The sequence below is a fragment of the Lontra canadensis genome, unplaced genomic scaffold, assembly GCF_010015895.1.
Source record: "Lontra canadensis isolate GAN:19392208 unplaced genomic scaffold, GSC_riverotter_1.0 scaffold11, whole genome shotgun sequence".
Lineage (NCBI taxonomy): Eukaryota > Metazoa > Chordata > Mammalia > Carnivora > Mustelidae > Lontra > Lontra canadensis.
This window is the reverse complement of record NW_022631005.1, coordinates 6,497,568-6,569,656: the sequence shown is the minus strand read 5'-3', so window position 1 is coordinate 6,569,656 and position 72,089 is coordinate 6,497,568. Positions and strand designations below refer to the sequence as shown.

The following is a 72,089-nucleotide window of genomic DNA, read 5'->3' as shown; positions in this document are numbered from 1 at the left end:
CAAAAATAGTAATCAGAAAACAAAAAAATCAGGAATAATTTATATATGATAGAATCCATTCTATTTGAAAACAGCAAGGTTCTTCAATCTTTCACAGCAAATAGAAACTCTTCTCTCCTCAAACATTTGATGCCCTGGTCTTCCCTTATGTCTCCCTGCCCCACTGAAATACATGAACAACCCTTCATGCATATTCTTATGAATCAAAATGAAATTTGACAAGACTTTCCCTTCCTCATTTCAGATATGACTCATTGCTCTTGGTGTAATCCCCATGGACTAGAGAAGCTCTACTTTAAAGTAAGGAAACAAAAGAAGCACCTTTGATTCAAGCTGGTTTATCCAGAGAACTCTAATAGTTATTATTCACTGACTTCTTAAGTACAGCATTATAAAGCTGACTGTTTGAAGTGTCCTCTCTTCATCGTTCCCTGGGGAAACCGCTGTAGAAAAGCTGGAGAGGTAACCTGACTGATAAGTCTTAGACTTGAAGTTTATCAGCAGTTCACTAAAACCATCCATTCTCTCTAGGATGCTATTGGATTTTAGCTTTGGGAGCATTTTATTTTACTTCCAAGATTTTGGATCATCTTCCCTCCAGATCCTTCTGACTTTGTATACAAAAAGTAATAGATCTGAGCTACTTCTTTAAAGTCTTTCTAATTTAAAACTTGACCCTTTCTCTGCTGAGGGATAACCATTACCCCACCTCCCAATCTCTCTCAGAAAGGGCTGCAGAGCACAATTCACTTCAAAAGTCTTAAATCATTTAGAAAACCTGTGGTCTTTCAAACAATATTTAAATAAGAAGCAAAAAAGAATATGGTCCTCTAAGTAAAATTCTACTTAACCCTTACTTGAAAGTAGGAAAAAGTAAATAAAAAGCTGAGGCCCCTTTTCCAAATCTTAGAAATATCTAGTCCCAAGAGAAACTGTTTCTTGGTTTAGAAGATGAGAAGAGTTGAAGTTAAACAATGATCTTTTTTTCCATTTCTAAAAAAAAAAAAAAAAGAAGAAGAAGAAGAAAAGCCAGCAGAGGCAAATGGCTCTGTTGGACAAATTGTTTCAGCAGATGTTCATTGTCCCAGGGAGAAAACAGTCTCTATTTTGCAGCTTAGCACTTGCAAATTTAGAAACTTAAATATTGTTAACTTGAAATGGTCCATGTGGTATGAGTGGGATATAAATATTAAAATCATTTATATGAGTAGGTGGTGACTTTCTAACATGAACATCTATAGAATGTGGAGGACTGCCCTTAGGTCATGATATGGTGGTGCAGTGATTACCACCCATCTGTGCTTTTCAAGCTTCTGTAAGTTGTTATTCCCATTTATAGTGCACCTGGGAGAATATTAATATTTATATAACATTTATAGAGTGATGTACCAGGCACTCATAATTACCCTATGGGGTAAAATACTATTAGTGTGCCTATTTTAAAATGTGTAAACTAAGGCTTACAAAGGTTGGGTATCTTAGCTAAGTTATAAGAAGTGGTGGCATTCTCATGGAAATATAGGCAGTTTGACTCTGGGACAGGGGTCATCAAATCTTTTCTCTAAAGGGCCAGGTAATAAATAAATATTTTAGGCTTTATAAGCCATAAAAGCCATTGCAACCATTCCACTTTGTCTTTGCAGGACAAGAGCAGCCTAAGACAATATGTAATATGTAAATGAGTGACCATGGTTTGTTCCCCACCCCTCCCCCAAAATTGTATTTATGGTCACTGAAATTTGAATTTCATATAATTTTCATGTGTCACAAAATATTATCCTACTTTTGATTTTTATTAATGTTTAAAAGTATTAAGACAGTTCTTACTGTAAGGGATGTGCAAAAACATATAGCATGCTGGATTTGGCCCACAGATTAGTTTGTCAACCCCTGTTCAAGGCTCTTACTGATTATACTATTTTTTTAATAGTGTCTTTTTATAATTTTTTAACAGCTAATGGAGCTGTATTTAAATTCTAGCATTAACAAATTATGGCAGACTTTTATCATAAAAAATTATTTCTTGGGAAATAAGTTTTTTTGTATTATTTACATTTGTATTTTATATGAAATAGACATATAAAGAATCATATGAAATTTGCCACTATTTAATTGTTTGATATAAAAAGTGGCAATTTCATATGTTTCAACATTACATTTATAACTGCTTACTGCTGTCAGAAGTAACACATTTTTTTTTTAAGATTTTATTTATTTATTTGACAGAGATCACAAGTAGGCAGAGAGGCAGGCAGAGAGAGAGAGGGCGGAGCAGGCTCCCTGCTGAGCAGAGAGCCCGATTTGGAGCTCTATCCCAGGGTCCTGGGATCATGACCTGAGCCGAAAGCAGAGGCTTTAACCCACTGAGCCACCCAGGCACCCCAGAAGTAACACTTATTTATATTAGCATTATGAAAGCATAGGCAAATGACCAGGGGAATATTATATAAACAAGCATCAGATGGGTAGCACGCTAGACGATATTTAAAGTTCCTTTAGAATCTTTTCTATAAAATGAATTAGGATAGTCTAGGACTCACTGAAGTGATAAAGGGGACCGCTTACTGCTATGAAGTTGCTCTGTAACAAGTACTAAACTGTGTTATCTCATTTAGTTTCCATAATGATACTGTGAGATAAGTATTTTTATTCAATTCACAGTTGAGGCAATCTAGGTTTTTGGAGACTAAGTAAATTGCCTCCGTCATACCACTGATAGATGGCAAAGCATGTCCTTGAACAAAGAAGAAAAGTTCCCTCTTTGTTTTGTTCACACAACAAAGGCAATTTCACTGCCATCTGTCAGTACCATTAAGACTTTTAAGATAAAATTCAATTTTTTTCTTCAAATTCATTGCTAGAAAACCAGTTATAAGCCATAGTATTAGAATTTCTCTCATTTTTCAATAAACTCCAAAAAATACACTTACATAATTTAAAAACACTTTTTGTAGCCACATCTGCATTGTTTCTTCAGAATTTCTTACACAAATAACTCCTTAGTTGGGTAAGATCTCAATTTATATTTAAATGAAAGAGAAGAGGAAAGAGAAATCACAGCTTTTGATAAACATAATTTTTTAAAGATTTATTTATCTGAGAGAGAGAAAGGGAGAGTTTGGGCAGGAGAAGTAGCAGAGGGAGAGAGAAAGAATCCTCAAGCAGACTTCCCTCTGAACTCTGGGGGGATCTGAGGATGCTGGAATCATGATCTGAGCCAAAATCAAGAGTCAGACACTTAAAGGACTGAGCCACCCAGGAACCCCAGTAAATATCTTAATAAAATAAATTATTACTTCAAAACTGATAAGTTTACAAAGTCTGAGAACTTAAGGGCATCAAATCCTTTCCCTCACACTTTCACATATTAATATAATTATTTTAAGTCCTGCATATCCTAAGAAAATCATTTTGCACATACATTGCACAAATAAGCATTAAGGAGAGAAAGAAACTATAAAGTAAAATCACAAGAAATACTGAGATCAGAATATTAACATTGTATTACATTGCTTCATTTATGGTTCTCATTCCCTATCTAAAGAAGAAACCAATAATCTCATCAATGACCACTGAGGAATAAACTGTAAAACAGGTAAGGAATTCTAAAGGATTCACCAAAAGAAAAAAATTATTCCAAGTCACACTTACACTAGAAAGGTACGTTACTGTTCTTTTTCTTTTCTCCTGTTTTTCTTCTTCTTTTCTTTTCTTTCCTTTAACCATTTTTCTTGGCATAGCAAATAAAATAAACTTCGGCGTGACTGGCCTCTTTCCTCTCACAATTTTCCATCTTTATTTTTATGTCTTTTTCCCCTAAAGGTCAGATTGACTATTCTCATTAACAGTATTTCAACTCATCAAATATTCTATTTTCCTTCATTCAAAATTTACTTCAAAGTCAGTGTTCTTTGGAATGTACACCAAGCAAGTTAAAAATAGAGACATTTTGCCAGAAAGTGAAGTTCAGAAATTAATAAAAAGGTTCTTTGCAGTTTCCAAGAAACAGAGGGTTTACATGCAAAAAAAAAAAAAAAAAAAGAGTATGAACAAACTTTTGCAACCATTTATAATGCACTTGATTCTGCTGCTGCTGTTTTGTTTTATAATATAGAATAGACCAAAAACAAAGATAGTTGAAGGAAAAGGGGATTTGAGACCTTCTGATCCACTGTAACATAATCACTACAAAAGTAGGGTTTATATCTTATTCGCTCCTGAATGTCCAACATAAAACTCTTTCTGGAACATGATAGGTGCTCAATAAATATCTATAGAATGAATGGATATTTGCTGAAGAGTGACTTTGGACAAAAAACCAGGAACAGAGCAATTAGAAGAAATTATTATCTTGCCTTAATGAATCCTTCCTTATCCATGAGTAGAAGGAATGAGGGAAATACTTTACAAGTCATAAAAACATAGCACTATTTAGTAATGTGGATAGAACATGGGCTTAAAGATAATGTGACCATTGTCATTTTGGTACTGGTAATAATTAAGGAAAAGAAAAGTGGACAATCCAGTCAGATCATGATTCCTAGGCTTTACACAGGCAGAGTTCAGAAAGTTCAGTTAAAAATTAGGTGTCATTCTATAGGCCAGGATGATAAATAAAAGGCATGAAGAAGGCACATGGGATTTCAGGATGTTCTGAAAACAAAAATTCTAACCTGTAACCATGCATTTAGCCACAATACAGTAGGTGAGGCCTATAAAGTAGGGTTTCTCAGTCTCAGCATTATTGACATTTGGAACCATTCTTCTTTGATGCAGGGAGTGTCCTGTGCATTGTAGGATGTTTAGCAGCATCCTTGTCCTCTCTCTGCCCGATGCTGAGTACCTCACCCCCCTTTGTTGCAGAGACCAAAAAATATCTTCAGATATTGCCAAATTAAGAACGGCTCAAAAGGAAGGAAAAGAGAGGCAGGATTCTCAGGTTTTAGAAATATTTCAAAGCAAAAAAAAGAACTTGTAAGAGTTGTTAAAAATCAGATCATTACAGTTGAGGAGTTAAAAATCTCAGTTTTAACAAAAACTTTAAGGACAAAAGAAAAAAAATATTCCTAGTGCCTTATCAGAGCAAGGTGAAGTTTGGTGCTGATTATGTATAAACAATGGGACAATTAAAATTACTAAAATGTTTTGCATGTGTCTTCTCCATTTTGAAAACAACTTTCTAATATTATAAAGAGACCGTTTTTAGGTAAGAAAAGAATAAGAAAGCAATTCACTACTTTATATATTGTTCTGAATTTCTAAAGTTAGGCAAATTTCATATCAAAGTGTATTGGAAAATTAGTAATCAAAAGCACAATGTGCTTAGGAATTCTTGAAATGATGTTTAACAGTAGTACCATGAAATAAATAATGACAGTTTTCAAAAAATTTTTTTAAAATGGTGTTTAAAAATTGATAAGCTGATTAATAAAGATCCCTGAAATACTTCTAGAAAATGAAAGAAATGCTAAGTGCTTGTGGTGGAAGAAATGACTGCCAAAAACCTCTTGAGTTCACTATAAATGAGATATATAAATCAATCTTACACTTAACTAGGTTTCTTGAATTGCACATCAGAGTAATACTGGAAATACAGTGTATCTTGACTGTCATGAACTTTGTCAAATAGTCTCAGGCTGTTTATATTCTAATGGACTAACTGGAAGAACATGGCTGGTTGCTAATATGGTTTATTTCCCCTACACCTTCAGCTAGCCATTCTCCCCACCCTCACACCTTCACCCAATGCTTTTGGGAATCTCTAGGAGTCCACAAAATAAAGTTTCAAAACCATTAGATTCACTGATCAATAAATGTCTTTAAATGCCTATCATTTTGTGGTGTTTCAGTCACTGTGAGCTACAAACTACCACTGAATTCAGTGTCTTCTCAATTTTGTTCAATTGAACAAAACTTTATAGACTGATTTCCATCCCAACCCAGATAAACATCATTTTTTTTTTTTTGCAAAACTCTTCATCCACAGGGAAGTAAATCACACCAGTTAATATTTGCTTAATTTAAAAAATACCATTCAGAAATATAGTCAAGATTTTTTGTTATACTGTTAAATGTTTTCTTTACAGTTACTTTATTAATATCACGATCACTCTCTTATACCGACAAATGGTGTGCTAGATGTGGGAAGAAATCTGCCTATCAAATACTCTATCAGTCAGACTTTTGCTCCACTCCACCCATCCCACATATTCACCCGTCACCTTGTTTTAACAATTGCAAAAGAGACTGAGCAGAAACTTTACCAGTATAGATTTTAAGCACCATGATACCAATAATATCAAAAGTATATTTTCAGGGCACAGAACGCTATTTGACAAGGCCAATAAAGGAATGTAAACTAGAACAGAATTGTTTAATTACATCTTGCCTGAAAACAAATGCAGTTCTGACAAAAAATGGTAATAAATCACACCAAGTATACGTAACTGTAAACCATGCATTTATTTAAACGGCTGCTTCAATTTCACTACTATATAAATTAAAAAATAGAGTGTAATGAAAATTTGTGATAGCTGATAATACTGTGACTTTTTATTCTCGTTAATTAAAAATGTATAGGAATTCAAGAAAGGAGACTCCGTTTTGGCAAGTTAACAATAAGTGTATGGATTGCATGTCATGTTTAAGGATCACTTCATCGACATTATTCTACATAATAGTTTCATTGCCAGAGTATTGGTTTACTTGTGGAAAACCCAAATCATATTACCAGGTAAAGGCATGCTGCAATGATTTCTTTCCAGCATCAACCAGGTTCATATTACACAGGTCGCATTTATACTCCGGTGTCTTCAAACTCTGAACAAATGGAAACTTACTTAATGAGACAACAAATATTTGACCTGACTTGTATCCATTTTGATGATCTTCTTTTTAAAGGAAATATATTCCCAGGAAACCCAGAACCATAAGAGAGATGAAAGAAAGGATTAATAACAGCACTCAACTTTGCAAATGCACCAATCAACTTGTTTTCAATGTGTAGTCCACAAGAACTCTGAAGTTTTAAGTTTAAGTTCATGGGATTGCAGAGTTCAACCTAATTCTATAAAAGTGTGAATTCCTCAAGAATGGGAGGATGATTTGACCCAAGAAACTCAATTCCTGGAGCCCTTTTCCAGCACTTGTCCCACATTATTACCACTATGAGCACTATATTGGTGAGCCTTTGAATCAAGAAATGTGATTTTCCTTTCTCAGGAAGAAAGGTAACTTTTTTGTTTGTATCAAACCTATTAGTAGTAACATTAAATACAAGGACTCTAATTTTATCTTCATCTCTAAGACAAAATTGTGAAGAAAATAGCCAACAGAAAAGAGATAATGAAAACATATGGGGTTTTAAGAAACAAGTAACCTAGTTTTAAAATCAACAAACCTTCTTTTTAAGTTAACAAATATAAAGCCCATTTCTCAGTTGAAACAAACTCAAACAAGATTTGAAATCTTTTCTCCAAACAGAAATAATGATATTCACTGCCATAGCAATGATTTTAATACTTCAACCCTAAACACACCAACAACTTCTTGGTTTATGTGGATTTACAACTTTGAAATCAAGAAGAAACCAACTCAAGAGCCAGTCTCACAGCTGGCTATTATTATCTCTATCTCTTTTTTTTTCTCAGAAATTCAGCTGGAAGAAAATCAACGTAATTTTACATGAAACTATCCCAAGTGTCAAAAAATCATCATTTTAGATCCACTTATTCACTCAACACAAAAGCATTTAAGTGATTTAGGGAAAGTGAAGTATGAGGAAGAAGGTAGCACTTTCAAATCCAAATCTTACCTGGTCAATTGAAACGGAACAACACCCCTGAAAGCCTTCTTGATTTGTGCTCCTTTCCTCAAGGGACAACTAAATCACAGCAGCCTATATTCTTAAACCCTCAAAGAAAAATCAGGAAGCTTGATCTGTGCACATAATGGCCTGCATAATGTAAGAAAGCACCGTTTCTTGGCAACTAGAAAACAATCCTTTTCAATTAACTCACAGCAATTGGCCCACATTTGTTGTTAAACACAGAGTAAAGAAAATGTTTTAAGAACTCAAAAGAACTTGCTAATAGCTCACCAAGAAAGTCAAATCAGTTTGTTCATTTTGAAAAGCATCTTTAATGAATTGACTGTCCATTCCAGTTGCCTAACCCTTTCCTAAGGCCTTTCATTGATATACCTGTCTCACTTCTTTGTTGCATATTACTGTATTAAAACCCCAATCCTGAATAGTTGCATCTGCTGTTGTAGAAACACAGTGAAAACCGGAGAGAGAGTTCCAGCAAAGGGGTGGCATGTAATGTTGTCCTACTCCTGTTCATTTTGTATACCATATTTTACTTTCTAAAATGCAAGCTTCAGCAAGGTCCCGGATGCTCATTAGGATACATAATTCAAAACAGCTGTATGTTTATAATCTCTTAGCTGTTAAAGACCACCTCCAGCGGGCATAAATTTTAGGTGGTATATAAGAAGTGCAGCTGGGCTAGATTGATTTTGTGCTACAGTAACCATTTTGAATGGGCTTATTTATACTTATTCTTAAGGCACTGTGTCTTAAGGCACTGTGCATTCTTACATATATATGTATTGGAAATTTCATGTATCAAAAGGAATCCATATATGGGACCCCTATGTAAGAATGTCTGCTCAAAAAAGCAAGTGGTTGGGTGCTTAAGTGGATCAGTTGATTAAGTGTCCAACTCTTGATTTCCACTCAGGTTATTATTACAGGGTCGTGAGATTGAGCTCCCTGTTGGGCTCTGTACTGGGCATGGAGTCTGCTTAAGAGTCTCTCTCTCCCTTCCCCTCTGCCCCTTCCCTCCTAAAAAAAAAAAAAAAAAAAGGCAAGTGGTGAGGAAAACACAAGTTATACACAGAGAATTTTTGCTGTTAAACTTTACCATTACAAGTAGCAAAGGCTTAACTATCTGTATGATTATATTTCCCAAATGAGAAGCTAGCTAAAGATGGATAATTTCCATGCTCAACCAAAGCGAAATTGCTTGAATTATGTTTTTATCCCCCTTCACTTTGCCAAGATTGACCAAGAATACATATTATAGTGTTTAACTTCAAAAGCTCTTTTATTTTCTTTTTTCTCCTTTTATCATCCAAATCTCTTTAAAACATGTCTACCTGATCTTGCTATCATTAACAGGCAATTCTTTTAAACTATATCCTTTTGCAGGTGTTATCGTTCAATAAAGCTCTTTCTCTGCTGATGGGAATTTGAATCAGTGTTGTATACAGTTGAATGTGATGTATTTAGGCAGGCCTTCTGGCACCTTCAAATCATAGTCTTGACTGCTGTGTACCCTTTCCATGGACAGAATGGGTTGGGATAATTTTACAAGTGTTTCTTCAGCTTTAGTGCTAACTCTTCCCCTTGCTAGCTCTATGACTTTAGGCAAATTTGTTAGACATCTTGTGTCTCAGTTCTCTTACCTGTCAAATAAACTTAATAACATTTACATTGTAGGATTGTGGTGAGGATTGACCAAATTTACATAGGTAAAGCTTCTTAAAACAGTGGCCAGAAGATGGTAAGTGCTTAAAGGTTAATTATGTTATTAACATCCTTGTTGTTGTTATTAGTATTTATGAACTAAATAATTTCCAAGTTTCTTTTCAAAGTTAAGAGTTCAAAAATTCTATATAATTCTTATGTAAAAATCTGAAGTACTATAAAAAAGGTTCTTGAGGCATTTAAATAAAGCCATTTTTTTCCTTTTTAATAGATCAATCCTCATTTACTATTTAATATGTATAATATTTAGAACTGTTGCATGCCCTTTCACTAATAAAAGAAAACACACATTTATTTAAAAAGTGGGATGTTTCTTTATCTTTATGAAAAATGCAGTCATATTAAATACATTGACTTAGTTTAGCCAAAGGCATAGAGAAACAGAAATTTTGCAAGAATTTTTCAAGACCTTTTATTACATGCAATACAATTATTAAAAGATTCACAAGCCTTTCTTCTTATATTCCTAAAATGTATGGACCATTTTCTTCAGCATTTGGCATTCCTTTGGGTGTGTTTTTAACCAGAAGCTACAAATACTAATATTTGAGAGGAAATGTATGCTTTTGAGTATTTGCTGTAAACACAGTCCTGTTAGAGTGGGCCATAAAGACTCCACCTGATCCTCTCCAGTTTGAAAGGCAAGTCTAACCTGAAGTAAATCTGTTATGCAGCTCCCTCAATCAAAATACTTTGCCCTGTCTCTGCTGGGAAAAAATTCAAAAATTAGTAAGAGGCCAAATGAACCAGTTTTCCTCAGAGAGATTAGATTCAACTACTCTTATCGGCTCTGTTCATGACAGTGCATCCCTTGTTCCTTATTTCTCACAGCCTTGTTTGTCTCAATATCTTAAAATAGCAAATTTTGGCACAGGAGAAATTAGCCTATTAAATCTGCAAAAGAAATAAAAAATAAAAAACAAGACAAAAAAAAAAACAACACCCTAAAAAGACAGTGTTTGTTTAAAAGTGCTGAACTCTGGAGATTGTAACACCAATACTCAATAAAAATATCAAACTGGTGTCTCTCTTCACAGAAGATTACATGTAATATGAAAGCAGTGCTCCATTCTCTAGCAGGAAATGTGAATTCCTCCTCACAAATTCTATGATGGTCTAAGTCACAGAGTAATTTCCTTCCATAACTGAGAAAGTCCCCAAAGTTCAGTGCTACCAGCTTGAACAGTACAAAAACATAGCATGATATATGGCGTTTATTAGTAAATTTTGGGTACCCCTATTTCTAATTCAAGTATAATGTTGAAAAATGATTTGCATGAGAAACATTAGTATTTAAATGAAAATATTCAATACCATTCCACAAAAATATGTAGAAGTCATAGATAATCCTAACACAAATTATCAAGTCTCAAACAAGACATCAAGTCTCATGTGACACAAATTGAAGAGGACTGTGCAAAACAATTCTTATGGATGGTATTTAATGATGAAATATTTTATAAAATAAAATATTTTATAGGCATTGACTAAAAATAGGAATAAAATTTCAGCAGATTACAGTCTGTCCTAATATAACAGAGACAAACGTTATATTTCAGAGTTCACATTTTTGGAGCAAGGGGGAAAAATCAATTGTAAGAAATTGCTTGGGTGTCTATCAGGAGAGTGCTGTTTCTATAATCTAGAATCCTAATATGCAAGCCTCACAGTAAGAAACAACTGACATTGGGAAACTTATTAAACATGCAGATTTTTGGTCCCAAAGCCAGAGATTCTCAGAGATACCGATAGAATGTCTTTGGTAAAGTCAAGGAATCTGTATTTCAGTGTGTGTCCCCTCCCCCCACCCTTCTGCCCACACTGAAGCTAGTGAGTTTAAGGCCATCGCTGAGAACTAACCATCCAGAGAAACACCGGTTGGCTGGGTCTCTGCTTCTCTGACAGAGGGAACATTTGGATGACTGAAAGAGGAGTAAGGTGACCCAAAGGAAGAAATGTGATTGGTCATGAGGAAAAGTAGAGAGAGCTCAGCTTCCTGGAGCCAGAGAAAAGGATCGAGAAGGGTGGGGAGTGAATCTTGAGAGACAAAGAGGTGTGGATATACCCATAATGTATCCTATTTCATACTTGTAATGCCATTTAATGTAATGTCATAAAAGCCAGCATCCTTAAAAATAGGTTATCAGACTGGCTCCTCTTATATCTCATTTTTTACTATTCCCTTAGCTGACTCCACTTGGTCTGCCAACTATTCTTTAAAACATGGTGTCTTCTACTTCTTTCATATCTTTTCCTAAATGTCATCTTCTCAAGAGTCCTTCTCTGACCATGCTACCTAAAACCACACTCACTGACCAATCTCACTGATATTCCCTTTTTTCTTCCTGGCCTAATTTTCCCTTTATTATTTATTACTGTGCTCATATCGTTCATTTTCTGTCTTTACCTCCCCCCACCCATTAGACTGTATGCTCTATTATGGCAGGGATTTTTACCTGTTTTGTGTACTGGTATATGCCCAACACTAGAATGGTACCTGGAAAGTTATAAGTACTACCCATACAGGATTAAAGAGGTTCCCTATTAAAAGGAAAGGGATTTATTCAGTGCTAGAAGTAGAGAAAAAATTTTTTTAAATATTTGATTTTTTTTTTTTAATTGCTCTGTGTTCTTCTAGGTAAAAGAAGAAACAAGAAAGAACTGAAGTATGGGAATCTTTTCAAATGTTTCACTGCTTGAAGGTATATTTGTTTTCCATTCTTTCTCAAAAATAAGCATGGGTAGTTACTGTTTAACTCTATCAAAAGCTAATAATTGTGTCACTTTGGCCTTGGGGAAATGAAAAACAGGAAACACTTTACTGAGGTGCATAGATTCATAAGTAATATTTTAAAAGGTTATCTGAAGGTTGTTTTTGAACAGAAGTATGTTAAGGTAAAATATATTTTTGAAAAGGCATTAACAAAACTAGAAATTGGTCAATGATACTCTGTCTCTTAACATACATGGCTAAACCTGAATATTTTTTTTTAACAAAACCATTACAGAAATAAGCTTAAGCAATGGAAATTGTTATTCTAATTAATAATGGCAGGATTACAGCACTTTATTGCAGAATGTGTTTCTTCTGAATGATTTGACATATAAAGATTAAGGATAGGAATGACCTCACCAGTTCATCTGAAAAGGGTGAAAAGACCTTGTCCACCTAAAATCTTTCCTTCACTCCTTCCCCAACGTTAGTTCCATAGAAAAGTCCACTTTTATTTGTATATCACACTGGACTCTCCTCCCATTAATAACATGAAAATAGCTCTCAGTTGTTTGTAGTGACACTGTAATGGCCTGATGGCTTTTCAACTACTTTACCTAGTGGAAAGCTGAGTCCTATTCAAAGGACAGACTTCTGACATTGGGTACATGGAAGTGCTAGGCTAGGTGCAGAAGTATAGTTGAAATGGAAATATAAGGGAGAAGAGGAAGTGGGAAATGTTTTTGACTTTCTGCTTTATCATATGTACAGAAGACTGGTGACTCTCAAAGTAACATAAATCTCCATATGTTTCCTGACATTTCATTCCTGTCCCATTCTCATATCTTCAATATTTAAAAACTTCATTGGAGAAGTTAACATTAGCAAGTAACCATCACGTCCATACTGTGTCCCCAATAGTGTTCTCTATATGCCCCTTTCAAAGTAGTCTATCCATCTATATCTCTCCCTCTCCCTCTTTCTTTCTTTCCCCCATCACTCTCTGCCTCCTTCCCTGCTCTCTCATACACACACACACACACACACACACACACACACACTATACCTATTGAAATTATGTATTTACTTTTATATGACTTGTTAATGGTGCATCTACTCTGTGCCAAGCACTGGTGAGTAAATTACATATGTTACCTCATTTAATCATTAAACCAACCCTAGGAGGTGAGACTTTTATCTTCAGTGTTACAGATACAGAAAATGAGCAACAGATAAGGTAAGTAAATTTCTTAGTCACATTTATTAGTCAGAGAAGCTAAAACCAAAGCTGACTGACACCAAACTCTATGCATTTAACCAACAGATTCTATGGCCTCTCCTCAGACTCCTGCCATGTCCAACAAGTGAGTGTACTTGAAAAGCCTCTGACCTTTGTGTGTTGAATAAATAATAACATAAAATGGAATGCCTGGCAGATCTACTGCTTGTGGCCCTCAGAATGGATTTCTCTAGTGTAATTAATTTTTTTGCTATTTATAAAACACCATGAAGTACATTTAAAGACAAAATAATCAGACATTTTCATGCAGTCTTATGTAATGATGTGCAATTTAGACCTAATCCTTTTAGCCCAGAGATGGCAGACTGACACTCTAAACAAAACTCATTGTGTTCTTTTGTGCTATCATAACAAGGTATTTAAAGGATGAAATACTGGCTTGCAGATGGATTTCCTGGCATCACTAGACATGCATCACAGAAATTGTTTTGTTTCAGAGGATTTAAACAAGATGCTTGACATTTCTAAGGACTTATTTCCACTTGTAAATGGGGTAACTTGTTAGGTGGTGGTGTTAATGGACAATACCAAAGGTTTTTAGAGCTTGTGTCCTGCTTATAATTTTGTGTGATGTATAGAAAGTGAATTTGCTGAAACACATCCTAACTCAGAGTCTAGGTATTTGGTCTTGGTATGTAATATTCCTATAGCTCCCCTCATCCACACACGGGACTTCTCTGTGTCCTGTGACACAATTTATGGAAACACTCTACTATATACCCTAACTAACAGGAACAGAGAAGAACACTCAGCTGTATATTTGTGTGGCCAGATTTGCTCCCTGCAACTGAGTACCTGAAGAGCATCCATAGTTCTTTAGGATGGAGAAGTTTACTTCCTTTCCATGTGTTACTTGAGCTGCTACAGGTTATCATAATGCCACATATTCTTGGAGTAAGGGAACTTGATTATCATTCAAAAATGCAAATGAAAACTCTGATAATGTAGGAATCTTCCCTATGCCTAGAATAATCAAAAAATGAATAGGGCCAAGAGAACATAAGGGTCAACCTTTTGCTTTTAGACAAGTGACTGCTTGTATCACCCAAGGTACCAGTAGTGTTGATTCCTTTTCTTGAAAATCTCAGGGGTGGAGCCCTCACATGGTGTTTTACTAGTGTTAGCATAAACCACAGAACTTCTTTTCTTTTCCTACAAAAATTCATTATTTCAGCAAACCCTCAAGGAGTATCCCCTGTGTATCTGTTATTAACATAAAGACTGGTGATACAAGAGAAAGCAAGACAGCAAGGCCCCTTTGGTGGGTTTTAAAAAATGGCTGCAAAATTCTTACAATACTCTTCACACTGAGAAAGGAGTATACATTCCCTCACTTTGAATGTGGGTGGGTTTGTAACTACTTTGACTATAGAATAAGGAGAAATGATGTTACGTGATCTCTGAGACCAGGTCGTAAAAGGTGATACATCTTTTACCTCACTCATGAGAACATTTATACTTGGGGCCCTGAGTAGTCATTTAAAGAAGTCCAACTACCCAAAGTTACCAAGGTGTGAGCAAGCCAAGCTATATGTACATGCCGCAGGTGACAATAAAGCTGAGCTACCAGCTAACAGCTGGCTTCAACTGCCAGACATGAGAATGAGCTTTCTTTGACATTTAGCCCGGTTGAGTCTTCATATAACCAATATAGTTCTGGGCCATATTTGACAATGACTACAAGGGTGGCTCCAGGTAGGATCTGCCGAACTGAGCATTCCTGAAAATTACTGTCAGACAAAATCATGAACAAAAGGAAATGAATGTATGTTTTACATGGATTTGCTATCTAGCAAGAGGAACAGATTTTGTTACCTGGACATGGGTGTTACCAGGATCAGTGAGCCTCAAAGTGGCAGTCAGTGAAGACCTAAAGGAGGGTGAATGGAATGGTATTGGGGCTAGAATATAGGAGATCTTTGATATATAGTGATAGAAAGTTTGGGAAAACTGTCACTTACAAAATGTATCTAGTGAACTAACTGATCTGGCTAAGGATATTTCTATGCTAAATATTAAAAGTGACAACTAATCTCTTTCACTATATATCATAAAATAAAGAGATATGAGCTAAAGAAGAAATTACCCCATTTTTAAGCACAATATAGGATGAATAAAAATGGCCCTTAATTTGCTAGTTTCAAAAATAAAATATTTCTCTTCCCTAATTTCTCCCTGAAGAAGACTCTCAAAAATAAGAAAGAACCTCCAGGGAAAGATCAAATCCAGAGTGCTGTCAAGAAATGTGGTCTTACAGTAAACATGAAACAAAATGTGTGGTTGTAAAACCCTTTCTTAAGAATTGAAATATTTAAGGGGATTTCTCATAGACCTTTTCAGAAAGTCTTTACAGATTTTCAGGATATGTCTCCCAGACCCTCTATGTTCAATTAACGATAACTTTTCTAAGAATCTTAAAGGAATAGGTCCCCAGTAGCCCCATAAGGAACTCGAGGTAGAGATCTACTCTGAGGTCAATATTCCAGTTTTTGTATAGGGACATAGTGTTCAAGATTGAATATTTTAAGCAAAAATCAAGGTATCAAATCATTATATAAGCCAAAATCATGCCGAGTTACAGATGAGAGGTATTTTTTCAGAGGTTTACCTCAATAAACTCTAAAATAGAACTTTTTTTTTTTCTAATGGGAAGTGTATATGTGGCCATTGTGCTTTTGCATTTTACCAAGCTCTATTGAGTCCCTCAGATGTAGGACATCTACTTTTGAAGCAGGCATTAAGCATGCATTGGAATTCCCTACTAAAGGTGGCTAACCTGTTAACCATACACTAGATACATTCTCAGGCAGTCTGATTTTGGGGAACAGACAGAAGGATTTTGAGTTTGAAGACAGCATGCTGGGTTGCAGTGGTGGCAGGTTTCAGAGGTGGAGATGTGAAGATTAAAAGGAATTTTATGGACTTGGCATTAGGAGGTACACGTGATCTCAGTCCTGCCAGAGCTTCACATCTGTGACGAAATACTTGACAGCATCAAATAGTACACTTGATAATGGGGAGAGTTGCTGGGACTCGTATATCCACTTCCCCACCATGCACCAACAGGAAGGAGAAGAGTGCTCTGGAAATGTGTTAATAATAGAGTCTTTTGCAATGAGCCATATGACAAGGTGTTATTGAACAGTTTGGAAAATCACATTCAGTTAAAACGTGTTATTACAAGAGCAACATACAGCAAGGCATTATTAGAGAAGCTTTAGAATTCATGGGAGATCTAAATTCTCCTTGTTAGCAAAGCTTTATTCAAGAAGAGAAGAAAAAGAGGTAACAGATACTGTTGTTACAGAACCCAACCAAATGGCTGAGTTGAGCTGGAGGCCTTAGTTGAGACTTGGGGAGGTGCAGTTGATGGTGCTGGTTTACCAGCCTTCCTAGTAAATCGGCGGCCCTGAAAGTAAGGTGCCACAGAATGGTTTCCAACCTTCAGCCCTGGGAAATTCAGGGGAAAAAATGGGAAGCCTGGTAAGAGACTGTGTCCATTAATTTAGTTTTAGTGTATGACATCTGAGCTCAGAGAGAATAGCTGGGACCATCCAAGTACAATCCACTTTTAATGTAGAAGCTACCCATTTATATGGTACTTGTTTAATGCATAAGTCTGCCAGAAAGGAAGGTATCTTCCTCTCCGTTTTTGGAAAAAAAAAAAAAAAATTGGTTATAGAAAAGGTGGGTAGTTTTTTTAGCAAACAACAGTTACCATGGTAAACTTTTCTTAGCCACATAGAAATTAAGATCAGAAAACAAGGAGGAACCAAGGAGATGAGTCATCCCTGCAAGCAAAATTGCCCAATAGATAATTCTGGCCCCTTCTTTGTAGGAGGCAGGGATCATGCATGCAGGGGCTGAAAAGAACAGAAGCTGATGCTTCTCCCTTTGTGTAGGAGTCATTAACCTAGAAGTAAGCCTTGAACTTAAGTGGAAAAGATGATAGAAGACACTGGTGAGAATTTTATATTTTTAGGCCCATATTTGATAATGCTACCATCTTCTAGCTGGGGACAACTGTATAACCCCCAGAAAGCCACATGTCACAGAGATGTCTGCTGATGCAGGGAGACCCAGCTTGATTAGGCTGGGCTGGTGGCAGTACTGTCATGGGTGAGTAGCATTGTGGAGGTGAGTGTGAGAAACTTTCCCAGTATCCTAGGAAACTTTTCCCAGTATCACTAAGATACTGGGAAAGTTTCTCACGCTCACCTCCATGTGACAGGGCAGAGCCAGAAATAAATGTCCCCAGTGCCAGTTCAAGTCCTCAAAGAGGAAAAGAAGTTGTTTGGACTCAAAGGAGGAGTTGGAGTCTTGGATGCTACAAGTAAATTCAGTCTTGTTTGCTTTCCCGTACCTTATGAAGGTTTTTATGGAAGGTGAGTAAGAGACTGCCTTTTCCCTCTCAGGGATGCCCTATACGGTGCTGCCAGGCACTACCTAGATGCCCTTGTTGGCTGGAATCTGGATGCTGATGGCTCACAGCTGTGTCCTCCTTTAGGCATTGTCCTTGGCTCAAGGAAGCTACCTCACCCAAGGTTGCCTTCTTCCTGTGACACAGCACAAATCCAACGTCTGGGCAATGCAGGATGCAAGGGCTTGACCCCCTGGCCTTGATTCAGGACATATCTAAAGATTCCACCTTCAGAGATCCTCATGAGATTCACTGAGGCTGTGGGGATGTTTTTGTAATTACTACCTCACAGGTCAGCTCCTCTTCTCATGTGTCTTGGATTAGTACTAATCCCTAACAAATTAATTTAAATATTTGAGTCCTAGTTTGATGTTAAAACACTTTACTAGATTCTGTAAAAATCAAAATTATGATGTGTCTCTGCCTTCAGGGAGATTTTAATGTATAGAAATGATAAATGACTATAAAATATAATACAAGGCTGCATGGCCTGAGTATAAGGTGCTAAGGCATTCATTCACCAAAGTGTTGGCGCCTACTCTGTGTTTTGTGTAGCAGTATGGTGACAGATAAAATAGGCCCTGCTATTAAGGAATTCAGTGTGCTGGGGGAGGGGAAAATCTATTCTTGACAGGAGTTTCTTCACTGAGGCTCCATTTGTTTGTTTGTTTAAGTCTCCACTAATGTCCAAAAAGGATTTGAGTTGGATCATAAAAAGTAATTAAGTATTTCATGAAGGGTTGGGGTGTGATGGAGTGGGAGCAAAATTCCAGGTTGAAGTACTAACATGAAGGCAGTAAATGGGAGACCATTTTCTCACAGTGGTTTCTGGTAGGGCCTTCAGAGTAGAGAAGTTCAAAGAATGCTTACCTGACAAATGGAATCCGAAGTTGGCAGAGGCCTGAAGACAAAGGTAAGGAATTATGGCTTTGTTTAGTATGAAGCATAAATATTTTTTCTAGTTTATCTCCTATATTTATTTATAACATCATTGTCTATCTCACAGTCTCTGTCTCACATCCTTTCATTGTTTGTTGATAGTGATATCACAGTCCCTATTCTTCATATCCTCGTTTTATGAATTTCACTTTCATTCACTTCTATTCGTCTTCATCCTTGGCCATGTTTGTCATCTCTCTTTAAGAAACAATATGGCGGGGCACCTGGGTGGCTCAGTGGGTTAAAGCCTCTGCCTTTGGCTCAGGTCATGATCTCAGGGTCCTGGGATCGAGCCCTGCATTGGGCTCTCTGCTCAGCGAGAAGCCTGCTTCTTCCTCTCTCTCTGCCTGCTTCTCTGCCTACTTGTGATCTCCGTCTGTCAAATAAATAAATAAAATCTTAAAAAAAAAAAAAAGAAAAGAAACAATATGGCATTTTAAACCACCTAGCTTTGGGGAAAGATGATACACAAGAGTAGACAACTGATAGAGCCTTTGGATTCAGGCACAACAGCCTCACTCAGGTGTGGCCTGGAAAGAGCGCAGCAGAGGCAGTCTTCCCCATTGGCAGAGTTTGGGTTGTGTGCATTGTCATCTATTTTGGGTTGAAAGACCAATATGTTGCTATAAGATTATATATAGATTCACTAGCAGAGACATATGTTTGGATTTGTTGACCAGGGGCTTGAAAGGAGAAAAGTTAGAAAAATGAGACAGAGAAGCCTGGAGAAGAAACTTATGAGCTGGCATGTTAACGTGGGTGTGACATGTGAAAAACTTTGGTTCACATAATCAGTGGACCAGAGAGAGTCTACTAGTGAAGGGGCCCCAAACTTATAGAGTAACTTAGTTGACAATAGCCAGTGTGGGTCAAAATACACCCCAATGTTGTACAAAGGGCTTGTACAGGAGAAGCTATGGAGGCAAGGATGTAGTCTATATGGGCCCAAAAACATGGTTATCAGTCACCAGGTAGACCTAGTACTGCTGCCAATTATCTAAACTGATAGCAGTAACACTAGTGCTGATCTTCTAATAAGGCACCACCCGTGAGGGGACCAACCAGCCAAAGTTGATTACATCGTGTCCATTCCATCTTGGAACGCAGAAATTTATTTCCAGTAGAGTTCTCTATGTGATTGCCTTTCCTGCCCACTAGGCTTATTGGCAGCACCATTATTCAAGGGCAAACAGAATATTTAATCTGCCAACATGTGATCCTACATAAACTGCACTGGAAGAAACAAAGCACTTTCAGCAAATGAGATGTGACAATAGGCACCTGACAATGAGGTTCACTGGTCCTATCATATATCCTATCACTGGATTCTGCTAGTCTGATGGAATGGCTTTTTGAAGGTACACCTAAGGTGGCAACTTGGAAGTTATACTCTACGAGGATATGGTACACATCTTCATTCTCCAGGATGAAGAACACTCCTTAAATCATCAACCATTGTATAATGTTGTGTTCCCTAGAGGGAAAACTACATTCATCTGGCAAGTAAGGGTTGCAAGAATGAGAGACTCTGCTTATCACTCCCAGTGACCCACTTGGGAAATCTATACTTCCTATCCCCACAACTCTAGGTTCTGTGGTTCTAATGGTTATGATTCTCAGAGAAGGGATGCTTCTACAGGAGCTCCACTAAGCTTTAGCTAGGACTGCCCCATGGTTACTTTAAGTTCTTTGTGCCAGGAATCCAGTAGGCCAAAAAAAAAAAAAAAAAAAAAAAAAATCCACATCCTGGCAGGAGTAATTGTCCCTGATCATCAGGAGAAGGTAGGGCTGCTGTTAATAATAGGAGTAGACAAAAATATATTTTGTTACCCAGGTGATTGGCTGGGGAAAGTGGAAGGTGGAAGGGGGCTCTTGGCATTCTCTACACCAATTTTTATGGTAAATAGACATGAGCAAAAGCCACATCCTGAGAAAGTCACAGCAACTAGGGGCCCAGACCTCCTCCTCTCTGAGGGGAGCCTGGATCATTCTGCCAACTAAGTGAGGAAGACCAGCTGATATGATAGTCGAAGGTGAGCAGAATTTAGTAGTTGGGTTAATAGGTGAGGGAGACTCTACATATCAGATGCATCCTGGGGAAGAGCTGCAGGGGACACTGTAACTTGTCCTACTAAACTCCTCATAAAGCTTTCCTAAGAAAGGCTGCCAGTTACAGTCCTGGAGTCATTCCCTTGTGGAGGCAATATACTATATGAAGCAAGTGGAACTGAGCTGTACAGGAATGAATTATAGTGAATGCATTTGGACACTTCTCAGATTCCCCTGCAAAGTCAAGTCTTCATGATCTCAGATGCTGGTAGTGTTTGCTAATGACTTACATTTGCATGCAACTCTGGGAATTGACCTCAAGCTGCCTTGCCCAAGTCTATGCACCTGTTCCTGGCTGCAGCTATATCCAATCATTGATTATTGTGGGCTGTGTTCCCCAATGTGGGACATCTTTGTAGGATCATCTCAGTGATCATTGAGAGATCACTGTGGCATTGACTGTAGCTACTATTTCAACTCTATCTCATTTTAACTTCTCCCTCTGCCTGGTCTCATCTCCCTTGCTCCTTCACAGATACTAAAAGCAATTCCAGTAAATGTCTTGTATGCAAATCCAGGAGGAACTTTACCTGCAAGAGTGGGGTAAATTCATAAACCTAAGTTGCTAGGAAAGGGAGATCCTGAGACCTTCTTTATTCCGATAACCTCCTTAAGGGATTTTGTTAATATGATGCTGACTGTAGAAGATTGTTAAACTCCACATAAAATAAGAATTCAGAATTCAGGGAGCGATTTCATAAGAAGGGAACAAAAATGAAGGAGTAAAAAAAATAAAAAGAGGAAACCTGATGAACATGAGAGTGAAAGCAAGGGAAAGACTTCTTGTTGAAACCAGTGAAGGGACTGAGTTTTGCATCCAGGTTAATGGGAAGAGGTAGGCACATGTAGACATACGATCTTTGCCCCCTCTGCCAACCTGGGGACTTGTATGGATCTTCAAAATCAGGACTTTGATGGGGAGAAAAATCCATGGCAGATAAGTAATTACAAAATACATTTGAGGGGGGTGCCTGGGTAGATCAGTTGGTTAAGCAGCTGTCTTCAACTCGGGTCATGATCTCAGGGTCCTGGGATGGGCCTGTGAGAGGCTCCCTGCTCAGTGGGAAGTCTGCTTGTCCCTCTGCCCCTCCCCCAGCTTGTACACTCTCTCTCTCTCTCTCTCTCTCAAGTAAATAAATAAAATCTTTAAAAGCAAACAAAACAAACAAAAAAACCCCCCAAAACTCAAAATACATTTGATGTAGCAAGTCATATTTTTCTTTTAGGGTTGATTTTTTTTCTTACACTAGTATCTCTTCCTTCCTAAATGTATTCTTTTCTATTTAATTATTTGCTGTTCATTGTGATTTATCAGCAGTTCTATTATAAATTATAGGGGGTAATCTTTGACTTTGCTTTCTCACAAAGGCTACATCAAATACATCTGGAAATTTCACTGGTTCTACATTTAAAGTATCTTCAGAATTTAGAAAGTTCTTCAGACAAAAGGAATATGAGACCAACCATAAACTTGGATATACATCAAGAAATGAAGAAAATTAGAACTGGAATCAAGCAAGGTAACATCAAATTAATTTCTCTTACTTTAATTGCTTCAAAAGATAACTGTCTAAGGCAAAAATAGTAATGTATTATACATTTATCACAAATGTAAATATAAAATGTATGACAACAACAGCAGATGGAAGAGAGGAATTGTGTATATACTATTTTAAGGTCCTTATAATATATACAAAGTGATACATTATTTTAAGGCAGATCCTGACTAATTAAATTGCATACTTAAAAACCTACAGCAACCATTAAAAATTGTATAAAAAGACATATACTCCTATAGTAGAGGTAAACTAAAATTAAAAAAAAAAAAACACTCCATGATTCAAAAGTAGGGGAAAAAAGAGGACAAAAGAAACAAAGGACAGATAGAACGTTAGAGAATAGTTAGCAAGATGATAGAGTTTGACCTAACCACAGACTAATATAATTAAATATAAATAGAATAAACACACTAAAGTCTCAGATTGTCAAACTAGATAAGAAAACAAGATGAAACTATATGCTTCTACAAGAAAACCATTTTAAATGTAGGACATAGTTAAGTTAAAAGTAGAAATAGAAAAAGACATACCATGAAAACACCTAATAACAACAACAAAAAAGCTAGAGTAGCTATGTTATAATGGACAAAGTAGACTTTAAGGAATATTACCAGGGACAAAGAGGGACATTATATAATGTTAAAGAGGTCAGTTCTCCAAGAAAACTTTATAATCCTACATGTGTATGCATCTAACAACAGAATTTCAAAATACATAGAACAAAAAAAAATGATGGTAAGAAAAGAGAAATTCACAGTTATGGTTGGAGATATCAGTACTCCCCTCAGTCATTGATAAGACAAATAGAAAATTAGTAAGTATATAAAACACTAGAACATTATTGAAAAGTTGAGCTAATTAATATTTATAGAACACTCCACTCAACTGTAGAATGCGCATTTTTTCCAAGTTTAAATGGAACGTTCATTAATATAGACCATTTTCTAGGTCATACAACAATCCTTAATACATTAATTTACTTAAGTGAATTAAAATAATATAAAGTGTGCTTCAGACTTTAATAGTTAATCTAAAAATCAGCAACAGAAAGATGTATACGAAGTTCTCAAATATTTGAGAATAAAACTAGTTACTTCTAAATAACCTATGGGTCAAAAGAGGAAATCAGAAGAGAGGTTAGAAAATATTTTGTACTGAATGAAAATAAGATCCAGTGCATCAATTTGTGGGATAGCACTGAAGCAGTGCTTAGAGGGAGATACTTGTATCATTAGATGCGTATAGTAAAAATGCAATCAGAATTTAAATCCTGCTCAGTTCTACTTATGATCTATCACTCTTCTTCACTCGGATTATTGCAAAGCACCTAACTGATTTCCTTACTTCTGCTCTTGCCCACTACAGTCTGTTCTCAATGCAACAGCCAAAGCTGCTGATTTAAATCCCATGTCAGATCATGTCACTCCTAATCCTACGCTAGCTATTCATTTTTCTCAGTGTAAACATGAAAGACTATATGAAGCTAACTTGACATTATATGTTTTGGCCCTTTTACCTCTCTGACCTCATTATTGGTTCTCCTCCCCGACCCCACCAAAGCCAACCTTACTTAACTCCATTCAGCCACACAACTTCCTTGCTTATCTCAAGCATATCAGGCACTGTCTTGGGCATATCTGTCTTGGGCCTATGCACTCGTTGTGCTCTGTCTAGAACAGTCTTCCCTCCAAAAACCACATGGTTAACTCCTTCACTTCCTTCAGTTCTTTTCTTGAGTATGTTCTCCTCAATGAGGACTCTCTTAATCATCCTATTCTAAACTGTAGCCTGCCTCTGTCATTCCTGTAGCACCAATCCTGCCCTGCTTTTTTCCCTCCCCATAGCATTTATCACTTTCTAGCATACTGTGTTATTTTCCTGTTTTGGCTTATTTTTATCATGTGCCCCCCACTAGGAAATAAACCCCACTAGGAAATAAACTATTTTTATACTGGCATATAAAAATGCACTAAGTAAATAATTTGAGGGATTAAGGGGAGGAAGGAGATAGGGACGGGGGATAAGGGAGAAAGATGAAAAAAAAATCAAGGGGGATAATAAATCTTTTATAATTTCAATTTTGCTAATATTTGAAAATAGATGTTATGTTTGAAGTCTTGGTAAACTCCAGCCTACTTGTTATAGAACATACACCTACTCTAAAATATTCAGTGCCAAAAGTTTTCTCTTTCTTGCTTTTTTTTTTTTTAAGATCTTATTTATTTATTTGACAGAGAGAGATCACAAGCAGGCAGAGAGGCAGGCAGAGAGAGGAAGGGAAGCAGGCTCCCTGCTGAGCAGAGAGCCCGATGCGGGACTCGATCCCAGGACCCTGAGATCATGACCTGAGCCGAAGGCAGTGGCCCAACCCACTGAGCCACCCAGGCACCCCGCTTTTTTTTTTTTTTTTAAACCAAGTAAATTTTATTCACAAGTGAGCCATAAAGTATGAACCTTTTTTCCCTCTTAATACTTGTTTATTTCTGTGGTAAGCCCTTTAGAAATCCACTTATGGCAATTTTCATATTTCTTCCCACTTCTCTACAAGAGATTGTATTTTTTTCTGGTTTTTAAGTGCGATGTTTTTGTGAGTAAACATGGGATTCATAAAGGGGTCCAGGTTTGGCTGTGTGTATGTCCACATGCCCGGGAAATTACATTTCAATGTATGTGTGTATTTAGTTAACAGGGGGATCTCCATTCATGTTTTGGTTTTTAAAAAAGTTTGAAATATTCATCGATTGTGTTTATAAGGCAATTTAGAGGTTAAGAATGTGTGCCTTGGAATCAGACTCCTTGAGTGTGATTCCTGGCTCTGCTCCTTACTAGTTGTGCAATTTGAGCATATGACTTACCATTCTGAGCCTCTGTTTCCTGTATAAAATAGGGATGCTAATACTGACTTGGTTTGTTCTTTGTGTGTACAAAAAAAGATAATCCAGACACAAGGCTTAGCAGTGTATATAAAACTTAGTATTCGAATGGCAATTATATCCTTAATATTTGTAAAATCCTATTTTTAAATAAGTTATTTAAAACTTGAAATATTTTCCTTTTACAATGTCATCCATACTGGACGAATTCCCAAACTATATGAGATAGCATGGTGAAAAGTCAAAATATACAAATAAGTTATATCGTACACCTGGATTAACTATATAAAACTGTCCTGTAGAAGGAACTGAACTCCTGTAGAAGAAGGAACAGTCTGTGTTCATTCACTTACTCATTCACTGAACGAACAATTTGCCACACCTTTGTTTTGCTAGATGTGTATTAGTGTTAATTTTCCTCAGCAAAATAGACTCTGAGTTATGAAATCCTCTTGCACAGAAGTGAATGAGACCATGACATTCTCCTGCACAGGGCTCATCCTTTAACGTGTCAGGACCTCCTTACCTCCACCATTAGAAATAGTTCCATGACTTTAGCAAGACCTATTAGCTCAGGGTTATTTCTCAGATTCAGGCTCATTAACCCTATTTGTTTTCTACCAACAATATTTTTACTACTACTAACTTTCTCCCTACCTCCATCTTGATCTACATAAGCTAGTTGAGTTTCAATTTCTCTCCAAAGTTAAATGTCCCAAGACAAAATGCTGTATCTTTTTTTATTAGCAGCAATGGGGTCTGAGGCATGGGCCAATAATAAAAAGAGATTACAACTCAAAATATTCCCTCCCCCCAACCCTCAAAAATCAATTGTACTTGTAGTGTAAAACAATCTAGGTCCCGAAGCTTACAGTTTTTCCCTGATTTTAACTAAAACTACATTTGTGTTCTTGAAACTCCTCTGCTGTATAAATGACAGATTCCATTTCATAAAGTTTGCCCACAAGTTGGTTTTAGTTGTTAAAATTAGTTGTTAAACTTACCAAAAATTATTGACTTTGAGACAAGATTAGGTTTTGATTTCTTTAAAAGGGCCAAATTGGCAGTTTTTCATTGGCATCACTTTCCAGACAATAATAAACTCACATGCTATTTAAGTCTGCTTCAAAAATGGAATGCTATATACAAGTATGTGTTTATCAGTGTGGGAAGGGATTTTGCTTATTCTGAGAGTCTAGAACCAGTTGAAACTACACTAGAATGTTGTTGGGATGTCTATCAGCATTTCACCATCTCTCAATCACCCTGTGTTTTTCTGTCTAAAACAGAATATGTTTTCATCTCTTAGATCTTGAAAATTTAACTTAGAATCACTTCACTGGCTCTGTAAAGAAGCGAAACAAAGCTGTATTCAGCTTTTCATTATGTTTCAATTAATTATGATCCTTGGAACAATTTGGGCACAAGAATTTCAGCTGTCAAATTTGCCTTCTGGGATGCTTTTCTTCCACAGATTAGTGTTTCTCAAAAGCATCCCATAAAAATAATGACCCTGACATTCTTGACAAACAAAGCATCTCCTTTTTCTTTCAACAGTTCTCTTTGAGCTAGGAGATACAATTTTACATCTATAATTACATAGCAAACTCTTATTTCAAAAACACTTTTAAAAACTGGCATTCTGTGTCCTGCAGATGATGAAACTCAGGCTCTGTTTTTGAGGAACGTATACTTTGTGAATGATTAAAAAAAAATCACAGAAACTGGGCCGATGGCCAGATATAAGTGATAAATTTTTAGGCAGTTATTAAAATGTTTGCCTTTCAATGCAGTTATTTGGAAAAGGAAGCCATGCCCATTGGAACCACCTATCAAACTTATCCTATTATTTGCTGCCACAGCTATCATTAATAACATGTGAGAGGAGCTTCATCTCTATATAAACAGCTGGAAAATCAACAGATAGTATTCATTCACCAGATGTTTTTTGAATATCTGTGTGTACAAAGCTCTGTACTGTGTCTCATATAGGTAGAAAATATGAGACATGACTTCCTCAAGGATTTTATAAGTAAATAAGGGAGAAGAGACATTTATATAATTAACTATATCATAAGGAAGAATGATTCATTTTATTTTAATGTAGAAAACAGAAGTACAATCCAAGGTAATGTTTAAGAGACTCACATAAGAAGAATCCTTGGTCTTCACTGTCATTTCACTGGGTCGTTTTCCCATGTCCCATACTTCTCGTCACTCCCAGCACCTCCTGCAAATGAATACAGGCACAGACGTTTAAGATGTACTTTTCTCATAGTATAAGCTTCAGAATTTACACACAGCTACCTTGGTTGAGAGTTTTTCCATACTAAGCATAAAATAAATTCTACAGCTCAAATACAAACCTCGTGCCTCATTTTTCTCCAAGTGTTGCATATATTTGGTGTCATTTAATCTTAACAGCAGGGCATCAGTAGAGATTGATTTATTAAAAGAGTCTGCTGAGATGTACACAGGCTGTTATCCAATATTTCACATATCCCATTAATTATGAGGCTGGCATTAGAAGCTGGTTTTCCAAAAGCTCTGCCCAAAGAAATTCTTTATTGGGCTTATTGATAGTTTATAATAATAATTATCAATCCCCAGTTATCCCAGAATAGCTAACCCTACCACAGAAGTGGCCCCTCTCAACTCTTTCAATAATCATTAAAAAAAAACAACAAACAACAACAACAACAAAAACAAACAAACGAAAAAAACAGAGTGAGGAGAGTTTAGAGCTACACAGTATCAGGAGACAGTCACTGCTTCACATCCTCAGACTTCTAGCCACCCCACCGTGAGTAATGACTGGATGCCCTCAGGACCCTCTTCCAATCCATAAACTAGGAACACAGAGCTGATATTGGAGAAGCCATTGGTGTGTACAATTTAGGTCCATAGCCCTAGATTCCAGTTCTACTTTTCTGATATCTTTTTTTTTAGGAGGATCCCATGGATTATACCACTTTACCCAAGTAGTTAACTGATAAAGTGCACTTTTGCTTCTAACTCTGAACCTACCCCCTTTTCAGATCTCATCTTTCTTTTTTTTCCATGTTCAGATGTCCCATTACTTCCTCCTCCTGATGCTTCCCTATACTACAGGCAGTTATAAACAGGCTGGGCGGGGAGAGGTGCCGACAGAGAAAGAATAGTAAACACTCTAGCACAAGTGCTCTTTCAGATTTTACTTTTCACATCCTATGTTCACTTCTGACTGTGAAGGGCAACCGTGTCCTTGGTATATCAATCAACCAAAAACAATACATCAAAGCTCTACTCATGTTCCAGGAACTGTCTAGGACATCATCTCTTTATGTCTAGAGAAAACATCTACTGAATCTCTTCCTATACTTTAACATTTAGATATCCTTCTCCCTTGATACAGTGCTCTGATTTTTGTAGTCTTATACTTTGAAATACAGAAATATCTACCTAAGAAAAAAATGGAAAAAATACATTTAAAGCAGGCTTACATTTTCACAAAATATAAGTATTCATAAAATACCCAAGCTATTAACTATGTTGATACCTTTTATGGATTTATACAACAATGTTTTCTTCAAAGTATCATGAAGAACAGTAATGAATAAGATCTCAAATTCTCAACTAAACATTAACTGAATACATATTCAAAGTAAGAACTGGTACAAGGATATTTGTTTTAAAAGAAAGTCCAAGTTCCAGAAAATTATGTTAATAATACCAAAGCATTTATAATAAAAGTCTTATTCAACATGTTTTCACTAAGGAAAAAACCCAGACAGCAAATAGAATAAGCAGTAGCATCATGCCTCATTTACCTCCAAAGTTAAAATTGTAGATGACTCCCCATGAGCCAGTAATTTATTTCCAAGTCACGTCTGTTCTTATAGACTTCATTATACCTGATGATTCTTCACTGCACTGAATCTAGACATTTTCCAAAATTCTAAATCAAACAGCAAAATAAAAGCCAAAATTGAGAAAAGCTGAGTTTGGTTCTTGTAATTCTCACTCCATTTTTTCAGGTTAATTTTGTTTTTAATTAAGTAAGAGTAGATTCTTCTAATGACAATGTTGGTAATGACTTCTCCAAAAGAAAAACAAAGCTGTTTGATGTATTGGGAATGGGTCTAAGTTCTCTAATCTTTTAGTTCTTATTCTTTTGAAACATTGCTTCTAATGAATTGAGTTATTTCTCATTGAAAACTCAGATCTGTTGTAACATAAATGCCACTGGCAGTTATCTGTGAAATGTTTTGAAGAATAGAGTTGGTCTTTACTCCTTAAATCAGTGTCTCTTCATTATTCCAAAAAGCCAAACTCAAGATTTCCTACATCCTTAAATGCCATTGTTTTACCACCTCTTAGATTTGGCTCACTAAACTTTTTGCCAAGATTTCTCTAACTTCAGGAAGTTAGAGAAAAGGGTGAGGAACAAAGAAAAAGTCATTGAAAACAAAGGTGTTTCAGGATAGGCCAGTTCTTTTCTGTCATTTTGCGAAGAATGTGCTAATGGTATTTCTACTATTAATATTTCCTTAGGTTACAATATTATAATGATTTATGAGGCAAGAACAGGATTTATAGGGTTCTATTAATTCAGTTCCCAGTACCATGCCAACAATGGCACTTAACAGATGCTTGTAGGTCATATTTTCTATAACTCAATGGAGCCAAACATCATGAATTAGGAGAGTAACAAGCAAATTCCATTTGGATTTGTTATTTCTTTTTTTACATAAGTAAATACTGAATTCCAGAGTTTTGGGTGAGGCATGACCTCACACAGACTCCAAGTCTCCCATTCTAAGATGCCCCCATCTTAAAGCCATGTGTGCTGAAAAATATTTTTATCTAAACTTTTGGTAACTGCTTACATGCAACCCCTGTATCAGTGGTGTGTGCTGCCATCCCACTGCTATCTTCTTCTTTGACCATTCTCTCTTTTCTCTTTAATTAATTATCATGTTTAGAGAATGCTGTTAGTAATGCTAATGTATTCAGTGTTTTTGAACTCTTAATAGTCTTGCCCATACAACATTGTAATTACTTACAGTGTTCTACCTGGGCTGTGTGGACTTGATCTCCACAACTAGATGGGAAGTGCTTTAAAGGCAGAGCCTATGTCTTACCATTTTATCATCCCCAGAGTGCTTGCTGCATTGTTGGACACAAAGAAAACAAATAATGTCTTCCAAGCTTCCCAAATCCTACAGAACTCCAGACTTCTCCAGCATGATGTCCTCCTGTGTTCTGCCACCATAGAAATCTCATCTCTGAGATGTTCTTTCCTTATTCCTGTTTCCTTGCTACATGGTGAAATACCCAGTCCTCAGACTCCAGGTTGACGTGTAGTTTTTTGAACAGTAATTCTTTGTGATTATGTTTTTTGTTTTTTGTTTTTATCAGCAGACAACTAAAGATAAGACTCTGCCTCTTTAAACTGATGATGAGCAAGGATCATGGCAAATCAGTATTCAAAAATCTGGAGACATGTGCAGTTTTGAAATCCCTAAAATTACATAAAGTAGACGGCCAAGTACTCCAACTGGGCATCAGGATAGGGTTAGTCCCCACATCCTGATCATTCAGCACATTACTTCTTATAGTTATTTCCTTTTGGCTTCAGAGGAAGCTGTTATGGTAAATGTTGATCACAAATGAAAAAGGTCATGCTGATCTTCAAAAGTACAAAATATACTGTAGAAAAGAAAAAGACCACGTAAAATGTTGTTTTAAAAAATGGAGCTACTATGTTTGACAGACCTACAGATAGAAAACAGAACTCTGGAAATAGCATAGGAGACATAAGGGAAAAGGGCCCCAGTGTTTTTAAAGAGCTGATGAACTAAGCAAATCAAAAAGAGAAATAACTAGAAATGAGTTGACAATAATGGAAAAAACTTGAATTTTTTAGAAATATCGTATCTCAAACATCAGACTATGAATTGAACTTAACCTCATGATTGAAAACATGATGTCAAGTGTGTGAGTAGCAAAGCAGAGCAAGTTAGAATGAGGGAAATAAATTGTAAAAGTTGATCATCTTTTTGTAATATTTGTATTTTCAGTGAAAGCACAATCTTTAAGGGTCTCTGGAAGAAGACTGATCTTTAAAATTTTTTCCTTTTAATATTGAATTAGATAAGTGTATTTCTTAAAAATTTTTACATTCTGAGGTGCCTGGGTAGCTCAGAGGGTTAAGCCTCTGCCTTTGGCTCAGGTCATGATCTCAGGGTCCTGGGATCAAGTCCCACATTGGGCTCTCTGCTCAGCGGGGAGCCTGCTTCCCCCTCTCTCTCTGCCTGTCTCTGCCTACTTGTGATCTCTCTCTCTGTCAAATAAATAAATAAAATCTTAAATTTTTTTTTTTAACATTCCATCCAAGAGAATAGAGTTCAAATCCGACTGTGAATAGCTTATGGAAGTGGTAGGACTGCTTTGTGATTTGCAATTATTAGCCTATAGAATTCTTTAGGTTTTGTGAAAAATCAGGTTTCTTAATTTTAACATTGGATCTCACCATATCTGTTTCCTTGGTAAATTCAAAGATTTATTCCAGTATAATTAGGATTTCATAATACAGGATCACTAGTCATCAGACTTTAGTTCACTACGGTCCATTAGATCTTACTAGCTGCATAAACTTGAATAAATTACTTTTCTATGCATAATTTTCTCATCAGTAAATTAAGTTACTAATAATTTCTATCCCGTAGGATTTTATTGTCATAAGGATTCAATAAAAGAAAACATGCAAAGTATTAAGTATGGATCAACTGTAAAGCAAGTATTTGATTGATATTATTTTTATTCCAGTGGTAATATGGGTACCTAATCTTAAGCCATGACTTACAGAAAATGTCTTAGGGAAAATTTCAAAATCCAGTACTTAGTACTAGGGAGCCATTACTTTTAGAGGTTCTGTCTTTGACATATACATTTTAGGAATTTGAGCCTTGGGTTATGGACATTGGGGAGGGTATGTGCTATGGTGAGTGCTGTGAAATGTGTAAGCGTCACAATTCACAGACCTCTACCCCTGGGGCAAATAATACATTATATGTTAATAAAAATAATTAATTAAAAAAAAGAATCAGACCTCTCAAGATCATCAAAAAAAAAAAGAAAGAAAGAAAGAAAGAAAGAAAGACAGAAAGAAAGAAAGAAATTTGAGCCTTAACAAAACGCAGTAGTGGATTTTCATAGATAAAAATGTACATATTAAAATGTTGATTTTCATTAGGGAATTTTCAAACTTTATAATATTTTGCTTATAGTGTATTTCTGGGCAAATTAGTTTTTTTTTTATATGTCTCAGAGCTTACCATGGTTTTGGCCACTTTTCTCTTAACATAATATTCTAATGATCTGATGTCTTTGATCACCAGATCTATTGTTTCTTTCATACTAATTTTAACATATTCACCAAATAAGTTGTATAAAATTCTTAATTCTTCCTCTTAAATGACATTATCAACATTAATTAAAAGTTAAATATGCATAAAATATAACGTTGGGGAAGAAGGGGTTGGTAGAATGAAGAGATAAAAGAACATTAGACTGAGTTTTTTTGTTTTTGTTTTTGTTTTTTACATAGGCTCCATGCCCAGTGTGGAGCTCAACTTGGGGCTTAAACTCATAACCCTGAGATCAAGACCTGAGCTGAGATCAAGAATCAGACACTTAACCAGCTGAGCCACCCAGGTGCCCCTAGTCTGAATTTTTACAGTTCTGGATTGTAGCCTTGGCTTTGCCCATGAATAAATTGTGTGCATTTGGCATATATAATTATATAATTATATTAACAACCAAACTTTATTCAGTCTTTAGTCTTTATGTGCCAGATACACTACTAGGCTCTTTATGTTTATTTGCTTTACTCAGTTCTTACAGAAATCTGTTGTCAAGAACTATGAAGGGCCTGAGATTTTACTCTACTTGGACGTTAATATGTTAGCCTGCCACAATTACATGGATGTTGGCAGAAGACGCGAGACTCCTGAGTCACAGATGAAGGTCTTTATTGCCCACATAAATATTAATAGCCAGAATATCAGCATTTGCTTCAGTTCTCTGAGGTCCAAGCAATGCCTACACACATTAGAGGGTCATAGTGCAGGAGAAGAATCCTGAAATAAGGGAACCCAAATCTTTTTTGGTGGGAAGGAAGTATACCTGCCGAGGGAGACATCTTTATTTTGCTGGATCATAAGCAGACTTGCTCTTTGCCCTGAGCTGGACACTATAACCTTCAAGGCTGTCGTCTGTATAAACATTTTTGAAACAGTAGTCCAGAACAAAGGTACTCAATATATCCGCTTAAAAGATAGGCAGAATCACAAGAAACCTATGGAGAATTGTCTACCAATACCTGTGAGTAGATACTATAAAAACTGATTTCACAGATGTAGAAACAAAAGATCTAAGAGCTAAGTAATGTTCCCAAGGCTTGTATGATTGTCAGACCCAGACAACTGATTCCAAGAGCCTGGGATCTTCACTAGTGTCATCACTAGTATTCTCTTGAATGCCAACATTATTATTCAAATACATAACAACATGTAAATATAAGTTCTAGGTGCCATTGTCCCTGCAGCTCAGCTTCCTCATCTATAAGTGGGCACAGGGCCAGGGCAGAGAGGGCTGAGTGAAAGGCTCTCTTGGCGTTCCTTGTATATCTAATATGCTATGATTCTAAGATTTACCTCTACCCTAAAGGAACAGCATGTGTGAATGTGATGCAGACTAGAAACACTGAGAGGAAAATAAGAGCATCTATTTCATTGTAAGCGTACATTTTAGAAATTTTTTATCAGGACCTTACATTCCTTAATTAAGTTTTATGAGATTCTTGGGAAAAATGAGTGTTACATTACTACTTATGGTATTTTAGGCCTTTCTAATTATAGTTCATGGCTAGAGTAAGCAGATACTTTATTTTCCAACTACCCCTATCATAAAACTTCCTTTTTCTATAATATGAGTGGGAATATTATCTAAGGATAAAACGAGGGCCGTCTTCAAGCTGCTCATGCCTGGCGTGTTACCAGGGAAGCATGTCCTGGATAGAGCATTACCAAAGAAGGGAAGGAAAAGCAAAGAAACTGTAATAACATTAGTGAGATAGTCAGGCTGTGAGTCTTCTTCACATCCAGAGGAGCTCAAAAGATGTTTTCTTGAGTTGGAATCTGGCTTTAAAACTATATTTAGATATGGACTGACAATCTGACCCAGAACATAATATCAGACACTTTATCTTATCATCACTTGTGGGTCATATGCTGCCTGGAGCCTTTTGAAGCCTCATTTTCTTGCCAGAGAAATACAAGAGCCGCCCTCCTCCTCTTTTACAAGTTGTTGTAATGCAAGGAGTCTCTTTTTGAGCCCCCTCTTCTTTCATTCTGCCCACTTTCTCCAGGGTGTCTCATCTACTCTCAGAGCTTCAAAGGCCATTTGTATGCTAATGAACCCCAAATCTCTAAATTTGGTTTAAAATGCTCTCTGAGCTCCTAACTTACACAATCAACTTTGTGTTTGACATCTCTGCTTGAATATATCAAGGATATTTCAAATTCACCTTGTCCAAAATGGAATGAATGCACTATCACCACTCTGCAAAGCCACTTCTTCTCCTTAAATATTCTCTATACATACATTTAAGGGCATCACTATCCAGTCAGGTTTCTAAGCCAAAACCTAGGCATCTTTTACTTCACTGCCCATGTCCAGTTAATCATCAAATCCTGTTAATACTCCTTCCTAGATTTCTCCATTTCCACTGAAAACATCTTTGTAGAAATTGCTATTAATTTTTATCTTGACCATTGTATAATTCTCAAGTCGGTCTCTTGAAGCTTGAATTACCTATATAAAATGTATGTCTGACCATGTTAGCCTTCTGCATAAAATCACTCAATGGCTTCCCAACTGTCTACTAGATAAAGTTTGAATTCCTAATATAATATCCAAATTCTCCATATTTTGGCCTCCCCTCACCTCTCCAGCATATTGTCTGAGTATCTTTATTTTAGACACAATAGTCTATTATTAGATCCTTACACCAAGCTCTCTCTTCCCAGCTCTCACAGATTGTCCCTCCTGCATTGGACATCATTTCCATTATAAAATGATTCATCATACTTACCCTATTCAGCATAACAAATCACATTCTCTGTTCCCCAGAATGCTATAGTTTTCGACAGTGCCTGGAGCTTCCTTTTATCATTAATACCAGGTTTCATTTTATAGTAATGAACAGTGACCAAGCTTGAATCTCCAAATCTGGCCTTGAACATGGTACTTAGTAGGAACACAATAAATTCTAACGAATGAATGAATGAAAAAAAAAATAAAAGATCTTCCCAGGTGCATTTTTGTGAGCAGGAATTTTACCAGGCGTCCATGAAGCAGCACTCAGCCTACTGGCATTAAAGGTCTGGTGTAAAGTTCTTCTATACCTCTTTCCTAGTATGTGGATGGTAGAGCCTAGACAATTTTTTCCATTAGATCTCAAATTACCTGCCCTTGGTTTATTAGAAAAATCAAGTTTAATAACTAAGTTAAGATAGTTCAGAATTAGTCTTCAAAATTAAAAAAAAAAATAGGCATTGTCAGATTTTTCTTTTTCTTTTTCTTTTTTTAAAGATTTTATTTATTTGACAGAGATCACAAGTAGGCAGAGAGGCAGGCAGAGCGGGGCAGGAAGCAGGCTCCCCGCTGAGCAGAGAGCCCCGTGCAGAGCTCAATCCCAGGACCTTTGGGATCATGACCTGAGCCAAAGGCAGAGGCTTAACCCACTGAGCTATACCCAGTAGGGTGCCCCCAGATTTTTCATGCATGTACTTTACATACTCTGTCCTCTTCTATGTTTAAGAATTGAAATTTTATAAAATGTAAAAGTATTTAAAAAATTGTCACATTTCTCCTTTATATCCTCAGTTTAAAAAAAATCTTAGGTGAATAGAAAGATTATTTTTTCCCCATCAAATAGGAATTTAAAGCAGGATGTATAACCACATTCCCTTGCCATCAAATTTAGTCAGTGTCTTAAATGCCATCAAGTATATCATCAAAGTATATTTTGGATTAAATAGAGACAGAAAGGAAGTGATGTTTTCCAGATCATGACAAATTTAAATTATAGGATTCCAAAGCAAAATTTATGAAAGGTCTCCTTTCTACTCTTAACCCACCAATTCTAAAGATATTTCAGTGTTTGGTGGGGGGGTAGGTGCTATTCTTGGAGGTCCTAAGTATTTCAGTGACTACTTGGGCAAGTAGTAGATCTAGGTTTTCTTCAGCTGAGGGGGAAAGTGGGTAAAATAGGGGAAGAAGAAAACTGGGTCATACGCTTTCTTTTTTCTTCTATACCACTTACCACAAACTATGTTGTTTTTGTGAGCCAATGATAAATAAGTAACTGTGAAATGTCTGAGTAACCTTGGGCCCTTCATGCCAACAACAATAAAATACGTAAATGATTGCAAAGTTACATTAAGAGATAAGGAGTTCTGACTCCTCCCTTTACCCTGTCAACAAAGCAACATGATTATAATTAGAGTGAGCTTATGTCCAGATTTGCTCAGGATAATCTTCATTTGGCTGGCTATCCTAAGCTAATTATTAATAGTGACCTCTTCACTCTGAAAAAGTGTCTTTGGGGTATATACTATATTATATGATTATTTTAAATATAATAGACAGTTAACATAACACCAACTAAATACGTTTTTTTCTCTTTTTTTTTTTAAAGATTTTATTTATTTATTTGTCAGAGAGGGAGAGCACAAGCAGAGGGAGAACCAGGCTCCCCACCAAGCAAGGAGCCTGATATAGGACTCGATTCCAGAACCCTGGGATCATGACTTAAGCTGAAAGCAGACACTTAACTGTCTGAGCCACCCAGGTGTCCCTTTCTTCTTCTTCTTCTTCTTCTTTTTTTTTTTGAGAGACCACTGTATGCCCGCTGTGATGACTCTCTTTTTCATCTGAAATGTAACTTATTTTTTACACTAAGTAAAAAATGTATTTATTACAATAATAAAACCAGTAGTCTTTTAAAAGACAGGAAATTTATTGTCTAGAAATACTAAGGTGTTGCCCTAGGCCACACAACAAATACATGACAGCCACGATTTAAATGCTTTCTGGGCAACTGGAAAACTCTTCTCTTTCGTTTACATTATGTACAGGTTCAAAGTTGAGCCTAAAAACACACTCCCTCCTTACCCCCATAAATAAATAAAACACACAGACAGAAGCAGCAAGCACTCCAAAGTGACTAGATGCAAGACAATCTAATTTACTTCTGGGTAATGAGGTGTGACTGACTTAACCACAGACTTGAATAGATTATAAATTCTAGCACAGCTCCATTGTCCTGAATATGTTTTCAGACCACTGTATATACATCCTGGGGGCTCCCTTGAATAAGAAAAAACTACAACAGAACTTTCACTATGTGCTTCTCACTTGCTTTGTGGCTCTGGAAACAGAACGGAACTCCTCCCCTGCGTGCTGCCCACTGCTACCAGTCTTTCCCACACCCCAGATATGAAGAAAGATAATAAGGCCTCAAATAGAAGTTTCCTGATTGTGAGTCATGGCTTACTCAGCCTTTGTTACAGAGAACCTGGAAGCCTTTGAAATACACTGTTGATTTTGGCAGTCTTAACTCCCGGTGCTGTTATCAAGAAACAAGTTACACGACTAATTTGCTTGAGAAATTGCCTCTGTAATGAGTATATTAAGAACAGCCTCTGCTAAAGGGGCTAGTGTTTAATATATGGTTTTTAATGCTTATAATTATGAATACGTATTCATTTTCTTGAACAGTGCTTCACAGATTATAGTTCCTAATAAATATCTGTTATATTGAATTAAATTAAAATACCAATGATGGCTAACATTATTATGGGGGTATTTAATATGAACACAAGCCAAGCATTATATTAAGAGCTTTATGGATATTATCTCTTCTCTCTCCCTCCCTCACGCTGTCTGTCTCTCTTTCATAGATATAGTATGTGTATTTTTATGCATGTCTTATGCATAATAAACACTTAAATATACAATTACATTTAATTAAACAAATTTCATATGAAAATAATTACATACATCAGTATATCTCTCTTAACTAGTTATTGCTTTTGATATGTACTTCAGAGATGTAATTTTTAAAACAAATTAGTAATATGTATTATATAATTATCAAGAAAAATGCATCATTATATTCATTGAAATTAGAGTAGACAGTATGTATTATTATATAACACTGTAGTATAAATATTGTGTAATCCTTATCTGCAAAACATGGATAATAATGTTACCTAATTATTAGGGCTGCCAAACAAATAAAATTAGATAATGCATGTGAAATACAGTTTTTGGCATATTTCATATTCCCTATAGATTAATGACTCCCACTTTATACTCACTACAAAGGCTCACTACAATGAGTCTTTGGATATAGGTAGCTACCTATTTTATTTAGGGAAAAATCTCATTCAGTATCCTGTGTTAAAGGCACTGTTTAGAAATATATACACTAGTTCTTCAATTGTAAATATTGTTATATAGTTATTAGTATTTAAATTTAAAATATTATCTTTAAAGTTGACCTGGGAAGGCAAAATTTTGTAGTCTACAATTTTCCAAAGAGAGATTCTGATTTTTCTTGAAAGAAAACTTTCTTTGTCTTATTTTTAATGTTCTTTGAACCAAAACAGTAGAAAAGAAGGTAAAGTAGCAAAGTTCTCTCCCTCCGTCTAAAGACTACAATTCTTGCTGTTCCAAGGTAGTTCTTGAGTGATCTTAGAGGCAGGCCATGCTTCTTGATTGTGACTGGTTCAGAAACACAGGCCTAAGCCAATCAGCAAACAGTGCTCACTCCCCAGTAGAATTTGTTCAAAAACAAAGAGGTGATCTAATTTAGGTCAAGACCGAGTGAAATTTTCTGTAGGCTTTGTAAAAGGAATTTCCTTGTTCTTACAAAAAATGCTGAAACAGTGGAGATCTTTTTTCTTGGATATTTTTACACACAGATTAAAGGAGTAAAATGGCTGCAGTCATCTTGCTACTGTTGGAAGATTAGGTAGAGACACAGAGATAACACCTAAGAAAGATGCAGAAAAATAGAGTTGAAGAAATTGGGTTAAGCCAACCTAAGACCTGAATATTGACTTCTACAGTCAGTGAATTTTTTCAAAGTGTGTTCAGCCCAGAAGCAGCAGCCTCACCTGGAAACTTACTAGAAATGCAAATTCTAGAGCCCCATGTCAGACCCCTGGAATCAGAAACCTGAAGTGGGGCTCAGCAATCCGTGTTTTAAGAAGCCCTCAGGTGATTTCCAGTGCAGGCTAGAGCTCCAGAGTACTGGTTTGAGCCAGTGTGAGTGACATTTTCTGTTACTTAGAGTCAAAAATTTATTGAATCTAACATTTAGACTTGTAAATATATACCAGTCATATGCATATTGAAAAAGATTGCTTGGAAGTATGCTTGAGTTGATTAATCATGAATTAAAAAGAAAAGTTCAAACAAGGAAGTCATGGTATAATAGGAATGGAAGATTGCCTTCTTTGAAGCTAATAGTAAAACTCAAAAGGCTTTGGACCCAGACTGGCTGGATCTATATCCTGGTTCCAGTATTTATTAACTGTTTGACCAAGAGAAAACTACTCTAATTTCTTCCTCTGTAACATATAGAGAATTGTACCATTCTTTTGAGTGTTAAATGAATTAATAAAGGAAGAGCAATTAGAACTTTTTCCTAACAAAACTAAGCACTCAGTAAACGTCAGCATCTAGTATTGTTCTCACCATCAACAGGCAAAATACCACATCAGAGAAGGGCTAAGGAACAAACTGTACCTGACTAAACTGACCACATCAATATTCTTTTAATAATATGGAATTGGTGCCAAATTGTTCTTATGTTGGCATTTGGATCCAAAGTCAATAATTTTATTATGAAATCTATATCTCATGGGGATAACACTGTTATTGTTCATCAAAAATTCCTCTTAAAAATAACTCTCAGAATTTAATTGAATGTTATTTCTAATTTATTCACCATATATTAACAGTACAATGGTTAATATTTTGTTATGTGAAATACACACACATACCCCTCTCTTGTAAAGCTAGAGAAGAATTAGAAGATAATAGACCCATTGCAGTTTTTGTCTTTGGGTAATGGAATATTGTTTATATTTCTCTTTTCCTTCATCTTCTATTAAAAATATACTTGTGTTATTATTTAATGGAAGATGAAAAACACTGCCTAAAAGCACATATAAAATTACTTTTGGGCTGCCTGGGTGGCTCAGTTTAGCATCCGACTCTTGATTTCAGCTTAGGTCATGATCTCAGAGTCATGGGATCAAGCCCCAAGTCAGGCTCTGCACTGGGTATGGAGCCTGCTTAAGATTCTCTCTTTCCCTCTATTTCCCCCTTCACCCACCCTTTAAAAAAAATAAGAATCTTCAAAAAAATCACTCTTAAGTGAATACAGAGGTCCAGTCTCAGGGTGCTTGTGATATAATGGCCAATCAGCATTTAGTTCCCAAATTGTGGATTTTTTTTTCCTATAGCCAAATTGGGTCAGAGTTCATTGCTTGAGTTCAGTACCAACTCATGTCTTCATGATCTCAGGCTTCAGGATAGAAAATCAGCCGCGGATACTTTAGGGCAGGGCATAAGCACCAAACCTACAGCCAGGGTGCAGATGTTAAATCAACTAGTCCTTTCTGTATAAGAGTCCTGGGGCCATCAGATGGGAAATACACAGTAAGGCACTTGACCAAAGAATTAAGGTTACATACCTCAAGGTGAATTTTGAGCCAGAAACCAGCTTAAAGTCTTTCTGTCACACTTTGACTCATCAAAAGCAAATTCTCCTGGCTTGATTTAGCAGTGTTGCTAAGTCAACCATCGTACAAAGCTGTCAACTCGGACTCTAGAAAAAAGCAATTTACAGCCAAAGTAATGGAACACACATTCTAATTACTTTTTAGTATCGTTGAATTTGTAACCATTCATTTTCCTCCCATGCTTCTGTCTCTGTCTCAGACTGAACAGGGGAGGCAAAGCATGGCAGCCAACACAGCAGAGCTGTTATGAACTGGACTCTATAATCAGAGAGTTCTAGGTCCAAATCCCATTCTACCACTAAAGAACTGTGAGCTGGTAGATACCTAAACCTCTCAAAATTACCTCCTTAGGCTGTTATAAGGGCAAACTGAAATAATGCACACATAGTGCTTAACTCAGTAGGTACTACAGAGGAAACAGTCAGTAAAGCCTATACCTAATATCTAATAATATTGATTATTCTCCTTCTTGATCTTTTCCTTTGTTTTCCTTGCTATTACAATATATGGATCTAAGCAACAAATGCTATTGAGGTAAAACCTTCCAAAAATATGTGCTTTCTTATTCCCATAATGTAAAGAGAAACAAAAATAAAAATGTGTATAATAGTTCCCAGATTGTGAGATTTTAGTGATTCCAGAAACTCTGGGTTCCAACAGGACAAATTGCTGAAAGGAAATTAGTGTATTTGGCAAACTGTTTTCTGGTGGCCTACCGCTCAGGCCTTCTGTGGGCAAACTGGCACCTCAAGGAAAGAATACTTTGACTGATTGCTAGATGTGAGGGCACAATGCTCAGCAGCCCCCCCGGTGTAATAGTGAGACTCCTAGGAGCTACCAAATCCTTGCTTTCCCTCTGAAACACAGGATTCAAGTTGACTTGGATCTCCAGTTATCTCATCTCAAAATGTAAAGGGAACACCCTGGGCAAGTGCTCTGGCCAAGTTCAGGTTCTCCTCTCTCTATCCTTGAAGTCTGTATCTAAAGCAGATCAATGTCAGTGTCCCCTTGGACCACAAAAGGAGCAAGTCACCTAAGGTCCCTGCAAGCTTTGGGCAGCTAGGGTCAGACTGACCTTACTGTACCTCATTCTCTCTTCCCTTTGTCTGACCCTTAGCCTCTCAACTGTGCAAAACCCAGGAAAGGGGAAGTCTAGGCCTCATTGTCAGATACCATCTTATTTCACACAGTTCTCCTATATTCAGAACCTCCAAAGGGAAATGTAGCATTGATGGGCAATACTGTAGTGTATATTATTGAAAGAGAAACCTTAAAAATTAAGACATTTCTTTTTTTTTTTTTAAGATTTTATTTATTTATTTAACAGATCACAAGTAGGCAGAGAGGCAGGCAGAGAAAGAGAGAGGAGGAAGCAGGCTCCCTGCTGAGCAGAGAGCCTGATGTGGGGCTCGATTCCAGGACCCTGAGATCATGACCTGAGCTGAAGGCAGAGACTTTAACCCACTGAGCCACCCAGGTGCCCCAAAACTAAGTCGTTTCTTATGAAAAAGGAGACAGAAGAGATTTTCAGAAAACAAATTACTTTCCACAATGTCATTATGTTCCTTCTTCACTAGGCTCATTTGAAGGGTAAGTAAGTAACGCCGTGAAGCCAGTGTTGGAAATACATTAAGTCATAGAACTGAAAGGGTGTAAACAAATGATGTGCATCTATTAAAAAATCTCTTGAGATACAAAGAACAGGACTTTAAAGGTTAACCAGGATACTTTACTAATTCGGGTCTTCTTTCCCCTGTCAGAATACTTTGCCATAAAACCTCAACTATACCAAATGTCTAAGACTATGAATTACACTGCATCTGTTCTGTGATCTGGAGAATATCAAGGTTCTCAGATTCTTTTTGTCAGTGAGATAAAAATGTAGAATTCTGGGTTTCTTGTAAGGTTTAAAAGAAGAAAAAGTATATTCACTTCCTATTCAGGTTCTATTTTCTTAAAAAAAAAAAAGTTAACAGTTTGCTTTGCCCAGCCCTTACTTTTCCTTTATTGTGTGCTACATTCTATTGTTAATTAGTCATAAGAATGTTCACTGGGGAAACATTTGATGAATTCATTTTTCAGAATAAAAATAACTTGGTACTATTAAAACGTGTTTATAATCAGAGATTTGGAGTCTGTTAGATGTGCTAGGAGTTCTTGAACCTCTAATTCAATGCAGGATTAATTCTGAAATGTTCTTACACCAAAGAGCTAAAATTATTTTTATGCAAGTTTTGAGAAATGCAGGGATTTGGCCATGATTAAAACATCAAAGAAAAGTAAGATAAATAAATTCTAAATACATTTACTGATTATAAAATACTATACACCTAATCTCTTCCATTGAATCCTCCTCAAAGATTTACCAGGTTAGAGGGAAAATCACAAAGGAGAATTATTAAGGAAGAATTTTGGAAGTACATGAAAAAAAAAAAAGAGCATAAGAAGATGAGCATTTTGATAAGTAAATTACTTCTAAAAAGGCAATTTACTTTTAAAAATATTTACCAAAAAAATTAAAAAAATAAATAAATAAAAATATTTACAATTAACACAGTCCAAATCCATGCCATTGTTAGGATTCAGCATGTCCTGGGCCAAGAGATCACAAATCAAAGAGGGAAGGCTCTTAGCACAGAGACACAAGTCAACTTTAAGAACAACCATTTTTCAATTGTCAAGTCCCTGTGTACAGTTTCATGTTGTTATGAATTGAATTATGCCCCCTTCCAATTCATATATTGGAATCCCAATCTCTAGTACCTGGAACGTGACCTTATTTGGAAATAGGGTTGTTGCAGATTAATTCGTTAAAATGAAGTCATACAGGACTAGGGTGGGTCCTTAATCAAATATGACTGGTGCCCTTATAAAAAAGGGAAATTTGGACACACAGACAAAAGAACAGCAAGTGAAGTTTGGAGTTACACTACCACCAGCCAAGGAACTACCAGAAGCTAGGAGGAAGGCCTAGAACAGTTCCTTCCCTAGGGCCTTCGGAGGGTGATGGCCCTGTTGACTGACACCTTGATTTTAGCTTTAAGATAAGAAATAAGTTTCTTTTATTTGAAGCCATCTTGTTTGTTGGTGCAGCTCCAGCCAACTAAGATAGGTATCAAATTTTTCCCTTACTCTTCCGAATTTTTCTTTCCCTTTCAAATAACACAAAGGTATCAAGTCAATAAAGAATCATAAAGCAAAGTCATGGCTATGCAGGCTTGGTGTTCACTCCACTTCCTTCACCCTCTCACCCTCCAGCATATCCAGATCTTCAGCCATAATGGAGATGATTTCCACAAGTGAAACTGCTTGCTGCCTTTCTCAGCCCAGGCTTTCTACAGAGGGAAAGCAGTCAGTCTTCTCTGTGGGCCCCATTGGGTATCTGGCTATAATAAGCACCCCCTTCATCATAACTTTTTCTGTCTTATTAGGTCTGTCATTTCAGAAGGAAAAAGGCCGCTTCCCCAAGCAACTCCCCCCACCCTTACCAAAAGGTCTGAAATTCTCTCAACAAAATAAGAATCTTCCCTGTTTACACATGAAATAAACTGTTCTGTCTTGGCGCACACGCGCACACACACACACACAAGCAAAATGGCCAGTGGCATCAGAGTGTGATTGGTGCTCTAACAGGATGTTGAAAAAGTGATACGTGAATAGGCTAGCACAAGTTTTTGAAGAATAGTGTATTTGAAAGACAGATATATGGAAAGCTCTACATAAGTACAGGGGAAAAAACAGAAAGTAAAAGATAATTTTGTTGTACCTTCAAAAGGAATTCTGTTGCTTGTTGGTGGAGAATATTGAAACTTGGGGACACTCAGTATGTGTGCCCTCTAGTTGAGGTCTCAGCACTTTGACCAGAACTGCTGCTGCAAATTGGCCAACTTTTGTAAAAACCTCTTTGTTTCTATTGCTCCCAAGCACATTGTAAAGTCATTAAATGGCCCAAGGCTTTGCCACTGATTCTCACTCTCTTGTAAGATTTGATAAGTGGAGTGTTTGGGGCCAAAGCCTCTGTGCAAGATTCTAGGTTTGGGAGGAAATGTACTGGTGATTCAGCCTCTTCTAAGGTGATAAAGTATTTTATTAGATACACGCAATCTGATAACCAGGTCACAGTGGAAGTCAGCCTCTGTTCCGAGCACATAGTGAAGGCAGATCTTTGGGGATGCCTTCAAACCCAAGGCCTCAAACAGACCTTTGACTCAGAATGAGATATAGGACGGGAAACCTCTGGTCATGCTGCCTACTTGCTAGGACTGCTTTCTGCCTTGATCTTTATTTTTCTCCATTCTGGACATCTGGAAATATAGAATATGGCTGAGTGATACTGCATTAAGTGGAAGACACCATAACATGCAGAAATTAAGTCTACAGATAATCTAAAAAGCATATTCAGACAATGTTATGGGATTCTGTATTATTTTCTTTTCTCCCTGTAAAAATAATCCTTTCCATCTATTGAGAGATGGGCAGAGGATGAGGGGAAGAGAAGAATAAAGAATTTAAAAACTGGATGACCTGGCCCTGAACAACTGAATGTATTAAAAAAGTAAGCATTTCAGAAAGCTTTTGTTTGGAAAAATAACATTAGTATTTAGCATTTTAGAGAGCATCAAGATTTCTCTGCTTTAAACTACCTCCTGGTTTCAAGTTAGTTATCAATGTGAAGTAGAAACCTGAAACAATTTAAAGTATGCATTACAAAATATAATACTTTTTAATAATATGAATATCTTCCAAAAATTAAAGTAAAATAGTGTTTCCCAGTTACACTTTTTAAAAAAAATAGTGTGTTCCTATTGAAACAATGTCTACCCTTCCACCTCTAAAAATTACTTAAAAGCCTTTGGCAAGATCAAGATGGTCAGTCCTGATTCTGGGCATTGTGGAACACATATCCCATTGTTTCTACTGAAAATAACACACCCCATTCTGAAACTCCACTCAACACATTTTTTTAAATAAACTTTTGAATTTATTTTACAACAACTTTAAAGAAAAGTTGCAAAGATAGTGCAGGGAGTTACACATACCCCACAGGCACTTTTCCCTGCTAGTAACATCTTACATTAGTATGGCTCATTTGTTACAATTAATGAACCAATATTAACACATCTTTATTAACTGAAGTTTATACATTTTTATTCAGATTTCTTTAGTTTTTACCTAACGTCCTTTTTCCTTCTGTTTCAGGAACTCATACAAGATACTGTATTTCAGTCATTCTATCTCCTTAGACTCATCTTGACCGTGATAGTGTCTCAGACTTGTTTTTGATAACATGTATAGTTTTGAGGTGTACTGTCAGAAATTTTGTAGAATGTCCCTCAATTGGGAATTGACTGATGTTTTTCTTATGATTAAACTGTGTTTATATGTTTTTTTGGAAGGAAGACTGCTGAGGTAAAAATGCTGTTTTCATCACATCATATCAAGGGTGTATGCGATTGGGGTCTCTGGTTGGTACATTCAGTTAAGCGTCTGATTCTTGGTTTTGGTTCAGATCATGATCTCAGGGTCTTGAGATCAAAGCCCACAAAGGACTCTGAGCTCCACAGGGAGTCTGCTTGAGATTCTTTCCTTCTGCCCCTGACCCTTGATCCCTCTCTCTCTTTCCCTCTCTCAAATAAATAAACACATCTTAAAAAAATAGAGAGTATATGCTATCAACATGACAGTAGGTTGAAATCACTGTTGTTGTTAACAATCATCACCCAGCTGAGATGGCATTTGTCAGGTGTCTCCACTGTGATGCTATTCTCCTCTGCCCCACCTTTCTATCTTGTTCGCTGGAAAGATGTCCCTCTGCATAGCCCACAGGTAGGGAGTTTTGCTCTACCTTCTTGAGGGCAGAGTAACGACCAAAATTATTTGGAGTTTTTCTGCAAGAGAGATTTGTCTTTTCTCCCTCATTTGTTTATTTATTCAATCATTTCTTTGTATCAGTATGGACTTGTGGAAATTTATCTTACAGTTTGGATTATAATCCAACCCTAATTTATTTTTTTTGCTCAAATTGTTTTAGTTTTTATCACTGGGAATTCTTTCAGTTGGGTCCTGTGTCCATTTGACATACCTCTATCATTGTGCATTGTTTTGTTTTCTGAGCCCTTCCTTACTTTCTGGCACTGCAAGGTGCTCTAGCCTTATCTTATATATTTCTAGTCCTAGAATCAGACATTATCCCAAGCTCTCATTCCTTTTATTGGTGAATGGTATGAGAAACCAAGGTCTGGGTATTTGGTGTCCAGCCTGGAGTGTCCTTGTTTTGGGCCCTCTCAGCTGACTGAGCAAGGAGACATCTCTTTGTAAATAATAGCCCATGTATGTACACATCTCTATAAATATTTGTATACATAACCATCTGTAGCTATATTACACTAAACGTAAGTTCATACTGACATCTCCGACTCTAATCTATTACTACACAGATTATTCTAGCCCCTTCCCCTTGCTTGTCTGTAACCTCTCATTTCAACAGTGAGAAATCTGAGTTTGATGAGTCATTATCCATTTACTTCATTGTTCAATTTCAATATACATATATAATGGTATTAAAATTGTTCACTTGTACCCCTGTGAGAAATAACTTCATCAACTAGAGTACAGGGCTTATGTATAGTTTCCTTTGCTTTTTTGGAGTCTTACAGTCCCCACTCATTTTCAAAGTACATAAGTCAGTAGCTTTTCCTCTCACCCCATGCAGTGAGGTTGTTTGCAATACACATTGATTGTGTTGTTACACATTTGTAATACAGTTACATTCTTTTGCCACATTGCACATTCTATCCTGGGATCCTCAGACCCCCTAAATGTTTTTAATTGGGATACATTATGGTTCACTCTCTATACTGTAAATATTGATGGGTTTTGACAATTGTATAGTGATATGAATCTATTATAGTATCATACAGAAGAGTTTCATCACCCTAAAATATCCCTTGCAAATCGCCTGTTCGGTGCTCTCCTTCTCTCCCTTATCCTCTGGCAACTACTGATCTTTTTAGTTTTCTCTATAATTCTGCCTTTTTTAGAATTTCATAATTGAGATCTTTAAGTATTTAGTCTTTCACACTGACTTCTTTGACATAACAATATGTATTTAAAATTCATCCGTTTTTTTTGTTGCTCGATAGATTATTTCTTTTTATCATTGAATAGCATTCCATTGTATGGATGTTATCACTGTTTGTTTATGCTTTCACCTATTGGTTTCTTCCTTGGTTTCTTCCATTTTTTGGGTGATTATGAGTAAAGCTGTTCTAGATAGTCACGTGCATATTTTTTGGTGGACATGCATTTTTTAATCAGTTGGGAAAATAGGACCAAAATTGCTGGATCATATGGTAAGACTATGTTTAGCTTTGTAAGAATCTGCCTTCTGAAATGGCCAAATCTTTCTGCATTTCTACTAGTAGTCAATAAGAGCCTGTTTTTCTACATCCTCAACAGCAATACATTGTCATGTTTCATGTCTCTGGACAAGTCACTTTAATATGTGAGGCCTATTCCCTCATCTGCACTTAATGGCATGATTGTAGATAACTGAGAGTTTCTTCTAACACTCCGGTTTTATTCTTTGCTTCCTTTTACAGTCTCAGACACTGACCCAGAGGCTCATTAACACAGTATTCTTTTCTTTGGCCACCTTTCCTCCTACCATTACCACACCAAATTTCCTTTGTTTAGTTGCTAGTACTCTTTCCAGACCACTCCTTTAAGTACAACATGTAATTTTCCTGGCTTTTATTATCTGCACATCATTTTCCTTTGTTAATTTGCTATGTTTTAATTTTTTCACATCAAATCTAGTTAGAAAAAATTTGCTTTGTGTAAGAGTAATTAAATTTTATTAGGTCAAATTAAATTCAAGTCAGTGGCCTTATAGTTTACCTAGAAATTATCCAAAACCACTTGCTAAAATCTAAGCTAAATTCCTTTCCATCCCTTCATGAGGAAGTCTTCATGAACAGAATTTAGGGTCTTGATCAATTTTAACTTTTAGACTACTTTCTTTCTAAGGGACAGATCTTGGATGCTAAGAAATTGAGCCTGAACAACAACAAACCACCAAAGGGTGTCAGGATATATTTGATAAACTCTTTTCTTTGCTACTAAATGTATCTTGTTCTCTTGAAAGAACTAAATACACCTACCTTATATAGTGAGCAATTTTCTCTCCAAGGAGTATTTTACTCATTCAAGTTCACCACAGGTCAAGCTAAGAGCAGTCCTAGTGTAATTCATTTTTCTTCCCACAGACATCCTTAACTGCTTCAGGATGTATGACTAATTAGAAAAAATATACACAACAGGCACAGTATGTGACACATGGTAACCACCTACACAGGTTACCATTGTGTTTCAGTCACACAGATTGCCCTATGAGTCATTAACTTTTATAAAAAGTCTTCAAAATCAGTGTAATAGCAGAGAATGCATATGAAAGCTTTCAGAACTTCAGGTAAGCCAAGTGATAGCTAACAGGAAAGCAGCATTTCCTTCTTATAGGGAATAACTACAAACCTAAGGATTATATATCCAAAATCCAAAAACTAAACTGTCTCTAATGGGCAACTCTAATGATTTTTCAGTCCCACCCAGATCTTGAAGCAGAAGTCTAGGTTCAGGGGCCTGAAGGCATTCACTGCCCCCCACAACACATTTGCCATTTCATTTATGACTATAAAGTTACTCCATCTGGGCAGATACATATTCTTGGTCTTGTTGGTGTTTGAAGTTCAGTAAGTATTTATTGTTAAATTAGAAGAAGGGAAACTTGATGGTCTTTGAATAAGGGCTTAGAAGATCTCATCTTTGAGTGAAATGTATGACTGTCCTATAAGCCTGCCCCAACAAGCATCTTAAGGCAGGTTTACATGAGGCAGCAAGCTTATCCAATCTGCCCACTCTGGGTGGGCCCTAGAACTCGAACAGCTAGAGTATGTCAAGATATTATCAGGTGTAATAACACCTGGAAGGGTTTTATATTCAAACTTTACGAAACAACAAATTTATAATTAAGGAATAACTATATATGCAGATTACCACCGAGTTTACTTAAACATAAGATCAACTAAAAAAGGTCTTCAAAAAACAAAAACAGAAACAAAACTACAAAAGGTCTTCAATAGTTCCTTTATCTACTAAGGACTTAATTCTTTTAAATAAACAAAACATCCTTATATGCTCCTTGGATCTAAATTTCTAGGTTTCTAAATTGTTCCACACAGTGGAATTCAAATTGTCTAGTTTCCACTGATATTCCTTTGTGTGTCCAAGTTCTTTTCCTGGAATAATAATAAATAAATAACTAAAGAAAATTTTCATTAAAGACCTACCATATTTGCAGAATCGTTCTAAACTCCTTATGTGTCTGAGCTCACATTTCTTTCATCTATCAGGACCTCTATTTCTGTTTTCCAGGACTTTCTCATCAGTCTACAACTGCTCAATTTTAGACTTTAAAAGCTGTCTTATCAGGAAGGAGTTTACTTTCCTTCAGTGTTCTGTAATGTGGGTGGGGAGTTAGTGATTGTCTAGGAATGGCTGCTCTGCCTGTGTGGCCTTGAAATCTGTAAGTCTCTGTGTGTGTGTCTACATGCTGACTGAAGGAGTGAACTTCTAGAATGTAACTTCTAAAAGAGGACTAAGTTGGAGTAGGTTTGCCCATTGCATGTGAACATGGATTATACAACCCTCTTGCGAAAGATCAGTAATAGAGCTACATGAGAAAAATCATGATTACCATTATAGAATATTTTATAATAGTCTATTGTTAATTGCTCATGATCTATTTTGTGCTCATTATTGGTACAGGTAATATATGTACTTTGTGATACCTCATCTAGCCACACTGATTTCTTTTTCACTTCTTGTCTCCCAGATATATTCTACATAGATGGGATTCTGGATAACAGAGTTCCTCCCTCTCCCTTACTGTAAACCACATTATTGATAGAGAGTTTACCCCCTTTTAGAAGGATTCTATACTTGGCATTAGGGATCTCAATTTACAATCTGTATCCTCTTTAGTTCAGAGATAATATAATTACTATTTTTAAATAATTAACACTTGAGTCTACTATGCTGAGGGTTTTATATTCATTATTCCCTTTAATCCCCATAGCACCCCCATGAGATGAATATTGTTCTTAGTCCAATTTGACATATGATCAAAGTCTGATTTGATAATGTTAAATGACTCAACTGTTAAGAGTTTGAAAGCGGATCTGCTGATACTGTAATCTGGTTTTTACAGTATAGTTGTGTCTTATACCTAGTGTTCATGCTAAGAAAACAAAGCGATTCACTTGTTAGATGAAGGCAGATCCTAACATTCTTCCTGGTCATGTAAAATAATGATAGAGGAAAATGGGGAAGAACAAAAGAAATCCTTGGTCTTCAGCAGCAGCCACAGAGATCTTACAGGTTTGCTAGGGTGGATATAAACACAGCCATCCAGCTGAACTAAAAATGTTGCTTTGAGCCAAGGTAGTGTAGTCTGAATTTCAATGCCTATCATACTGGCTTGTGCATAGAAGACACCCAATAAAACATTGAATTGAATTCAGATTTGTTCCCCAGCATAGCTAGCCTCCATATGAAAGGAAATATAATAGAATTACCTAACCTTTGGATTACCATTTTATGGTTTGCAATCTGCTTTTGAAATCAGCACATACAGCTTGTAAAGTAGCTAACAGTGATGTCACTGAGCTGCTCTTACTTCCTGGTGTTTAGAGAAGGTACTGTGTTACCTTAACATACAATACTTATTTCTTTCAATCATCCCAGTAGTCCATGATGTAGATAGGACCCATCTTATTATTCTACTTAGTGATAAATACCAATATGTTTAGTAGTAAACACATTTAATAATGTGTGGCAGAGATTTGCTTCTAAAAATTTGGAAAGTTGAAAACTAAGCAGGGAGAGGTAGCAAGTAGTTGGCACCTCATATCTCATTTTGTTCTGAGAGAATTCACTTTGGTGAGCCTTTTAAATGTAAGATATAGGTATAGATGAAGACCCATGTTTTCAGAAAAGCCTGGATTATAAAAAGTTGACCCAAGTGTTGCTACTTCAAACCAAAACATTGAATTTTTAAAAATTCTACAATTGGGAATATCAGCAGAACTTTGCCCCTGGAGGGTAGAGAAATCTCCTCCTCCCCTGTCTTGAGTCAGACTGTCTTAAAATCAAGAATATCTTGTTCTTGGGAAATTTGTGTGTTTTGTTTTGTTTTGTTTGTTTGTTTGTCTAGATAGCTATGCATAGGATTCTGGAAGCTGAGGCCAGGCTATGACAGGAGGGACTTGCAAGTCTCACACTTTCTCTAACCCCTCTCCCTCCTATTGCAGGTAAGGAGGCTATGATGGGGAATTGACTTGAGGCTCATGCCCTGTTGCCTAGACTGATCTGTTAATAGCACAGACATGTGCTAGTTAAGACAGAGCAATCAGGATTTTGAGAAATAGGGAGAACAATTGTCATGATCTCTTCCAGGCCACCGTGGTCAAATTACACACAAGTAAGTGTGGGATGGGTAGGTGGGATCTTATCTCAAGAAAGCATATTGTATTACCGTCAATCATTCCGGTTTCAATAAAACAGGTCTGACTTCATTTAAAACAAGAACAAGAGTAACAACAATAAATAGCTGAGCTTAGATGAGAGTTTGGAGATATTAAGAGATTCTCACTGCTGGGATTGAGCTGGTCTCTACAATACCAGACACTGTGGCAGTTGGTCAGGGACTCTGCAGTCCAACTGGATTTTCAGGTCCTAAAAGTAACCATTGCTGAGTGTAGCTGTTGGTTACTTTGCATAAGACTTCAGTTATTTCCAGGTCTTCAGTGAAATCTTACTAAAATCATGGACTGGTATCACTTTTGCTAAGAGGAATTAGAAAGAGCAGAGCCATTCCTAGAGCTAAAGAGGAGGTATCAGGGGTGATCACCTCACTCAGACCTACCCCAGCATCCACAGGCCTGGGTAGGAGCACAAAGGAGACATGTACATGCATGACCATATATTTAAACATTATGGATCAAACTACCTAATTGTCTAGAGTATGTCCCATCCTCCTATCTTGCCAAATATATCTTCTTAATAGCCTAGAGGGCCAGTTCAAATTTAAAATTCTCTCCCCTTCTCTGTCTTTTGCCCACAATCCTTCCCTTTTTCTTCCCACCCCGGCTCTGTCCCATAAGAGAAGGGATCTTGTTCACCCACGCATGCATATCCCAGGCCACACTTCCGATTTCCATATACATTCTCACAGCAAATGGCTACCTTAACTACCCCTTGAGCCATATTCATGTGCTGTAGCTGCAGAATGAAGGGCCTAGGTTTAAAGCTGAAGTCTCTCTGAGCAGATGAATCTGGAGTCCTGGTTATCCAGAGCTTAACCTAGAAGGAGCAGGAGGCCCCAGTGAATGCCTTACCACCTAGAGTGGAACATGGGTGAAGGAGAGTCAGAGCAGAGCCCTTGCCTAGTTCTAAGAGCAGGAATACCAGTAGAGGTCAGTTTTCCCAAATGACTACCTCCTAAGAGTAAGTAGCAGCAAAATCAACAGTGGACTGGGAAAAAAATTATTTATATATATATATATATATATATATATATATATATATATATATAATAAGATCATATCATCTGCCAGAGATCATAAGATGATCTCAGATGTAGCTGGGGTGGACCATGAGAGGGGCTTACGTCAAGCAAATCTGCCATTGGAAGGTTCAACTGTAAAATTATAATTTAGAAATGAAATGATGTATTCTTTGAGTTAGATGATACAGGAGCAGGTCACATCCACAGTGGACTTCTACTTTGAGTCAACATTCACCTACTTTCCCAGTGTGGGATTACTGACCCTATCAAGAAACTCCTTGCCTCACTCTCATGATTTGGGAATTTTTCTGGCCAATTTTAATGCTTCTTTTCATATAACATGTGACTATTCTTATACCTGTAGACTTCTACTTCATATATTCAAGAATGGGTATTATATATTGAGCACCTAGATTGTACTGGATGCCTTTTTACTCACAGCAGTCCTCTGTGACAAAACAACACAAATAATGACTAGGCTCTGTCACTATGCTAAGCTCTGTACATCTATTTGGATATTTGCTGTCACCACCACATCAAGGAGGAATGATCACTCCCACTTTATAAGTGAGGAAACTTCTCAGAGAACATTACATGAAGTGCGTAAAGCCATTAAGAGTGAAGAAGATCTGAACACCAGTCTGATTCACTCCATGTCCTTTTCATTGTACTGGGCTCGTCCCTTACTTTGTAATATATTAATTTAGTGGGCATTCTTTTTTTCCTAAAAGAAATAAATCATTATTTATAGTTATTATTCTCTGACCCATATGCTGTGGTTGTCCTGGGAACATCAGAGCTAGAGAGAACACTAGAAGGAACATCTAGTCTGCTATTGTCACTGTATAGTCGGGAGGACAGAAGCTCAGAGGCATTCAGTGACTGGCTGAAGGTCTTGCAGTGAGCAATATAGAACCCTAAGCTTGTGTTTTCTAAATTCTTATTTTTGTTTTTTGGAGTTTTGTTTGTTTGCTTCCACAACTATTTTAGGGGCCTAAAAGAACCCAATTTGGCAATCCTCAAAATTTACTAGGTTCTCTGCATCACCATCTTTTAACCTCCATATTTCAAGACTGAAACCCAACATTCTCTAAATGACAATGTAAAAACTGAATTATAAGTCCATAGCTAAAAATTCAGGAGCTGGACAAAATCTACATACAGATGGAGTATCACTTTTCAAAAGGTAAATGAAAGTAATTTCGTTATAATCAGAAGACTGACGAAGTCTAGAATATTTTTAAGTGAATAGTACTTGAGTTTTACAAGAAAATCTTTATTACTATTACACGTACATACAGTTACCCTATGAATACATTACTGAAATGAATTATGCTACTTACTGTGATTTATAAAGTTACCCTATGAATACATTACTGAAATGAATTACGCTACTTGCTGTGATTTATAAAGCAAGAGATAAAGTGTGGCAAAATTTACTTAGCTTTACTGATATATCCCATTCCCCTATCTCCAGCAGTAATAAGCTCAAATAGAATGGCTTATTAACCATAGATCAGAAGGCTAACACGTATAGCAACAAAACAAATGCACTAGATTAAGTAAGGAATGAGCATTCATTAGTAGTTCAGTCTTGATTTCCAAGTATGCTGCTATTTCTACCACATCATTATCAGGCAGTAATTGCTATGTCAAAGAAAATGGGCGGGATATGCTCTGTACTTTTGCCATTCCTGAGGGTGAATATGCCATAAGGAATGTAATAAGGGACTAAAAGGATTAGGTTGGAAGAAAAATGGCTCATTAAAGTAGAAAAGAAAGAAAGAAGAAAGAAAGAAAGAAAGAAAGAAAGAAAGAAAGAAAGAAAGAAAGAAAGAAAGAAAGAAAGAAAGAAAAAAAGAAAGAAAGAAAGAAAGAGGAAGGAAGGAAGGAAGGAAGAAAGAAAGAAAAAGAAAAGATAAAAGAAAAGAAGGAAGGACATGTACAGACCACACACATTTTTAAAGTAGTATGTGGTTTACTATTCAGTGTTGCTCAGGCACGATATCAGAATTCTCACATGCCAGGGGCCAGAAAACTCAAAGGGTAAGTCGGTAGCCAGCTGCTAAATTCAGCTTATCATGTGCCTGGTAACAGGAACCATAGAAAAGATATTAAGTTGTCTCACTACCTACCTTCCTACCAAATCACTTCACACCTATATATTGGCTGTACATTGTGTAATTTTATCAACAACCCATCTTCCAGTATTTATTCAATTTACTTTGAGGATAATCACAAACAGCAGTTATGACTGTTTAGGTTTCTAAAAGTTCAGTTGAAGCCATTAGGATGTCCCCAAAGCAATTTTTTTTCATGAATATGCCATATTTTTTTCTTTTGGAAAGTATTATAATTTATCTCTCTCAAGAAATTAGCAAAATAAATTTCTATGGATATGTGTACTATTTCTGGAGATATTAACAACCAAAAATAATTATAAGACTTTTTATTTTACAAGAACAGTACAGTGTACTGTCACTTCAGTCAAATAGAGAGCTATGTGGTCTGAAGTTTCAGAAAAACCACAATCTTAAAATATCCCCTATTTAGGTTAATTGTAGGCATTGAAGAGGATCTCAGAGTGAAGTTGTATAGAGAATGAACTAGAGAAAAAGTAAGGCACATCTTGAAAAGGTATGTCTTGAAAAAGATACATTCAATGGGAACTCACAGCCTGAACTTCCCTTTACAAAATCTCTACCTGACATCCCACAGCTACTCCCACCTGTCATCATTTTCCTACAGTCACATTGGAGGAAAGGGCTCTCCTCCTGAGGCCACCTTCCTCCTTATGTCCTGTGAATCCCACCTCCAATCACCTTCGTGGAACTTTGCACTATTGATTATTTAATCTCTCTGCCTACCACTGTATCCTCAAATTGTTTCATTCAAGCAATTATTTCCCTCAGATTTTCTTTTCAACAGGATTTAAACATGCCCAAGTCTTTTACAGTTTCACACACACACACACACACACACACACACACACACCATTCTCTTATCCTACTCTCCTTCACAACCAAGCTTTGTGAAACCTTCTTCCTTTGTTTTCTCATTTCCCATTCACTTTCTTCCTTTTAGAAATGTATTTCAAATATGTATACATTTCAAATATGTATATATTTCTCAAGCTACTCCAATCTGACTCCCACTCTGCTGGAATCACTCTTTGCTGAGGCCCCCAGGGACCTTCGTGTTGCTAATGCCAATAGCCATGTTCAATCTGTATCATATTTGACATCTCAGCATTCAACACCAGCCAGTTATCTCCTCCCCTGCTGAAATGCCACTGTCCTCTCTTAACTATCCTCTAACTTCTCTACTGCTCCCTCCCAGTCTCCTGAGCATCTCTTCATCTTCTACTCATGTTTAATGATAGACCTCCTTACAGAACTGTTTGCAGTGTTCCTCCTTTCTCTTTCACGACACTTCCTCTCTAGGCACCAGAATCACCCTATGGGTCATATATTACTTGTGCAAAGACCACTCCTGGCATATTTAGCCCCCCTGGACCAAGGTGTGCAGTCCAGAACAACATATCCAATTGACAGTTTAACATCTCTATTTAGATAAGGCACAGATAACTGAAACTAATCATGGCTAAGTCTGAATTCATTTTCCTATCCAAATCTTCTCTCTATCAGTGTTTCCTACTGAAAAGTGTATCCCATACTCCTTGTTGCTTCTGCCAGAAACCAGGGAACAGGGTTGGACCAAAACACAGACAACAGCAAACCATTTGTTCAACATTTGTTTAGTGGGTGTGCTAGTTTCATAGGTCTGCCATAACAAATGACCACAAGGATGGTGATTTAAAACAACAGAAACTTATTCTCTCAAGATTCTAGAGGTTTAGACATCTGAAATCAAGGTGTCAGCAGAACCATGCTCTCTTTGAAGGCTCTAGGTAGAAACTTTTCTTGCTTCTAGTTTATGAAGGCCCCAGGCATTCTTTGATTTGTGGCTGGATAATGAATCTCTGCCTCTGTCTTCACATGGTCTTCCCCTTTGTCCCCGTAGTTTCTATTCTTCATATAAGAAAAGCAATCACTGGATTAAAATCCATGTTAAATCCACAATGATTCTATCTCCAGATCCTTAATTAATATATCTGCCAAGATCCTGTTTCCAGATAAGGTTGAATTCTGAAGTTCTTGGTGGAAATGAGTCTTTGGGAGTGTTACTCAACTTACTGCAGGGGGAAAGGAGAGGAATGAATTTCAAAATTAAAAAAGTATAAATAGAAACATATTTACTTCCTTAGTTAATAACCCCTGTGTATAACTGATATACTCAATGTGCCTTCCACCTGCAAGAGAAGTTTTTTCTGTGCCTCATCTAAGGTTCCCACTTCTTCCTAATTGCATATCCAGGGATCCCCTAAAGTTTATGGGAATTGTGGAGTCCGGGGAAGGGGAATATTGCCCGGTTTGGCCTCTCCCTAAGTCCTGATAATGAGGAAAAATGCCAGTGGCTTAGGATTCTGGCCTTGGAGAGCTGTGAGTAAAGGTAGAAGATGAGAAAAAACCCCATTTTACAGCAGCCACAGGGACCAACATGGTATCCTGCTCAGTGGAAGCAAATATTCAGGATGAGGAATAGGAAGTACTTTCCACACCACACCCCTAGTGATGTGTGGGGATATCCCCGTAGATTCCTATAGTTGAGTAAGCCAGGCCTACAGCTGTTTCAAGTCCTGGTCCCTCCAGAGGTGTTAAGCCATACAAATTAAGATTGTATTGCACTTGTTCTGCTGGGCACTGATTTGCTGCATACTAGCCATGAGATGTCTTATGAATGCTACATGCCAGGCATCTCCCCAGGAGGAACATGGGCTTAAGAACATGGAGGTGCTTCCCAAGCCACAGAATCACCATCCTTAAAATTTGGCCCAGAACAGGATAGAGGCAAGGTCTACTCTTCCAATGACCACCACTAGAACCAGAGCAGAGGCCTAACATGGGGATTCATAAGGGAGAGGCAGCCCTTCCACAAAACTGTCTTGGGTTTTCATGTCCTTCCTGGCCAAAGACTAAAAGATCAATAGCTCTGGGGCTCAGTCTCCTAAGTTCGTACCTACAGCCATTTATTGGGTACTTACTATCGTTTCATAGAGCCAGAGTCACCATCTTACTCCCCTTCCTTCCTTCCTTCCCTCCAAGATTTATTTATTTGGATGGGGGAAGGCTCAGAAGGAGAGGGAGAGAGACAATCTCAGGCAGACTCCCTTGCTGAGCATGGAGCCCTACACAGGGCTCTATTCCACAACACTGGGATCATGACCTGAGCCAAAATCAAGAGTCAGACATCTAACTGAGCCACCCAGGGGCCCAAAGAGTCACCATCTTTCTAACTCCTTCTGTCTTCCCCATGTCATTATTCTCCTGGGTGGCATCTCCCCTTTGAAAACTGAGGTGTCTTCCCTTACATTTGCCCTTTTAAGGGAAGCCACCTTAAAGCTGGTGATTTCCTGTCTCCATTTATATTATGATTTATTTGTTAATTCATTTCCTAAAGAAAAGAAAGCATGCCTTCAGTTTACTATCTGGCTATGTGCCCTTTTTCCTAGGGCTCACATTGTATCTTAAGCAAATTACTGATAGAAAAACTGGAAGCAGGGCTACAAGGAAAACATCAAGAAAGAGTCCCAGGCTTTTATAACAGAGGGCCCATTCTGTTGTCATGGTATTTTTATAGTGAGGACGTAAGATTCTTCTGCTACCTGTGGTCATAAACACCCTGGGTTGGGCCCAAGTACTGATTTCCTTTTCCCTGAAATATCCTAAGTTGGAGTAGTGACCTAGCAGGGCTGTGGGGATGGTTGACTTAAAAAGTACTATGCTGTTGTCTTAGCTTTTTACATTTTGTCAGAAATCAGCAGCAATGAATCTGATGCTATCCGTGGCTATTGGTTGCTTATTTGTCTTGGTTCATAGCTTGAGCCATCCCTTTGTGTATTTTGCTTCTTTTTAAAAGGCCCTCTTTGTGATCGTAGTCACTGTAAGTAGATGGAGTGGAACGAGGAGTTAATGTGTAAGGTTTTTCATGTCTGGAGAGTTTCATTTCAAGCTAACTTTGGGTCACATGTGCACCAAGTTCAGTTTTTGTTTGGATAGAATGCTTCAGCTCGGACAGAAAGAACAGGAAGTGGGACATTCCAGCCCCCGGGCAGCAGCTTCTGCTTCTCAAGACTTTCTTGACAATAAGGTCACAGACATTTAGTAAGGGCGGCTCTGGGAAGTCATTTACAAATTATACTAAGAGCAACAACAACCAAAAAAAAAAAAAGGTTTATTATTAAACTAGGAACTACATGAGCAGACTAGCAGAAACCGGTTGTAATATGAGTTTACCACCAATCCAAGTATCAGGAGACTGTGCCAGTTAGAGAGAGAGAGAGAGAGAGAGAGAGACCTCAGGTGGGAAGGAAACCAAGGCTGGAATTGGAATCATCCTCCCTGCAAACCAGCTCCTCAAGCAGGAACATGGAGGAGGAGAAATAACAAGTGCCTCCCAGGTTGCGAAGGTTGGCAACCAGGAGACAGAAAGGAAGAGTTGCTCCTCCTTACACAGTAAAGCACATTCACGTTCCAGCCATGCAGCAACAGCTGTGAGCACCAGGTTAGTGCTCTCAGAATAAGGAACCAAAGAAAGAGGCCAAAAATTCAGGCTGCAGCTCCGCTGTTACAGATACACCTGATAAATACACACATTCAGATTAGAGAAAAATGATCACTTCTGGTCTTTCCTCAAGTTGGTGCTTAACAATTTCTTGGAATTAAGAACCTGTTGCCTGTTTCTTTCATTCCATCTCTGAGGAGGTCCCTGCATACAGCGTGTAGGTACGCTCTCCTGGAGAAGACACCCTGGCTGGGCCTAATGGAACCGTGGGTTGCCATTCTCATGAACCTTGACCCCTCTCCTGAATTCACAAGAGGCAGTGACAGCACTGGGGAGAAGAGGCAAATACCATCTAGTGTCCTGATGGTGACTTTGTGGTTAATTTAGCATGGCCCATTTTCTCAGTTACGCCGGAAGATAGCCAGATGTCAGCATCTCAGAGAAAAGGGATGGTGGATAATGTAAGCCACCTCATCATCCTAAAACTCCACAAAGAATCTAGAATCTGCGTGTACCTGAATCATGCATGCTGACCAGGACAAGAAATCATTCACAGGGTAAAATGGAAACTGTCAAGTTCAACAAAGCACAGCTGTCTTGGAAGTTAATAAAGTCTTACTGATGTTCCTCCCCACCCCCTTTAAGACAAGAAGGGATAGTCTGTCAAATGAGATCATTTATAGTCTCAAAGTTACCCAGGTCACCCTTTCGTTACTATGCTCAAAAGATGGTAGTCTATTCTTAAAGGCACACAATCTCCATCTAGCCTCCTAGCATGTTGCTTTGTTATTAGTAATGCCATTTGTGTTTGAGCTAGGAGGAAATCCAATGTCAAATGAAAGGGGTTTCTCCTTTTCATGAATTAGCCTTTCTTTTGCCATGCCATCAGAAAAGTGAGGACACTGCTAATTTCCCAAATCTTTTCCAGGCTGGCAATGAATGATTCAAGTAAATCACTGGATGCCTTTATCTCTGAGTGACTCATGCTATTGAGAGCCAGCTTTATGGGTTTGAAACCCAGCTAAGTTCTCAGTGCCGCCTTTGTCTTCTTATATAGCACAACTAGGTTTAAGGAAACTCAGAAGTTGTTCTTGAATTATCCAGCTTGTTATTAGATATATCCAATAAAATTTTATCTGCTTTCTTGATTGGATCTATTATGTCTGCATGATATTCTCTTTGCAATTCTGAAATATAATCTTGACATAATTTTACAAAGTTATGACTATGCTATGGCTCCATAAGAAAAACATCTGGTTTTTTTATAGGTTAACAAAAAATGAATTTGAATAAATGAATTATTTTTGTTAACCTATATATTTCTTCCTTCAGTAGCTGACTTGTGCAACATGTTTTGTTTTTAAAAGGAAAATGGGGGGGGGGTGCCTGGGTGGCTCAGTGGTTAATGCCTCTGCCTTCAGCTCGGGTCATGATCTCAGGGTCCTGGGATCGAGCCCTGCATCGGGCTCTCTCCACAGTGGGGAGCCTGCTTCCTCCTCTCTCTCTGCCTGCCTCTCTGCCTACTTGTGATCTCTGTCTGTCAAATAAGTAAATAAAATCTTAAAAAAAAAAAAAAGAAAAAGGAAAACTCATTTCTCATCTTCTCTAACTGAACTTTTTCAAGATTATATAATGTGTAAGAAAGTATAATTAATTACATTTGAATCTAATATTGTAGATAATAATCTTCTATACAAAGACAGACTTGAGGAAATGGCAAAGATGGGATTTAGCCAGATGTTTTATTAAAATAAAAAGGCTAAAATCCAAAACTTTTTCTCAAATAAGGTAAAATCATCCCTACCCTTATTAGAAAAGGAAAAAAAAAATCAATTTCATATTAAGAGTGTGTCTTTTATTGGAATGGTTAAAGGATTTGAACCCTTCAGTTTGGAGTTCCCAGTTAACAATAATTGTCTCCTAATTCAAGACTTGCTTCCTCTGAGGGAGTCTATGAAGATGTAAGGATCCTGCAGATTTGAAATCAAACAGAAATTTCAAATGATCTTAAAGATCAGTATCATCTTCTCATTAAGTAATATTCCTCATGTGTTTGATAAAATCATGTTTCAAGAGTGAACAAGCAATATGAAGTTAGTACTCCAGTCCTTTCATTTCGTAGATCAATATCAAGTTCAACTGAAGAGCCATAAAGATAAGTGCTGTCAACTTGGTAAGCTGTTGTCACAAACACAAGGACTAACTTACCCAAACAGGTTTTATGATCCATGAAAGTCAAAGGCATTTCTTACCCCTAGTTGTAAATAAAAATACTGTTGTTGCTTATTATCGTAAAACAAATATCAAATATTAACTTTTAATTATTGCTAACACTTGTCAAGCTCTTTCTTTCGAGACTCTGATAGTAATAAATGTACTGTTCACTCAAGAACTTGAAATGACGTATCCGACACTTTCAATGTATAGGCTTATTAAAGCTAAAAATGTTCAAAATGCCTATAAGAGTCAAATTAAACAACCTTTATTTCAGCAAAAACGAATAAGGAATTTTAGAGTACTTAAGCTTAGACAAAAACAGACTTGTGTTTCATCTAAGTTTGGGTACTTACCAACCACATAACCTTAAGCAAGTTATTTATGCCCTCTGAACCTTAGTTTCCACATATTAAAAATGGGATAATGAAACTTACTTTGGAAGACTACTTTGCAGTTAAAGTAAGAGAACATTTATAAAACAATTACTACATCTTGACACATGGTAGACATTTAAGTTGCTAGTAGAATTTTCTCTTTGTAGAATGTTAGTATTATTATTAATGAGATACTACCTGGTTATACTGGTTGATGTTTTCAAACAAAGTATCTTTCTAAAAATAGAAATAAATTGCCCCCTGATAATACAGTCATTCAGATAGGAGAGCTAATGAAAAGTCAGCAGGAGTGGCATCACACTGTTCAAAGATCTCCAGGAACCCGAAGATGGTGCTTGTGAGACCGAGACCTTTTTTGTATGCTGCTGTTACCTCTCAGGTTGTGAAACAAGCTATTCACTTAAAGTGCTCCGCTTTTCTTATGCTCTGGCTTCTTTGCATAAAATGGACTTTACTGACCTATGTCAACCATGTAGCATCAGGGGTAACATAAGATGAGACAGATGCACAAAGAAGAAAAAGGATAACTGAGATGATAGCACTTTGGTCACTGAGGTTCTGCAAAACAGGATGTTCTTTCCACACTACCTCTTCCTCTCATTCACTGGGAATGATGAGTTAAGTACTTTGGGGGTTGGCAATTTATCATCCCAGAAGAAACTTGGCATGTCCGTGAACCAGAACCTGTATATATGTTGAGCTTGCTTTTCCTTCTTCTTCTTCTTTTTTCTTTTTTTTTTAAATAAACCATGGGTTTCCAGGGTGCTAGCAAAGAATATATAACTTTCTAAAGTCCTAGAAAGAACTAACTATGTGAGAAGGAAAACTTAAAATTACTATAAGAACTATTAGTATAAAGTTTCTTTTTAAGAGCTATAATTGTTAAGGAATCTTAAATAGCACATGGGAGGAAATCATAAAGAACTCAAAGATGTAGCAATGATAAATCAAAAGATATTGGTATCCAAGAGCCTCGGGTAAGGCATACTTCAATATCCAGTCAACACTTGACCTTCATGCAGCCAAAAAACATTTGCTAAGTGGCTATTATGTACAAGGTACTATGGAAGCCCTATGACATACACTAATATGAAGCGGTCTGTAGAGTCTATAGTTTAGCGGTGGAGACATTTTAAAAATGAATAATTTTATTTTATAATATTGCAATGTGCAGTAACTTTGGTGGGCATCACATTATAGCACCACTAAGGAAGGGTACATAATCTTTCTTGGGAAGTATCAGAGGAGGATTCTTGGCAGATATAACATGAGATCTGAGCTTTAAAGTTTGATTAGGAGATAGCCACTGGTAATGAAGGGAAGAAAAGCCATTCTAAGACTGGAAGCCACGTGAAAATTCTTAGAGGTGAGAAACAGCAGGTGCAAGGAACACTAAACAAATGGACATGGAAGTTCCAGGTATGGCAGAGAGTGGTAAGAACAGTGGGATGCAGTTTGCAGAGATCTTATTTTAATGTTAAGAATCTTAAACGCTAGGAACACCTGGGTGGCCCTGTACATTAAGCATCTGACTCTTGGTTTCAGCGTGGGTCCTGCTCTCGGGGCTGTGATTTTGGGGTCATTAGATGGAGCCCTGCATCAGACTCTGCACTCAGTACAGATTCTGCTTGAGGCTCTGCCCCTTCCTGCCTCTCTCTTTCTCTCTCTCTGTCAAATAAATAAAAAAGAATTTTAAAAAAGGATTTTAAATGTATCGTGTGATGAAGAGTTGAAGAGATTTATGCAGAGAACAATGAGAGTCACATTTTCATTTTATTTTTTTATATTAGGTTTTTATTTTAATTCCCATATAATTAACATACAGTATTATATTAGTTTCAGGTGTACAATATAGTGATTCCACAATGTCATACATCACCCAGAGCTCATTACAAGTTACTCCTTAATCCCTATCACCTATTTTACCCATCCCTCCCCCACCCCTTCCCCTCTGGTAACCATCAGATATACCCTCCAGATAGTATTGTAGAGAATGGATTAGAGAGGAAGAGGAAACAATTAGAAAGCTGTTGAATCGGTTCAAATAAGAGATGATAAAGACCAGAACTAGATCATGATAGTAGGAATGAAGAAAGGGGAGTTATTTAAGAAGCATTTGGAGACCAATCTAGCCAGTCTGGACAACTAATAGATAAGGAGTGCAAAGTAAACTTCTGGATTTTTAATTTGGGTGTTTGGCATTTTAGTGCAGACACTAAAGGAAGGAGAATAAAGGAAGGGGCCAATGGAAAAGGAAAGACAAAAATTCTGTTTGAGAGGCCAGTAAACGGTGTAGGTGACAGTGACCAAGAGGAAACTGGATATGGAAATCTACAACTTGAGAGCTGAGACTGGATATCTATGTGGGGGTCATCAGCAAATAGCTATCAGTTCAATCAGATGGGCAGTTTGACTCAGGCGAAACATCTAGTATGAGAAGCACAGTATATGGAGGATATAACTCAGGACAACATTGGTGTGAGTGGAAGAGGAAGTGCCAGGAAGAGGATAGCCATAATGACACAAGCAGCTAGATGGATATAGTTTGATGGCGTTTATAGAAAAAGAGAGCTTCAAGTAGTAAAGAATGAGCCACAGCATCAAATGTGGCAAAGGTAAGACTGAAAGCTTCCATTGGATTTAGCAGTTGGTAAGATTTGGTGACCATGAGGAGCGCTGAGAAATCAACAGGAAGGAAGCAAGTAGAGAAAATCTTCTTTGGAGACGGGTAAATTAGTGACGGTAGTCTAGGAAAACTGGGAGAAAGTGCCCATTTGCCTCTCAGTTATAAGAACTGGGATTCACTGGAGCACACTCATAGGTCAAGAAGAACATAGAAAGATCTATTTTCTTTCACAAATAAGATTCAAAGATATTATAGATTTAAAAAATCTGAAAGCATTTTTAAAAACTCATTTAAAGCCATAATTCCTTTCTCCCTAAATCTTTCATCTATATGCCTAGTGGTCTTCAATTTGGACTGATTATGCTTTTCCTGACTTTTTCAGCCAACATTTTGGTGGCACCACTAATAAACAATGAATGCAAGCAACATAATGGAGAAGGAAATAGAAGGGGGGATAACAAGGCCCTGAAAAATTCAGACTGGAAAATCACCTTCTGAAGGGGTCCTGGTTGGCTGGTCAGACCCTGAGTAAGGCCAAGTTGGCTGTGCTTCTTTGAAATATATCCACACTACAATCTCAAATGCTAAACACTGCAGGATCCTAAAAAGTCATGCTATAAAGTATGGGCTTGGTCCACTTAAAGAGTTATTATTTTCCAGAGAGAGGCCATAGTCTCTGTAAGTGGTAGCCTGAAAGCAATTATTTAATTGTCTTATTTCCCAGCAGAAGATGACATCTAACAATTACTGTTTGGCTGCATACCTTTGAATGTCATCCCTTCTCTGTGAACACCCAGGGGTGGTGAAATCCAGGGCATTGTGACAACACCCCTGGGTGTGTTGTACTGACTTTGGCTAGACCTGTAGCTCTGCCCAGTTTCAGGTGGCACACTCCTTTTGATTATTAACCATGAAGATAATACCAATGCAAAATCAGCACAAAAAATAAAATGTAGTTTTGCTGCTTTGGGACATAGCCTTGAAGTAGAAAAACTTTACTGGGTATATTTTTATAAGCTGCCTTAAATTCTTTTGGGGAAAAAGTAAAATATCCATAAACTTGAAAAATCTCAATAATGCTCAGCTGTGGCTTCAGAAATCATTCCATAACAAATTCAGTGACAAAATGCAAAGAGTACTATTCTCAAGAGAATCTATAACATAAGGCTGGAAATGTTGCTGTCCTGGTGGTTTCTAGAAATAAGTGGTAGCACTCAGATCTCTGTTTTGTTTTTGAAAGATAGTTCTAAAATTTAAGGATTCTAGCCAGAGTAGTGAAGATGAATTTAGATCAGGGAAGACGCACACTAAATTCATACTTGTGAGTATCAACACATCACCAAGGGACCTCCTTATAGTTCCCTTACCTGTCTAAACTATCCAGTTATAAGAGGGAATTTCACCATGTGGCCTGGCCTCCTTCCTAATATGACCCCCACTAAGTCCTCTTGACTACTGTCCAGATGTCCTACATAACCTGAAATTAACCAGGATTTCTAGGAATCACAATCTACATATAAATCAACAAATTGTCTTTACTCAAAGCTGCCAAGGTGACTGAGAAAAACCTCCAGGTGAACCCCCTGAAAAACATTCGAGTTGCTTCCTAAACTCTGATAATATGACTAAGTTGAGATGGAAGCTACATCTTGCTTGCTATTCTGAGCCACTAGTTTCATAGCTGACAATGGTAGCTGAGGTCCAGAAGAGTACAATGAAATATTGGGCACTTGTTAAAGGTTTCAAAAGCTCATTCATTCCTGGGGATTTAATCTTCACTGTTTGGAAGTTCTGGGAGGATGCTCCAGTTTCTTGTGCTTAGTTTTGGAGCTACTTTGTTAAAAACCACAGCTATTAAAACACTGAGTTTCATAACGAATCACATTTGTTTTTGTTCATAGCCCAGGGAAAACAAATCAATAAATAATAACTAAGAAGAGATAATTACACAAAAACTGTATTTGTCTAAATATTGACAAAATAAGAAACAGAAACACTGGTTTCTTCAGACCTCACATATCCCTTTTCTAGAAAACTATAAAATATGTCCAAGATAAAAGATTTAACTAACATTTATAACACTGAAGATTAAATTTTACATATGATCAAGAATGTTAGAAACAAACTACCTTCTCCAATACTGAAATAGTAAGTTTTTGGAAATCAGGAGACATTTTTCTCGGTTTCCAGAATCTAATTACATTGTTTAGTACATAGTGGATGCTAAAGTAAAACATTTTTAAATTATAAAATTGAAATAGATACACTCTTGCCTAAAGTCAGAGAGAATTAGAAATCAAAGGACCGTTCTTCTTAGAAGTTTTCTTTGGGAAGGTAAGAGAAGAGTTGAATATTTTCTTGATGGTCCGTTCTTTGAAGTGGAGGAAAGAATAAATCTTCAACTGGATACCTGGAAAAAAACAACTTTATATTAAAAAAAAAAAATCTGAAGTTGGGATTCCTAACTTTTTTTTTTTTAAGATTTTATTTATTTATTTGACAGACGGAGATCACAAGTAGGCAGAGAGGCAGGCATAGAGGAGGAAGCAGGACCCCGCTGAGCAGAAAGCCCAAGAGCCATCCCAGGACCCTGAGATCATGACCTGAGCTGAAGGCAAAGGCTTTAACCCACTAAGCCACCCAGGCGCCCCAGGGATTCTTAACTTTTATTAAGAAACTATATTGTACTAAAGGCATTGCCTATACAAATATACCAGGGCCTACAGTCTATGTGTTAAAAATTAATAGGCCATATGGCACATGCGCATGCACGCACACACACACACACACACACACACAAACTAGCTACGGCATGTTAAAGACTTGCCAAATCATTCTAATCCGTTATCTGCTCCCACTCTGGTGAACACCCATGTCCTTTCTCTTCTCCAAGCTACTAGCCCATCCGTATTCTATTATTTCAGTGACATCTCTCTGCCTACCCCAAAGCCCTGAAATCTAAGTCATTATATAATATCAAAAGATTGAACAAGTATAGGAGAGAATATGTAATTGACTGAATATATGGTTGTTGCTTTTCTTTAGCACTCAGAGCAAATTAAATAACACAAAAGAAAGAAACTTCTGGTCTCTGTTCACACTATTATTTCTAAATATGTGAAATTTCACTATGGTGCCAAACCACGCAATGACTAACCAATGAGGAGCCAATAAAACATGACAGATGCTATGGGATTAGGGAGCAGCAAAAGTCTGAGCACTTGTTTGGATGCGTCTCTCTGATGGTGGCCTTTCACTGTCAACCACCTATGCCTGTTAGTAGAGACCAGCATAGATACAACACTGTAGATTTCTTTTTAAAGAATTTATTATTTGAGAAATATTACTATATTCTTCCATATTGAAACATAAAAGGAGCTGCGAGAATAAAAGCTGAGATTTTCAGTTGTTCCCTTCAACACTCTATTTAATACTTGTGTAAAAGTGGTTTTTAATACAAGAGGCCTGTTGATGGCTTGAAGAAATAGGATGCCTGCAACAACCTTCTAATTGTCTGTTTGAAATAAGAGACTTTGATTTTGAGCACAAAAACTTCACTCTATTTAGAGGGGTAAGAAAACCTACTGGTTTCAAAAACCAGGTAGGAAGGTATTTTTATGTTGCTCCCTAGAAATGAATAGTAGAGGGGAAGCTGTAGAGTATGATAATGACATTCTGTTTTTTGCCTTCTCATAGAACTTAACTCAAGTTATCAACTTTATTAGTTCTTAATTTTCTTATCTCCTGATTACAGATATTTATGTGTTTTCCCTCTGCTAAACCACTTAGAGATCAACTAGATAGCCATTTGAAAAGGTGTCATGATAGATCTTTATGGACATAAAACATACGGCCCATTTCTAAGAGCCTTCTCTTCTTCCTCCTTCTGGGTGGGCCTGGCTTCATCTGAAATAGCAGGAGAAGAATTAGTTATAAAGGCAACATAAAAACACTTTTATTCTTGACCTTCCCCATTAAATTGTGACTCATTCGCCAAGTGTGATATTGTTGCTTCCTCTGAAAGTTTAGTGTCAGATGCAGACTGTTCCCTTAGGTAGCAGATCCAGTATCTTGGACAACATGATTATATAAATAGTATAATTATGACATATTTTATGTCACACCAAAAGGTGCGTAAAATTATTCACACAAGCTCTGATACTAGTGTTAGCTATGATTGGAAGACTATGACTAACTGTTTTAAACTATTTTGTGGTAAATCTTAGCTTTTTATTTTTTTTATTAAGGGAAAGAGATGAAAAATGGGTTGAGTTTGAGAAAAAAATGAACAAAATTATAACCTATGAAACCCTCTGGAAGGAACATTTTAAGTCATAACACTCAAATACATAGACCTGGCTAGATTCAAATATTAACTCCCTCCCCCCCGCCCTGCCCTTATTATCTATGGCCTTAATTCTTCTTACTTCCATTTCCTCCTCTCTAAAATGGGATAATAATAGTATCCAACCTCAGAGTTGTAAGAATTGAGAGAACACTTGGCAGTTTAACCATTAGCAGTAACTAAAGTCACTTAATAGATGAGATTTCATTTTAGGGTTATGGTGCTGTGTTTAATGAGCACATAGCAAGTGCTCCTTCATTATTGTAGATGACAGGACCAATGGGTTTTTTAGAAGTACTGTACTGTGTTTTGTAACTCCCATAACTGTTATTTTAGTCTCACCTTGGATGTGAAGTGATAGGGGGCAGAAGCCAGTGAAGAGGAAGTACAAAGAACAAAGGAAAAATAAGATTAAAAATGCTAAGAAATAAGTCCTCATGAAAGGTATAGATAAATCCTGAACCTCAGGGGAATCTCAGAAGAGGGCCGGACCTTAACAGCCTTGTAAATGAACCCTTCTTTTCACCCTGATGCTAAATGGTAGCCTGCACTTACCTAGAGATCAAGGAAAATGCTAGGCCTTCGCCTCTCAAATGGCCGCTCTCCTCACATCCACACTTGTGAGAGCGCACTTCTCTGGAAAAATCACGATTCTCACCCACCTTGGCCTCCGTTGCTCACTGTCAACAAAGCACTTGAAATGCACACGGCTCGTGAAATCGCCCTCACTATGGCCTTTAGTGCTAGCGGATCGATTAAAGGCGGCCCTTATGTTGGGCAGTATCATCGTAAGCCTTTCTGAAGCACTTCCTGTTAATTACTGTTCATTCATTTCCAATCAATGTCTGCGAGGCAAAAGCCCCACTCGGGCATGACTTCTTGTAGAATATTTTCATGAACCATTTGCTGCCCTATCCGAACACCAGACTCCCCATCTGACTTCCTACCCTGCATCAAGACTCCGTCTGCCACGCGGCGGCCGGCGGTGGCATTCCTGGGGGGACCCACACAGAGGGCTGGTGGCTCCTCGGCAGGCCCCCACCCCCAGCCCCTGCGCGTCTCCACCCTGGCACCCGCTCTGCCCCGCACCCCGGGTGGCACCCCTGCAGGGCAGTCCCCACGACGCCTCCTCTTCACAGAAACTTGCAGTCAAGTAAACATCGAGGACGGATAAAGGTTTCAAAGTGCCGGAGCCTGTCCCAGTCCTGTCCTCCCACGCGGTCGGGGGCTGGGAAACTGAACCTGGCGTCTGGCTTTCCCCCGAGACGCGACGCGCGTGTCCCGCGGTTGCCGGGCTCGCCGCCCCCACGTGACCCGCACATCAGCCCCGGCTTGGGGCGGCTTTTCAGGCCGAGCCCCGCCTCCTGGGGCCCTTTTTCTGCACCGCCTTGAGCACGCCCGAACCCGCAAGCCGGGCGGCTGGTGCTGGGAAACGGCAGAGGTCACTACTGAAGGGAGCTTGCCTGTCAGTGACTCTGAGCTTTAATAGCTTTCAGGGGGCCTGGCTTTCTAATTCGCCTTTGTCCCTCTGGCTGGAGGGGATAATGCTGTGATTCTTTTCCTTACAATGGCAAGGCCGTGCTCTGCCGGCTTTCCCCTTTTAATCAGCCACAGTCGGTACACACTGAACTTTCTCCTCTGCCCTCCAAGTCTCAAGTTGCCAAAGCGATGTCCGCAAAGTAGTACAGGGGATGCAGTTTTAGCCACCAGAGACCTAGAAAGAGACTATCATATGCCTACCTCTACGCCAATTTTCCTGACACCCCCCCCCCCCCCCCCCCCCCCCCCCCCACCCCCCCCCCCCTCCCAAGGGAGAGCCGCCCCTCATTTTCTTAAGCTCTTCCATTACTTTAACAAATGACACCCCCTACCTCCCAACCCCACCCTTTTATCAGCTGTCACCCTCCAGGTTAGGAAGCTCCTTGTCC

At 37.4% G+C, this 72,089-nt stretch overlaps 1 long non-coding RNA gene across 1 annotated transcript; it reads left to right on the top strand.

Moving 5' to 3' along the window:
• Positions 1-18,776: 18,776 nt before the first annotated feature.
• LOC116866845 lies at positions 18,777-37,251 on the top strand. Its single transcript, XR_004382491.1, has 3 exons — positions 18,777-18,896; positions 22,400-22,551; positions 37,232-37,251. It is a non-coding gene; the product is annotated as an uncharacterized LOC116866845 (long non-coding RNA).
• Positions 37,252-72,089: the final 34,838 nt, after the last annotated feature.